This window comes from Manacus candei, unplaced genomic scaffold, assembly GCF_025592945.1.
Source record: "Manacus candei isolate 608988 ecotype Guabito, Panama unplaced genomic scaffold, ASM2559294v1 h1tg000159l, whole genome shotgun sequence".
In the NCBI taxonomy this organism is placed as follows: Eukaryota; Metazoa; Chordata; class Aves; order Passeriformes; family Pipridae; genus Manacus; species Manacus candei.
Genome location: NW_026138207.1, coordinates 4679518 through 4751606, shown reverse-complemented (window position 1 = coordinate 4751606; position 72089 = coordinate 4679518). Strand labels below are relative to the sequence as shown.

The 72089-nt window shown below is 39.5% G+C and overlaps 1 long non-coding RNA gene across 1 annotated transcript; it reads left to right on the top strand.

Annotated features, from left to right (window-relative positions):
• The first annotated feature begins 39320 nt into the window (after nt 1-39320).
• Nucleotides 39321-60968, top strand: LOC127463417 (uncharacterized). Its single transcript, XR_007900826.1, has 3 exons — nt 39321-39489; nt 49743-49790; nt 60842-60968. It is a non-coding gene; the product is annotated as an uncharacterized LOC127463417 (long non-coding RNA).
• The last annotated feature ends 11121 nt before the right edge of the window (nt 60969-72089 follow it).

Sequence of the window (72089 nt, the reverse complement as noted above, 5' to 3'; positions counted from 1 at the left end):
ACAACAAGCACTGGTCTTCCACGGCACCAAGTTGGCAGTCCTCCTCCCACTGCCTGCTGCTCACCCACTCTGGCTGACTTTGAGTCTCACCAAATAAAGCCCTGATAACATGGCCTAACAGTGCCAATACTAACATCCATTTTCAGTAAGTCCAGTATAACTCCTTGTCTTAGCAGAAAAGTGCAAGTATTTCTTTTCATGTGCTCCTCCTGTCAATGGGAATCAAAAATACATGTTTCATAATTAGCCAGTACTTCAACTCTTTGGGATTTGAAGAATTTTTGCTTTTAGCACACAGTAGAAGTAAGAATATAAAGTTGTCTGTCTTTGGTGTGTAGGGGGGGGTTGGGTTTGGATTTTTTTTTTTTTTAATAAAGCTTTCTCTCTTCTCAATGACTTCTGACATAGGAGTTGCTCTGGGTAGCTGAAGCCACTGTATCAACACATTTGCTTCTTAGTGGTACAGTTGGACTTTCCTTTGGGTAAAGACGTGAACGGTACAATCTTTCAGGATCCTTTCTGAGTCTGTCTGCTGCTACACAGAGAATATTTTATGCCACTGAAGCATGAGGAGAGTAAAGGTATTTGGATTTATGTTTCAACCTGAAAAATATTGGTGTACCTGAAAACTTCTCTGCCCTTTTTCTAACTAAATCAAATTGTCTAATAAAGGACATAGCCTTCCCTTGTAATCTTTATCATGATAAAGCCTAAATTTTATTAGAGTCCTGAAAATAACAGCTTTTTCTTGCAGAAATATTACTCTTTTTGCTGGAATTTCACATGAGCAGGGGTGAACATCAAATATTACCAGAAGGTCAACATTTCTGACTGTTGAGAACTCTCTCCTGCTGTTCTTGAACACTTCGCTGATTTCTTATTTAAAGTACAAAGTAGCTGGTCACTCCATGCTTTCCTGAAATTCTCACTGCAAGTGCTGAACTACCTTGGTCTGGTGTAGTTAATGAACTACTTATGGGCTGAAACCAAAGCAGTCTTCAAAGAAGCAGATGTAGAAATCACTGTTGCATAACACTGCTTTGCATAACAATATACAGAGAAAGCACACACAGATGTCTCTATAATGATATAGGTGAAGCTCAAGCATGGTGACATGATAGTAAAATTCAATAGGTTGTGAAAAGTTCAATCCTGCGTATTGACCATGAACATTACAAGGAGTAAAGCAAGATTTGCAGCTGGGAGATTATTTTTCTTTCCTGTATGAGTTTTATCTAGATATTGAGTAGAAGTAATTTGTATGAGGCTTGATCCACCTCTCAGAAACTAGTCTTGGTAGACCTAATAAATAATTACATTTACACCAAAGAATTGAAAGAATCTGTGGAATAGCCATAAGGAAATGACGACATTTTCTATCATGGAAAGCCTCTTAAAATTCAGAATATTTTCTTTATGTTTAGGAGCACTTTACTAAGATAAACCTTAAAGAGAGATACAGAAGCTGCATTCAAATCTGTGAAAATCAATTAATAATGTAGGGTTCCTTTCTGGTTTCCTACAGAAAAGCATAGCAAGGATATGATTATGTATTACAAAGGATGGTTGTATTCTTAAAAATTATGACTCTAATAAATGTCTTAGGACTCTAAAAAAAGGGTAGAATGGATTACAGTTAGCAGGAAACCTCACTGCTGGAAGACTCATACTTGTGCTAGATGCACTGGAGGGTGTCAGGGGTTCTCAGGCTAATGTTCAAGAACATTTAATTTAGTTTAAAATACATGGAAGATGACTGAAAATAAATGGACTTTTGCTATATATATGTGTGTGTGTGTTTGTGTATGTATATATATATATATATATATATATAAATATCTATCTATCTCATATAAGTGAGTGCCCTCTGTAATAGTAGAAAGTAAATGCCACTATTAATATCTTGGTGATCATGTGAGCTGAAAGTTCATTACAAGGCTCTAGCATGAAAATAAATTTCTCTAGCCTGTCTGCAAAGGGGACTTTGTAATATCTACCTTATGCATAATTCATTGGAAAGCAACTACAGTCACATATATAAAGGAACATGGTCACTAGAGAGACATTCTTGTGAAATAAAGAATCACCCGATTAACAGCTATCATTTATGACAATACTATTCAGATCTTTATAACTACTGACATCTCTTTAGCAAACCCATTGGCCCTTCTAGCATAGGCTACAGCAATAGCTAAAAGCAACTCTTTTAAATACACAGGTGTACTTAACAAATGTTATGGAAGTGGGCTACTTCAATCCCACTCTCCACGACCACGACCTAATTGGACTACTACTCTGCTTCTCTTTTCCTACACTTTCTTCAGTTCTCCATGTCCAGGGTCCAGGTTCAGGAAACCAGAGAGTATTGGGAGTTGTAAGAGAAGCTTGAAAATTCTCCTAACATTCTGGATCTTTGTCTGACTCTGCCTAGGAAGGAAACTTGTGAAGACCAATGCAAGTAGCATCAGAGAATTAACTTGCCACAGTGAGACTAATGTGATTTGTAGCCCTGTGGCTTTAACATAACAACCCCTCAAAAGGCTTTTTTTTCAAAGCATATCACCAGTTTTCACATCTCATGAGAAAGAAAGTACTATTCCAGCTCTAATAATCTTAAAAGTATACAGCCGAAAGAAATGAAAATCCATGGAAATATCCTTGGGCTGTCAGTTGACTCTTGTATTGAGTGCTTCTCAGTCTCAAGTTGGAACTATTCTTGGCACTGTTCTTGCCATTGTGCAGCAGAGCCCAGGTCTAAGTGGGACTAATTGTAAACTGAACTGTCTCCTTTGCAGGAATATCATCCAAACTGAGCCTAAAAGAAACTGCAAATAAAGAAGAAAAAACTTACAGTGAATTCTGCATTACCTTTCTTTCTCTCCAAAATTATTTCCTTATGGACTCATTCATAATCCATTCCAATCTGCAAATTATCGAAAGTTTTTATTTTTCTTAGCCCTGTAACATTTTGGAAGGTTCCTTTGGAACTTTTCTGCCTTGATGTCTAGAAATCTTATAGCCTCCAGCCCCTGTCAATTCATAATTGTCTGCTCCTGGTCTTTCAATGTCAAATGTTCAGGTACTATGCTTCAGTTTGTAGTATTTTCTTTCCAGTTTCAACAATGGAGATTATCTACTATCACAGTATCTGCTGACTTCAATCAATTTATTAAGCTAGTGTCTTCCTTTGGGATAATCACCTTTGAGCCAACTGAGAATAACCTCCTCCCACCTTTGACTTGGAAGTGCCACGTAAGGGCATTTTAAGCCAGTGCTGGCAGTCAGCTGGAGTTCAAAAGAAGCGGTGCACCTCTTCCCAACGCCCCTGCTTCTCTCTACCAGAAGATGAGTTCATTGTCCTGAAAACATGATTAGATTACTTATTGATCAAGCTCTAAAAAATATTTGCACTACTGTTATCAATGTAGTCTGAGTGTCACTTCAGTTTGGCAGTGATGACTACCATTTTCCTGTCCTCATTCTGACTGCTCTGTCTCTACAGGTCATTGACCTTGCATCCCTGCTTACCACTGGGGCATATGTTATCAAGGATAAACCAAGAACAGTCCTAACTGTTTTCCACGTATCTATATTACATTATTGTCCATTTCTCTTCTTGATGTCCCTATCTGATAGCTGAATAATCTTCTATTTCTTCCTTTAAGATTATAAACTAAACATAACTTGTCTCCACCATGGCAAATTCCTGCAATATAAATATACTACCTGATTTCAGCTGTCTTTGGTCATGTACAGACTTACCTGAAGTTTGTTCGGGGATGCTGATCCTGCAGTGATTCAGTAAGCAGAGTCCATTTGGAGGGAGAAGAAGGGACAGGATTTGGGATACATCAGAAGCATATACCCAGACCAAGGAATTTGGAAGTGCTCCCGGACAAGTAATACAGTCATAACCTGAGCTGATCTAGCTTTTTGCACTCCTTCCAAGGTCTCAGCTTCTTCCTAATACCTTGCTTGGGAAGGAGGGAGAGATTACTTAAGCAAGGAAGCCTGCAGCTTGCTTGTCATGCACATTACTGACTGATTTTTGTAACTTTTATCTGAATAAATCTTAAATAACTTTAGCATTTTAGTCTCTGGTTTCTGAGGTCACTTGAATTTCCTAATCACTATTCCTAATTTACCAAAGTTTGCTCTCTTTAGAAAAAGCCGTTGTCACTTAATCCAAGACTATCCACCTTCTATGACATTCTCATGACTCTTGAAAACGGCATATAAAATAACACTGCCTCAACTCTTCCAGTGATTGTTTAGTGAATAAATATATCAGATATCATACTCAGGAATATGTAGCACTTGGCCCCATGTACGCATCTATCTAGGGTACAGAGGTCTTTTGTGCCACTGCTAGTTCCAGTACAGATCATAAATACAAATGCTCTGTCTTTGCTTTCCTTGCAAAAAGCCAGTGCGGGTGTGCAGGAATGTTGCTATTCTAAGTGAATGTTCTAGGTGGATTCTAGATGATACTGCAGCAGTCTCAGATGACTATGACTATGACTAATATGAGCTGGCCTCGCTGATCAAGGATAGCTTATCTGGCAATCAGTTATGTGTGTGAACATAAAAGCCAAGGTAGTCCTTAAAAGAATGATCTTTAAAACTAGACCAAAATAAAGAAATAGTCTCAGAAGTCTCCTGTGAAAAAGGGGTGGACTTCTATTTTAAAAGAAAAGCCAAACCAAAGCAAATCTTTTTCTGAGCTTTTTTAGTTTTCCAGTGGGACAACTATCTAGTTACTACGTCCTAACTGCTACTTGTGGCCTGACTGATTGATGTACCCTACTGCCAATTTGCTTCTTTTGGGAAGGATTGTAGCTTTCTCATACTTCATATTATCACCATGCTTGTACTAGACCACAGTTAAGTAGATTATCTTCCCCTTCCAGTTCCTTGATGAGAATACTCCTGTCCGTGTTGCCCTTACAACTGAAGCAAACTGCAAGATTCACCTACTCAGGAGTTCTGCCTGTCCGAGGAGGTCTCCCATGACAGTTCTCACTCCAGGGAGGTATGGGTGGCATCACATGTGTCTCTCCCTCCACAGCCCTTCGATGAGTTTACTGTTTGAAAGGGAGAGAAATGGGTGGTTCTCAGCATGGAATAAGAACTACCTGTATGCTTTCTTCAGTAAGGTAATGTTTCTTCTAAAAGAAGTTACTTGAGCCAAGAGAAGAGATTAGGGACCACTGCCATAACTGGTTAGATTGAGCATTCTGCTGTTGGCCTCAAGATGATTAAGAGAGGGGTTCTGTTCTCTGCAGAGAGAATAGAGAAGAGGAGATGAACTAAGGAAGGGGTTTTAGATGGAGAGTCTGTGGACAAGGCAGAGACTCCACAGTGTTTGTGTAACATGTATTGCACTGCACTTACATGCACTTACATGCAGATGGATTTTACACTGTCCTTTCCTTCCCCAGAGGGTGCTATTGGTTAAGCAATCCATCAAATTTGCCTAAGGCTAGGTGGGATCCAGTGGACCGCCTGGCCTACCTTCAGCCACATCAGTCTCTAGCAGCATGTGAAATGTGTAGCAGGCCACGGTGATAATGTTGCTCTTCACTCTGCCAACAAGTTGATCTCACAGACGGACTTGAGCTGCCCAAACACATAGCTGATGAACTCCTGGCAAGGATGCCTGGATCAGACATCATCTGTTACTGCACAAGAATAATAATTACATGTTGTAATAAGAGGAAGATTCCAGATTTCTAAAATAAATTTACCACTACTTTTAGCAAGGCTTTGGTCCTTCAGAATTATAAATCACTGTGACCTTCAACTCCACTTCCTCCTCCTTTACAACAGGGTCAGACTGTTTCCTTTATAAAAATCCCAGCAGACTGGAGCAAGATGCTCTTAAATGATGCCCAGAATGTTGTGGAACACATTGACCAAGATGTGGCACATGATGTTGTGTATCTCATTGCAATGAGACACACAGTGGACTCAACAAAGGTAAACCACTGGGCACATGCTAGAAATAATGGAGCCTGGCCAGCCTCTTGAGAAGCTTATTCACCCAATACTGGAACAGATAAAGACCTTGGCTGCTCCACAGTCAGTGTTGACTCACTGCAGTGGCTCTACTCCTCCAGAACCTCATCTTGCTGCACAGCAGCTTGTAGCTGGAGCACAGCGTGGCTCAGGACAGGATTGCTGGTACTGTGCATTCAAGATCGGCAGGACTCAGCAGGCCTTCACCAGTCATCCATAACCCCACGACATTTGTACCACCCTGCAAAAGATGTTCATCTGTGGCAACTGGGATAAGGTAGTCAGTATTCCAGTCTCTTACTGCTGCTTCTTCTTCTTCCTCTTGTTTATGGTTCTGAGACTGTCAGTTTCTCTCTTGCCAGCTTTATTTCAAACAAATTGCGTCATCCTCCCATGGTGAAAAGATTAGAAGGGCAACAGAGGCTGCAATCGTTAAATGTATGAAAGGGGCACAAGAGCTTCTTGGAAACATGGAGTTAGCAGCTTGTTGCGTCCAAGTTACAAAATTGCTTGCTTGAATTCTCACTGATTTGTTATGCCTAAAGTCTTTTTATGGGCAAAATGAACACATTGTATAGGCAAAGACAATAATTCATTGTTACTCTAATTAGTCTTAACAGTCTAGTCAAAGAATTGTCAGTCCAGTTATGATGATACTAACACTAACAGTTCAAATTATATAGCATTAAATGATATACACACAGACTTTTAAACATCTACCCCTCTTTGGTACCCATCCTTCCACTGCCTCAAGGGCCCTGACATTTTTGGCTTCTGGGGATGTGCAAGCAAGTCCTTCTCCAGTTGGAATGCAACACTGATAATTCCTTCTTTCTCATCCTTGGAATGTTTGGGGTAATTTCTGCATGTTTCTCAAGAACCGTCAACTACTTCTCATTCTTCATTGATCTGCAAGTCCATGTTATGTCCAAATTTACTATCAATACCAAAATTTACAGATGTCAGATAAAAGTCACTTCCAAAACCATTTTACCCATCTCTAAGGGTTGCACTTCTCTGATGACTAGTAACTGACCACTGGTGGGCTACTTAGAGCTCTGGGATCATATCCTTTGCCTATGCTTTCAAGGCTGTCTGCTATGTTCCCAGCTCTGTAGTCCTCCAAATTGTATTTCTTTCTGGGATCAAATATCACTCTGCATGAAAAATTCATTTGTTTTTACTATTAGTAGATGATATTATAAGTATGCATATAGCATAAAATGTTATGCCAAAGATCTGTACCATGCTAAGCAAAAGCCAAAAAAAGTAAGTTATTTTAATAGTTGCTGTTATTAACTAAAATAAATTTCCAGGGAGGCCAAGCAAAGTGCAGATAAAGCATGAGAAGTCATGGGACCCATGTTGTTAGTTAACAGGAAGTCTGCACTCTGTTCCAGGCAATGGAATGCTATATTTACTGGGTTAATATGCTGTGGTAGACCTTCCCAGGGTTTCTCCAGAGCAGTGAACTGTAAAGGATGGTCCTATAATGCAGATGAGAAATGAGTACTTAACTGTGGGAGAGCTGCCTAACAAAATTTGTGTTCAAGGCTTTTAGTTCAAAGTACTAAGCACAGCTTAAGATATAGTTCAGTTCCCAGCCCAGTCACTGCTTCTTGTGAATTTTCTAAAATAGTGCTTAATATGGGCTTTGTCTCAGTCTCTTGTTGATAAATGAGAGGAGTGGAGAGGAGTGACTATCTCAATTACTAGCAGTGAGAAGTTAAAGGAGCAGGCAGAAGGGTATGAATTCTTAGTGAGCTAAATATATTTATGTGAAATTTTTGAATCTCATAGCCTACATAAGCAGGAAATATTTTTGTCCTCACCTGAAAATTCTACTTTTAGATGTTATTTCTCCTTTTTTGTTAGCAGTTGAACTGATTTGTTGCCACTGTCAACTGCCTCCAACTGGCATAAAAATAAGTGGTGTTTTGATGAGGATATTTACATATCATTTGGACAGGGATTCTTACCGATGAAGTAGTCTTCCCATCTCCATCCCCACTCATACAAAAGGACAGCACAGAAACAAGAAGATCCATCACCCACTGAGGCATGGCAGTCATGTTCCCTGATATATGGTCAGATGGATAGGGTTGGGCACCAAGCTCAGCACTGGCTGAGCAAACATCCTAAAGGGGACAGAGGTGTCATCACTTGTGCTGCAGATGAGAAAATTATGTCCTGGAAACATTGTCTGGAAACATTGTCTGTGCTTGCTTAATGCAAAAAGATGGTTCCAATTTATATTTAGCATCCCCTTTATTAGCAGCCTGTATTTTTGTATCCCAACCTGTATCCCTAGAGAGAGTCTTCAGTATGAAGGGTAAATGAATGCCTTGAACTATAGAGTATTTATTTTTAGTTTACATGACTGTACTAGTTTTTAATACTATTGAGGTGAGAGAGGGAGTGGATGCTCAGTAATTAATGGGCACTGCTCTCTTTAGCCAGCTCTTGTCCTATTGCTTTTGGGCATCAGGGTCTCATGCTGATTCTGTTTGGTGAATTTTACCATTGACCTCAAAACTAGAAGTCTCCAGTTCTTATTTTGTCTGCTGTGTTAAAATGCATTCCAAAGACACAGCTTGTTCCAGTACAAATAATTGTTATCTAGAGTAAGCAGGGAGAAATCATGACAAATAGCTGATAAATACGAACGGCTCTATTGGTAGTCTCAGTGGAAAGAGGTTAAGGAGTGAGAAGCTGGATGTCATTACTGGCACAGGAAAAACCTCAGAGAAGGTACACTGAGAATACAAGTTTGTCTCAGCAAGAGGTAAGAGCATAAGATTTCTTTGCTGAGAAAGAAACAAAAAACCCCATAACATTCTACCTACAGTCAGCATCTATCTTTGGACATTCTAAAAGAAAATGGAACAAAAAGCCCATTGCACCGATACATATCCAACTCGTGTCATAACAGCCTTGAAGGAAATCCATGTGAGAAGAATGTCAGTCCTCTGCAGAGATGCATTGCTGGAGATGAAAGAGGGAGATGGAGCCAGCAAGGACGGTGGAGCTCAAGCACTGCTTTGCAGTGCCTTCTTCAATGAATTTTGTAGCCCACTAACTGAAGAACCTGGAACAATATATCAGTGGGAGCACACATCTTCCTCAGTTCATTCAGAAGGAGTAAATGAGCACCTTCTTCGGCACAGAATGTGCTCATTTACTGTATTGCAAGGCATTTCAAAAAACAGTACCTTAATTCTACTGAAGTGACTCTTCAGACCTAAGCCACCATAATTCAAAGGGAAATTTCAGTGTGGAGAAGAAATTTCCGTCTTCTCCTACGTATGTGTTTCCCATGCAGGAAAGCCTTGGAAGAAATTTCCATTTTCTTTTACCTACATGTTTCCTGTGTAGAAAAGTCTTGGAACAGCCTACAAAGAAACCTATTCTCTCAGCTTCTGAAATCAAATGACCTCACACTTAGGCCCTCTCATTTTCTTTCCATTTCTCCCCAATAGTTTAGGGGTTTTTTTCCAAAATGTGTCACATTCTGCTTTAAACAAGTAGGATGTTTACTACTTCCTCCAATGAGAACATTATTATACCAATAATTAAACACCTTTGAAAGTGTCACTGGTACTTTCTTCTTTACTATCCTGATATTTGTATTTCACCATCATGATCATCTCGTACAAAATTTCTGCTGACAGTTACATTAATCTTTGATTTCCCTGAGGTACCCTTAAGCAGGAGATGCATCATAAGATATCAAAACTAATGCTCACGTTCATTAAAAGAAAACTGAGAACTGGTGAAATCTGTATAGCCACCCACCTACCAGTCATGGTGGCTGAGTCTCGATTACTCTGTAGCCTGTAGAAAGAGCTATGCAGAATGATACTGGGGAGCTGATAGGAATACCATAATGGTACTTCTTTTACATTTATTATTTTAATCTTCTTTCCGTCAAAATCTGGAACTGTCAAAAATCCATTTTCAAAAAATTTCCTGATAATAATTTTGCAATAGTTACTGTGGAGAAATTAAAAAAGAAAATGTCTTGACATTTTTATTTTGGAAAGTCTACAGATTTCAACATTCTAAATGTTAATGTTTAATATTATGACTTTGAGCTGGTTTGACTTGTATATATTTATATAATTTTTAGTGTACTTGATTTTGCATTTTTCATGATGCATTTTACATTATACATTTCAAACTCTGACATGGAGAACATCGTAGCTAAATAAAAACATTGATTTAATTTTTAAGAGCAGCAGTTGCTTAAGTATTGCCTGGCACTCTACATGGGTAGAGTAGAGTACTATTTCAGGTGCTATATGTCTAGAGTATATGAAAAATCCCCTCATAGTCAGGTCAGAGAAACTAGGCACTGTCAAAGTATATTCCATCTACTTTGTTTTAGACCTTAAGCTTAGGACAAGAAGAAATGCACTCCATGAAGGTCTCATTCAGTCAATGATATAGGCATTCTTTGTCACCTGAGGTATACAAGGGTATCTAAGACATCCCTATGGAGATCTGTTTCCCACTGGAGTGGCAGAGCAGGTGGGACAGTCTGATCATCTCAGATAGCATAGGACTACAGAAGTGAATTCAAGGTGTCTGATACTTTTTTGTTGAGTAGAAAAGAAGATTAAAAAAATACTCAGTTATCATAGACACCTGGAATGGATTCAGCTGACTAAATTTAGATATCTACTGCCATGTGAAACATTTTAGGGATCTCACTTGCCCTCCAGTTGTCTTTCCAATGTGGCCTGAGTTACCTCTGTGTCTTTTGTTGTATCTGCTTGCTCCATGAGGTTGTCTTAGATATGCCAGAACAGCTCACACAGCACAAGGTGCCTAAACTTAAGTAGGAAGATCACACCCTCACTTCCAGATTAAGACACCTAAATTTAAGTTTCTATATGTGCACCAAATATCCAAGTTGCCAAAGGATTCAATGCAGGTAACAGAGCCTGGAGATCAATCCCAGTGGCTAAAAGTAGCAGCTTTGGTCAGTTTTAATCACAGAATCATTAAGGTAGGAAAAGACCTCCAAGATCATTGAATCCAACCTGGGGTCTCCCAGCTGACATGGACTGCTACTTCACAACTGCCCAGCTCTCCCCTAGGTATTGTCAGGCAGTCCCCACTGCCTGACCTGTGAAGATTGCTCAAGTACCCCAGGGGACCAGATACCACAGGGTGGGCAGCGTCTGGAGCTCTGCAATGTACATATTGACACTGCTGACAGGACATGTAGGTATTGTGATGTGAAACTAATGACTACCCCTATAGCTGGGGAAATAAAAACCATACTTTTGTCAAGTTACTCACTACTGAGTAGATAAGATCTTTAGATCTAGGTAAAAAAAAACAAATGGGGGGTATTAATTACAGCTCTTCTCAACATTTATAAAATAAGAAAAAAATGCAGCAACTTTAATAATACAGAGGCAGTAGTAAAAAGACACTGAATTAAGGAAAACCAGAACAATTTCAATATATCTTGCTCTGTGAAAGACCTCAAAAATTATTTCTTTTCATTTTTGTAATGAGAAATTCTAGAACATGCCTTCAGCTCAGCATCTGAAAAGCCTGTGGATTTCAGGCTAGTCTTCCCGAGGGGGCCTGCCCTCTCTTCACAACTGCACACCCCTTCTGAGAGCCACCTTAACACACAGCACACAGTGATGTCATCCCTAACCTGTTTTCACTGGAGACACCTTCATAAAAATCTGGACTATTCAAGTCTGAAAAATGACTTCTCAATTATTTTGACTCAGCCAGAGGCACTAGATCTTTCTTAGACTTTGCTGAATCAAGCAGGTTCTGGGCTTATACACTGTAATTTTGGAGGTACACTTGTTCTCCAAAACATTTTTTCCAAAGACTGAAGTCCTGAATTTTTTTCAAGCTACAGCTCCTAATAAATGGCTGACTTTCTCTATGACTTTTTTCAAGATATGGTTTGCTAGAAAAATACATGTGTGAAATTTTGGACAGATTGCTTGAGTTTGGGGAAAACTAGCAAAGGAGAAAATCGATCTTAGTTACACAAATGCTACTGTGTACAGAAACTCCTGTCTCTGCAACAGGAACAAGAAATGGTGGTTTAAGATCCTGAAAGAACTGCAGAAGGAGAAGCTAATGAAATGTGGATTTGGAACATTTACTCATTCTAAACCTGCTGGAAAGAAAATGAAATGAAAGGACCTGTATTTTACACAATCAGTTGGAAATATCATTCTCCCACAAGAGAAAAGCTTATGGATCAGGCATTGTATACTCACAGAACTGTGGTTATCCAGAAAAAATACAAGCATTTTTTAAATTTGATATATTTCATAACTGGAGCTCTGAGGAAACTTTGGTACAGAATGAGAAAAACTGCATGTAAAATTAATGGAAAATGAAGATTTGTTAGATCCCATTAACCTGCTCGCTGCCAGTAAGTGGCTCATACCAAAGACTTGCCGATGACTTTGGCCTCCAGTCTGGAAATAACAAATCAAAGAACTTTGGTTATCTGCTCATTATTCCAGAAGGTAAAAAAAAAAAATTAAAGATGAAGCTCATTTACCATTTTACATTCCTAATGTCTCATCTGTTTTTTCCATTTCTTAGCCCCATTTACCTTCTTTAGGCATCTACTGCCTTTAAGCAGTTGCCACCTTTCTTTCCTTCTCTTCTCTGGTTTTTCATTGCTTCATTAAATTAAATGCCTGAAATGTTTCTATATCCTTTGTTTCTGCTTCCTAAAACTTGTTGGCATCCTTCTCCTCTTAGGATGCATGAGTTGGGCACGATAGCTTGAAGACACTGCACAAGAGTACAAAGCTAGTCATATTGTGTGCTGTGTACCAAGCATTTGCATACACAGCATCAATTTGTACTAGCATTTTTGGCTGCCATCTCTTTTCAAATTCATGCATGCTGTTTTCTGTCATCTTTCTGCACCTTTCAGCATTTTTCCTCTCATTTTTTATTTTTTTTTATCCTGAATGTATGTTAGATTACTAGGGGTAATCTTCAGTTGAATCCAGCTTTCAAATCTCTCTAAATCCCTTTTATTCTATCTCTACCTATCCTTATGGCAGTAAGCTAGTACTTGATTGGGTTATTATAGTACAAATTTATGTGCACTATGACCTGCAGGCTTTCAATTATGTGCTGTTTACTTTCTCATTAATAAGGTGACCAGTTTGAGAGGAAGTTCTTTTATCCAGAGTGATTTCAGATTTTTTTTCCAGATAATACCTTGTGAAATAGGATGATTAATACTAAAGTAAATTTAAAAATATCTGTTGAATTGCTTCAAGCAAAGAAAACTTTCTGGCCAGTATTTGGTCTTCAGCAGTTCATGTATCGTCTAGTATGGGGATCACTGGAACTGTATTTCGATTAATTCACTGACTTCTCAAAATGTTTTATTCCACAATTTGCTGGAAGAAAAGCAAAAAGATCAACTAAAATGAAGTTTTACTCATGAATTAAAAGGGGTAGAATCTGTTTCTTACATGATTTTTTTTTCCTTCCCTTAATTCCTAAAAGGTTCTTTTTCACAGAGTATTTCCAAAGAGTATTCGTTCCTTGTCTGAAGGTCATGGTAGCATTTATTTTTATTAACTTGTTAAGTAATTTACTTTTATCCTAGTTTTACCCTAGCTATTTATACCTCTCAACTTACACTAATATTTTAGTTTACCTGAGACAAATTTTGAATCTACTTATGTCAAAGTGAAATATGCCACTCTTTAACTGGAATAAGAGCACCTGCTTTTTTGCTTTCGTTTCTGTAAATTGGCTTTATGTTGCTAGTGAAAGCAACAGACATTACTTAGTGGAAAGCACACAGGGCCAGTTACCATGGTTCAGCTGGCATGAAGTAACGTGCTTACCTGCAGTAATTCAATCATGCTCAATTATAGGGCCACATCATCAATTTTATTGCTAGGACTTTCAAGAATAGATGAAGCCTACAGCTTGTGTAACTCTAGGAGGTGATTGCCATAAGATATGATCAAGATCAGCTGGATTGTATGCATTCATATTTTCAAATGTATTTGCGTAGTTTTTCTCTGTACCTAATATTTCAAATTTTTTGATGTATATTCTTACTGATGACAGGATTGATACCACTGTAAGTTATCTCAGTTGACTTTTGAAACATTATTAATTTCATGTCTTCCTTATTTATGAATAGACCTGTTTTCTTCTCTCTGGTAAGCTTCTAAAAATTGTTGTACTGCTTTTGTATCTCTGGCACATATTAACTCATTTTGATGTTTTGCTCACAAATATCAATTTTTCACTGCAAACCTGCAAAATTCATCACCAATCCACTGAAAATCTGATAACATTTTCAGGAGAGATAAGATCCTGTTTTCAGTGACTCAGCTCCCATAGGATGTCATATTATCAAAACATAAACAGTTACAATTAGTAGTACAAATTCAGTTTCTTCCCTGAGATCAGGAGAGCTAAGAGTCTAGTCTGCTAAGTTCTGATGAAGCCTTTAATTTCTATTGGGTTTCTATGCAAAAGTAAGCAATGGTGTTGATTTTTTTCCATAGAATCATAGAATATCTCAAGTTGAAATAGACCCATAAGGATCATTGAGTCCAACTCCCTATTCCTCACAGGGCTAAGCTTCTTCTGTAATTTTTTTAGGAGTGCTCGAATACCATTCTGAAAAGAAAGCCTCTAAGAGAATGCTTACCTGATGAACAGGGTGATATTTCTTCTCATATCTGAAATGATGCTTCCTGCAAAACTGTACTCATTTTTATAAGGGTTATAGGTTCTCAGTCATATTCCTTTACATTTGTTGGTGATGACCATCACCTTATGTGACTCAGTGCAGATGCTGAAGGGTTTCAGGGGATCTTGGTGATCATGTTGGCTATTCAGAAGGACTGGAGAGGCTTCAAAATTTCCCTCAAACTCCCTCTGAAAATATTAGGAAGTCCCTGTCCCACATATAGAGCAATACACATAATTTGGGTACTTTTAACTTCCTCTTAAGCCCGTGATGTGTATGCCTGTTCTAAACCACTTTTCTCTGCCAGAAGGGAGACTCATCAACTCTGAAATTTTTACAGGTAGCAGGAAGAAACTGGAAGGTTCAGAAATGGCAAGAACAGGAACAGGTATTATTATTTTCCAAAATGCACTTACGGGAGGTCAAGGCTTCAGATAGACCCCATCCCTAGGCTTAGGCTTCAGCTTATGGTTGCAGAAAATGTTCAGCAACACCACCACAGGTGCTGGTGCTCCACAGCACTGAGCTCGTCCTGACTTCCAGACAAAAAAGGACAAACAGGAATGAACTTATTCCACCCATATCTTCTGCCATGCAGCCTGTATCCCATTGATTTGGACTGTCAAGCAGTGCTAAATGGTTTGGAGCTGATCTTCCAGCTTGACGCTCCCTGTCAATACAAGTCCATTGATGCTGAGGCACAAAACAACAGGTTTCATCCTATGTCTGCAGTCTGCTTTGTGTACTGAGAACTCATTTGTGGTTGGTTTTGGTTGGTTGGTTGGTTGGCTGATTGGGTTGGGGTTTTTTGTTTGCTTTTGATTTGGCTTTGTTGGGAGGTTTGGAGTTGGTTGGTTGGTTGGTTGGTTTTGGGGAGGAATGCAAAACCTTTATTTCTATTTACTTCTCCTGCAGATTGTAATTCGGGGGATCAATGTGGTTAAAAAAGCAAGGAGATAACTGAGTTATCATTCTTTGACTAAGGAGTTTCCATTCAGTTTGCACTGAAGATTATTGTAATATAATTACAGTGGGGTTTGCGTCTCAAGAGAGCTTGACAAGTACCTTTTTAAGTCAAAATTTATCAAGGCTAGCAACAGGAATTTAAAGTTCAACTATGAAAAATTTTTAAAGTCGGTTACTGAGGGACACATACATATTGCCTCTGTTGTCAATTCACTGAGTGAATTGAAGCTTTTCTGTCTTCTGAAGTGGAATCTTAGAAAGAGATTCTAGACTGGAATTAATTTTTTTTAAACATAATTTGTTCATAATGGTGTGATTAGACTTTTTACTTTTAATTTAAACATAACAAAAATTCTTGCTAGTAGTTAAGTAGCTTTACATTAACAGCTTCACTTGTGGGAAAAATACAATTTCATTAATTTAGTATTTCACCCAGAAAAAAAAGTCCAAGTGGGTGAGATAATTTCCCTAGAGTCTTTGTCCTGTTGTATGTACTGTAGGCTGAAATATTTTCCTGTTTTCTATTGTTGCCCATCATTTGATATTTGGCCCAGAGGCATGCCAAGCTTAGTGCCTGTCTTCAAACCCTGTGGAGAGATAACTGCTGTATCATACTCTTTTGAAGCTGAGTACATACCCTTCCTAACAAATAGAACTGCTGTATACCAGCCAGATGGTCCTGGGTATTACCCAGACATGATGAAATTTGTCTCTTTCTCAGGTTATGCCTTTTCCTCCCAGACACATTTGTCTTACTCCAGTGATACACAAGCTGCTTTACCAACTGCATTGACTGAGATGGTGTTTGGATACACAGATGAGAAGCTTGGCCAAAGGGCTTCCTGCTTCTCTGAGCAGAGCCACTTATGGGAAAAATTCCTTCACTGGTGGAACTTGGACTTTTCCAGGGAATTGAAATAACATCAGAAATGTGTGCTCTAAGACCACTTCTTCCTGGCTTTTGCTGTGGTCTTGCCATGCTTTTCACCTTTCTTTTATTTCTTCATTGTTTCCACTGTTATCCATCTTCTCTTCCATTCCCTCCCCAGTCATAGTAGTTCAATCATGCTAAAATAAGGCTCACAGCTTAATTGAAGTTCACAGCTGCCTTTCATTGTAAGACAATGTGGTCTTACTACTGAGTATGGTAGGACCCCAAAGCCACTTCTCCAGAGAGGGTAGGTAAAAGTAAATCAAAGTATCATCAACCTATCATTATTAAATTGATAGTTTCCTTCCCAGGTGATAATATATCTATAGCTTCTGTCAGTCCTTCTGTCTTTCAGTCCTCTAGAGAGGACTGAAGAGGGGTTATATTCCTCCAGAGGGGTTATAGCTTTGATGGAAAAGAGTCAATTCAGGTTCATCACCAAACTAGGAAGGTTTTTTTGTTTACCTATGAAGCGAGGACAACCCTGTGAAACATATCAAAACACCCAAATGGGAAGATTTCTATTGTGATTGTTCTCTATTAGGACATGGACATTATCAGACTCTTTCTTTGCCCTCTATCTCCTCGACCTTTCAGCAGCCTGTCTGGAAGCCTCCTTTGTATACATACCCTTAGATATACATATCTTTAGGACTCTGTGAGGAATCTTCATTCTCTCTTAAAGGTTATTTTAGACATTTTTTTCTTCATTTCCAAGTTAGAATAAAAGCAAATATCTGAGCACCTGAGTGTTCCAAACCCTCTTTCTGCTTAATTCTAATACTGGCAGTTTGAAGGTGATTAATAAATTGTTGGAGCTCTCCCAGAAATTGATATACATAGCAGCATATGGATGAGTCTATATTACCATCATCTCCCTTTATAGTCAATAAAGAGAAATAGGCACTTTTGGCTTATGATTCATCTGATCTTTTCCAGCGGTCCCCTTAGGAAGAGATGGCTTGTACCCTGTAAGTGCTTATTTCTCTCTGCTGAGAAGGCATAAAATCTAGGCAACTGTCTCAGACTTTAATGCATTTACTGTAGGCATCCATGGAGAAGAGTGATGAACGCCAAAGGAATAGGACTCTGATAAGTTTCTGGAGGAGAACCTCTTGTGGACAGCACATCAGTCCTGGAAAAAAACAAAGAACTGGTATAAAATTGCTTCTTATTTTTCAGCAAGTCCTTACATAATGAATCTGCTCCAAAGAAAGTAGACTGACTTCTGTTTGCCTTTTGTAACCAATTTCTTACATAGGCATTTTTGGAGGAAGATTTCCAGTTATTTTCTGAGACTTGACATGATTCTTGGCTTATTACACCTAAAACCTGCCCTTCTTTTGAACTTAGATCCTGTTGTCCTGGTTTTAGCTGATATAGAGTTCATTTTCTTCCTAGCAGCTGGTACAGCAGTGTGTTTTGGATTCAGTATGAGAATAATGTTGATAACACTCTAATGTTTTGGTTGTTGCTAAGTAGTGTTTACCCTAAGTCAAGGACTTTTCAGTTTCCCATGCTCTGTCAGTGAGGAGCTGCACAAGCTGCACAAGTTGCCTTGAGCACAGCTGAGACAGCTGACCCAAATTAGCCAAAGGAATATTCCATACCATGGAATGTCTTGCTCAGTATACAAACTGTGGGGACTTGGTCAGGAGGCGATGATCGCTGCTTGGAGACAGGCTGGGCATTGGTCAGTGAGTGGTAAGCAACTGTATTTTGCATCACTTTTGATGGGTTTTTGGGTTTTATTTCTCACTCTCTCTTCTCATTTTTTATTATTATTAATTAATATTAGTATAATTTTACTTACTTTCAATTATTAAACTGCTGTACCTCAAGCCATGAGTTTGGGATTTTTTTATTTTTTTTTCTAATTCTCCTTCCTATCCCACCATGGGGGAGGGTGTGAAGAAGTAGATGATGGTATTTAGTTGTGGGCTGGAGTTAAACCAAGATATGTATCTATCACAACACAGAGGGATCCTTAGGCAAACTCATGCAATTGAAAGCATTATATCCACTTGCTTTCTCATTACCTCTATAAAAATCATAAATGAAAAAGTAGACGTCCATTGCTTGTCCTTCCTGCTGACAACCTCAATACCCTCAAACTGTTCTCCTCTCACTTATATTTTTTTGTACTTTTCCACCACGTCCTCCGTTTCAGCTAGGTTCCAAACCATCACACCATTGCAAATGCTCCCCACCAGCTCCCCACCACCATTAGCGTGGCCCATTGTCCTTAAAGAATCAGATTCATGTGGCTGATCTATTCCAAAGACATACCTTACCCACCCCAATTATAAAGATTCAGTTTCTTAGTCTGACATCTGTCATTTCACCCATATTTTTGGCCACAGCTGAGATATATGCCAGTCTGGCCATTATGAATCTGATGAACCTAAGAAATATGATTTCCTGTAACCATGATATCCCTGAGAGGGTACATGATTTGGGGGTAATAAGTGCCACACTAGTTTCAATACATATAGTGGCATTTGGTACCAGTGGAGGCTCGGTCAACATTCTTTTCAGCACAGGATGAGGCATGCCTCATTTAAAAAACAGCTAAGATAGCTGACTCGGTTTTGATTAATTCTTCTCATTTTCTCCTTTTTTTCTTGTCAGTTTACCTGAGACTGAACACATCTATTTCTGTCTTTCCATAGCATAGAGTTACTCCTCTCTACTGCCACCAACATCCCCCCTCCCCCACCCTGTCCTCCACCCCTGATTTATTTCAGTGCGAAAAGGCAACATGATCTCTCTTTGACATGGAAATTGTTCTCATAGTTATTTTTATTGATTAACTGAATAGACAAGAACATGAAGCCCACATATGCCCAGCGCCTGACAATCTCTTACTATTCCAGTCACAGAAAACAGTAGCAATCTAAGATATAATGACTCCAACTACCTTATCTCCCTCTAAGTTGCACCAGAAAAAGCCCTCTCATTTAAAAACTAATGCAGGACTGGGAAGAGTTTTTTTCCTCCACTGTGTAGGGCAATGTGCAATGTGTGACTCATACTCCAGTGTTGCAACGAAAGCTTTGCACAACAGAAGTAACTTGTGCACAACTTTCAGCAAATGGGTAACCTCCCACAGATCCTATATGGAGTTTTCGTGATTCATGTAGGTATTTGAATGAGTACGACTGGAATAGAGGAGTACCCTGAGACACTGCTCCCAGAAGTGTTTTCACATTTCTGTGTTGAGAGGGGATCTTATCAACGTATAGAACTGTCTGAAAGTAGGGTGTGAAGGATGGAGCCAGGCTCTTCTCAGTGATGCCAAGCAATAGGACAAGAGGCAACAGGCAGAAATTGATGCACAGGAAGTTCCACCTGAATACAAGGATGAACTTTTTTCTGTGTGGGTGACCACACACTGGAACACATTGTCAAGAGAAGTTGTGGAGTCTCCCTCACTGGAGATATTCAAGAACTACCTGAATGCAATTCTGTGTGATGTGTTCTGGGATGATCCTGCTTGAGCAGGGATGCTGGACCAGATGACCCACTGTTGTGCCTTCTAACCTTATCCATTCTGTGATTCTCTTTAAAACCTAGTGGCCCAAGCATAGGGCCAGAAGCACACTGAGAAGAGTAATTGTGATTCCTCCCACCACCCACAGGCTAAAGAGTCAGTCTGTGTCTTCCTCAGGCCATCAGGCCCTGCCTATGGTTCAGTTCCAGTTTTATGATTACTATGACACATTCAAAAGGTGTGAATATAGTACCTATCTTCTTGGGCTTGAAATGGGGATATTCTATGTCCTGGGCATGTGCTCCAGACCACTGACCTAAAGGTAGCTGCTAAACTGACCCTTGTAAAAGTACCTTATCAACAAGAAAGGTATTTCAGAGAACATGATTCAGGCTGACCACGGTATATATATATCAGGACAAGTCAATGTGGCAACTGGACCCGCATGGAGGTACTGATTGATGTGAGACTTCTCAAAGGCATGTAAGAGCAGGGGAGATTCTGGACAGCTTGCTCAGGCTCAGAGACATAAAATGTTACAATTGCAAATTTTAAGGAGAATTTAGCCCAGCTGTATACACCACCTTTAAAGCTTGAGGTAATTTCTGTGTACTGTGGCTGTTATATTGCAACCTATTTCACTTATATTCCGTTCACCAGCTAAAGAATACATTGCATAGAAACTTTCCCTCTTACTTGAAGAATAAGACTCCAGTTCCGGTCTCTGGTTAGGACTTTGTTCCAGATCCCACATACCTTTGCTTTCAGTAAATAATGCCATTAACAATGTGAATTTGTAAGCCTTTCATTCCTGTCACTGATACTTGCAAAGTCTCTTCTCAGCTATACAAAAGACCCCTTTCGTTTTTTCTCCACGTGAGGGTACTTATATACTGTAATCAAACCACGTCTTGGTTTTCTTTTTGATAGCTAAACAGATTGAGCTCTTAAAGCCCTTTATGTTGACAGAAAAAGTATATTTTTCTGTGCACTGGTTGTTCCCATGTGGCACTCTCAAATCTAAGGACAGTCCACGCCTAAAACTGACAAAGCAGCGTGTTCAGAATATTTTGGGCAGTCATCTACTTTTGGTTCTCTGTCTTCTCTTATAAACAGGTAGGTAAATAAAAAGACATTTTAAATTAAAACATATTTTGAAGTCCTTGTGTCTTCTGGCAGGCAGCAGCGAAGCTACTGCTTTATTTGAATGTTTTTTAAATAGTTTTACACCTCTATCAGTCATTTCTACTCAAATGAGATGAAAGTAATCTGTCTCAAATTCTGATTTCAGTCAATGCTGCATTCATTTGTAACACACTGCTGATGCAATGTTAGAAAATGAGCCTTTTCATTTATTTATTCCACCTTGTTCATTTCAGCATATATTGCAAGAATTTGACAGGCTGTATTCTAAAACTAGAATTTTTAAAGTGGAGCCAAGATTAGGTCACTTGAAAGCTGCTGCCATTTCAGGATATCTTCCAGGTTTCTCTTCCTATTAGTATGTGTATGTTTCATATCTGGGTTTTTGGTTTGGTTTTGGTTTTTTTATCTTTAATATATTAGTCAGCACATTTTTGGGGGTTAAGGCTCCTCTTACTTTATCCCTACATTTCCAACATCTGGTTTGGGTTGGTCTCAAATTCCTCTGTTCAATATCTTTCAGTTCTTTATCTCAGAGCATAATGAATTGTGGTTTACCCTTTCACCTCAATAATACAACCTGATCTCTACTGATGGCAAATGATAGTCATACCTTCTATAAAGCTCCAACACCAGTCTCACTTAAAAGAGAAGTTACTTTAAAAAAATTAAAGTCTAATGCAAGTATGATTTTGCAGCCAGCTTTATTTCTATTTCAAACTTTCTAAGAGACCATTAGTTTTGGTAATATTTAGTCAAAGATTTTCAAGAAAAATCTGATCTGCTGAGACACTGAGACAGTGAAATGTAACACCAGGAGTCAAGAAAGTGCAACAAAATCATTTTTGCTAAAGCGCGTCTGAATGTAAAAGAAAACGTGAAGTATTACTCTACCACATGGTAAGCTGAAGTTGTAGGTTGAGTTTGTATGCCCTGTCAGCATGGTTAAATACTCTAACCTGACCTAGAATTCCCTCTAGCCCAGTTTTCTGGTCATTGAAAGTTCTCAGAAACTGAAAATATTGCCAATATAGTAAAAATAAAATATATTCTCTCATTCTTGTTCTATGAGGGTAACAACAGTTAGTCTGTTTTATAATTTTTTTCCATCAGTGACAATAAAAACTTTTATTGTTTTTCAGCTCATTCTGGGCACAAAGTTCCCGACTGGGGAGCCAAATAATAAAATCCTTCCATCCTGGCTTGGGGGCTCAGTTGGAAATGGCTGGGCAAGAATCCCTGGATGTGGCTTAATATTAGACAGCTGTAGATGACCACCCTAAATGGAAAGAAGTTTAAAGTAGCAGTCACATTGTCCATGGAAAGATGTCGAATCTTCATCCTACAGAGGCATATGTTTCTGTAGACTGCAGGAAAAGAAATTGCTCCTGTCTGGTTAATTAAAATGGTTGAGGGTTCGTTGGAGTTTTTTTTACAGCTGGGGTAGCCATCTGAATTCCCTTTCCATGATTCATGGGAGTTGTAACAATGTCTTTGAGGACTGATCAGTGGCAGTGACATTCTCTGTGTCAGTATTGCTGCAATTTTTTTAAATGAGCAACATTTTCTGGTGAAATATAAATGCAAATATGCTGTTTCCTTTTTTTGTGCTCTAGATGTAAAAGAATCACTTAATTAAGCTAATTAGGATGAATAAATCCCTAGACCATGAGTGTGCTCTCAGTTCAATTCCTTAGGAAACTGCAAGGTAACTGAGACAGGTTAACATGGTCACTATTTAGTATAATGCTGCAGAGAAGTGAGAGCAATGGAAAAAACCTCCCAGGACAGCATCTCACATGAATTAGACTGGAATTATTTCAAGAAAAACTCCCCATAATGATCAAACAGAGTTGATTTGCACTCATATTTTCTTCTTCTTGTGCTTGCATATTAGTGCCTTTCCTATTATTGCTTTGGTTTGATTTCTGTCCATCTTTTATTGTATGATGATTGCTTTTCCAATAAATCTTATCTGCATGAAGGTCTGAAGCTACCAAAGTACTTATAAAAGACCACAAGCTACTAGGTAAACAAAAGTCTACAGCAAAATACCCCTGAACTCTGGGAAGAAGTTTGTTGTTACCTTGCACTGAGCTTTGGCAAATGACTTTATTTTCTCCTCTTCTCTCCACTTTCATGCATGCTGCTTGGAGTCCTTGGTTTCCTGGACTATGTTACTCCATACAGCTTCTGTAAATGAGATGGAGTTCGTAGAAGGAGGAACTTCAGGCAGATCCACAATCACATTACTTCAGCAGCACAGCTTGATGTACTCAGCAAATGAAATATAGTCTTCGCTGGTGGTAGAAGACAAAACTTAGCTTCCACCAAAATGCCGTAATTTGCCCTAATGTTCTTTCGTCTCGGTCTTCCTAGTGATCAGTAGACTAGCCGTCAAGGATCCATGCTGTGTCGAAAGGAAGCATACAGAGTTCAAAGCTCTTTAGCCTTAATGCAAAGCTCTCATTAAGAAACAAATGCACTATTTGATATTGTAAAGTTATGGGCAATGCCAAAATGCAATAGCTATGAGAAATACCACAGATAAAAAAACCTTGTCCTTCCAACAGTCTAAATTTAAATCCTACTTTGGTGTCTCCAAGAAAGATCCCAAATATTGGTGAAAAACATGTACTCGCTTCTCAGGTACAAAAGGCAGAAGGGCCAGGATGGACATCTTTCTTAAGGTCAGATTTTGTTGTGTTTGTACAGGCAGGTTTGCATTATAATTTCTATTCAGTCTTACAGATTTCCCAAGGAAAATTTCAGGAGTGGAAGGTAACTGATAGAAGAGAAATAGGTTTTATTGACAAGGTCTAATTAAAACCACAGACAAATGAACACACAAGTTCACAGAAAGAGAATTGACTTTTGACACTTGTACGAGGGACAGTAGCTGGGTTTCATTTTGCCTTTTGTCCTTTGTCTGCTGGAAGCTTCATTAGAACATTTAAGGTGCTGCAACCTGTTTCATTTCAGTATCATATTTCATCTCTTGGTAAAGTATTTATACTAATTTAATGAAGAACAGAAAAGACAGGTAATGATAAACATGAACCTATTTCAAGTGGGTCTTTTGTATGAATTTCCCCCAAAATGTTCACCTTTAATAATTGCCCTTAGTTATCCGTACGGTAACAGTACCCTTATGTCTGATGAGCTATTGTGGCAAATGACAATCATTCAGCTTCATTTTGTCTTCCTAGTTTAAATCTCTTTGAATTTAACTCACTGAAGAATCACTCCAAAGATTTTAATCATCCCCAGAATCTACATATTAGCCAAATGGTTCCATATAACTTTAACTTTGCAAAAATTAGAAAATGTATTCCCAGGACTATGCAATGACCTACAGTTGATTGTTTCCTTGGATATACAATTTTTAAGCTTGGGGTCATTTTTCATCAAAAAAACCCCAACAAAAACACAGGACAGTGGATGGATTGTTGTAAGATTTTTCCTTTTTTGTGTGAATCTACAGATTCACCAGTCTCTTTCATTAAACTAATAGAATTGACACACATCTACAGAAAGGGCACAGAATGAGTTAAGGGAGAGTTTTACATCGTTTCTCCAAATATCAAAACGTTTAAGTCAGCTGCAATGAAACATTGTTAAATCTCAGGTCATTTGAATGTTAAAGTAAAATATTCCCTTTAGAAATTTCACAGTTATTAGCCTTGAGTTACCAGTGATGAATGTTTCTGGAGCTGTAAAATTTCTTCAGACCCAAGAGCACATTTTAGCCTAGTTTATTGTGGTCTTTCTGTCTCCTTGAAGAGGGACGATCATTACTGATTAGCTGCGCTAATGCAGTGCAGTGTAATAACTACATACACCAGTGTCCACTTTGCTCAGATCTGAATTTGGAAAAAAAAGTGTTATTTCATACTACCAGATCCTGAGTGGATATAAAACTTGAGAGACTGATGGAAATAGGCTTTCAAAAGCAAATACAAGCTGTTCTCAATTCTGCTTTAGCATTCAACATGTTTGTATGGATGAACATACCGGGTCCATGGATACATTTCTCCTTTCTTGATTGCAGAATGCAAATAATTTTCGTGTCATTGGGATTACACTAAAGCTTCTAGTTGGGTTTACACAGTAAGTAATTCCTTTACACATTGTCATAGATGTTATTAACTGGCTTGAGAAAGGTTTTAATTCCTTTTAATGTTGCCATAGTCTCTCATAGCTGGAGAAAGGTCCTTTTTCCTCTCAGAAATATGTTCTTGTTTGGGCAGAGGATTACGATATTTCTCATGACGTTTTATTAAGATATTTATGTTCTCACAGGTCTGCTCTAACATACTTGATCTGTCCCACCTTTCATGTCCTCACTCTACCTGGCTATTTAGACCATTTCCAACCCCAGACATTTTCTCCTCTACAGCAGTTAGCAGATTATTTCTCATCACGTTAGCTAAAAATCACAACCACTTCTCCTCCTCACAAGCATGTCAGCCACACCCTTCCTTTGCAAAACATAAGTTCTGGGAGCCCTTTATCCCTGTGTTGTTCAAGTGAATATACTGAGTGACAAAGTGGCTACTCTGCTGTACCTTACTTAGCTGCTTCCAATTCCCAACAGTTTTACTTAATAGCTCATCTACAATCTCTGTTGGAAGCACTGGAGTAATGCGATATCCATGTGTCTGCCATAGCACTCTAAATCATAATGAAAAACATAATATTAATAGAAAAGGAAGGTTTTCAACTGTAATTGATTTCCATTACAATACTTACATGATCAAAACACAGGATGTGGTGCGAGCTTACTTGAAAATTATGACAAAGGCAGGATAGAACTAATATTTCTCAGTGGAAGAAAAGCCAGTAGCTCTCCATACATAATACCTGGTATTTTCATGTCCATGTAGGCATATGTTACATGGACACTGACAATAGACAGGTACTAGATACTTTTCCCTTGTTTTCTCTGGAAAGATAAATCTAGGCAGGTTGGCAGATTTATTTATTGTTATTTTTCTGTTGTCTAACAATGGTGATATCGTGGCTATAATGTGACATTACTCAAATGTAGAGAATAAATGAACATGAAGAGATCATTGCAGATCTCATCTGCAAACAGAAGGAGCCTGGAAAAGCTTAATACGTTATCGAGTAGCAAGCGGTGGAATCACAGAGCCAGCAGATGTAAAAGATTCATTGTACGAGATCCTCATCTCTTGGATGTGGCATGCTCTTGAAACCAAATAAAAACATTAGTATGCAAAAATGGTGATGAAAATCTAAACAAAACTGTGCTCAAAACAAACTTGATTTGGGATTATACCTTTCCACAGAGATTTTATTTGTTTGTTTGTGTTAGTGGCACTTGAATACTTTTAGTACATTTAATTTAGATTTATTAATATATTTAATTCATACAAAATAAATACTTATAACTGAGACCATATTTCTCCATAACAATAAAACAGAAAAAAATAAAACCAAAATACAGTCGGCTAAAGTGAAACATTGCTAAAGTGGAATTATTTCATTATATATTAAGATACATTTTTTAAATCAGAGGGGTATATGCTTTCACATGCAGGCTCTAAATTTGCTTAGTCATGCATAGCCAAAAGTATGTGTGGGCAAATTTGTACCTACAAATTGTTTAGGTAGCCCTCTGATTAGCCAGCTTCTACAGACAAAAGCATGCAGCTTGCACTAATTCACTTGCTCTATAATTGTTCCCTTGAAAATTTGTCCAAGTAGCCATCAAATCATATTTATCAGGCCTTAAATAATTCATATTTACCAACTGTTATCTCATTAACAATTAACAAACATTTACTAAATGCAAATTATATTGTAGCTTGGATTATGGATTCAAAACAAGTAGTTTAATTATGATGATTGGGCAAGTTTTTTTCAGCAATAAGTGAACAGGAAAGTCCCATTCTCTTTTGCACATCTCTGGGTAAGCGTGTTGCTGCTGATTTTCAGCTACCTGCTATTTAATCTGTAACTCTCCAGAGAGTTCTTTCTATTATTACAAGAGAGTCACTTAACATCATGTGAGGTAGCAGATGAGTACTGAAGAATCTGTGAAGGAAATGTCCAGGAATATGTGAGAAATGAAGGAATAGGAAGCATTGCTTATAAATGGAAAGCTAGGAATTGGAGATAATTTTGGACAGAAAGTAGCACATAACACAGTCAATAAGTGTATTTCAAAGTGATCATCTTTACAGCAGCATGAGCATATTGCCTACACAGGGCCTCATCTTGGTGTTGTTAGCCCTAAGGTAGCAGAGCGTTTTGAAATGCAAGGTTTTACTTCATCCTTAATCTACAGTTGAAGGTCCACACAAGGAAAGGCGGCTCTTGTGCCACTATCCAACTCCCTCTTTGTACTGCTCTAGTACTGCCCAACACTCTCCTGAGCCACTTCAGCAAACTAAGTGAATTTTTGAGATGGTTTTCTGCTGGAATAGCATACATGATTTGCTCTGTAAAGGAACAGACAGGACCAGAAGCAACAGTACAATAGGAGAACTTGCAGAGTTAATAGTTAAATAGATGGAGGTCACAAAACAACCTAAGCCAAATTCTCAGCTTCCACTCAAAAAGGTGTTTCTGCCCTATCCCATTTCCAATCACACATCCCCAGCACTTCACCAATGTGAACATGACTTATATGCTGCAGTGCTAAAACCCAATCCAACAACAGCAGCAAACAATTAATTTCCAGCCAGCTCAGCATTCTGGCAGACATTTTCTTGGAAGATATCGAACTGCTTGTAACATTTCTCCTGCTACCGTTAGTGTTAAATGTTAAGGAGGTGACAAGGTGAGGTTACATAGGTCCAAAATTCAGATCTACAGAGATGAGAGCAGCCCTGTCAGCAGCAATACAGATTTAGACTCCAATCATAAAAAAACCCAAACCCAACATTAGGGTCAGAAGTGCCAGAGATCAAGCTTAGAATTGTAGTCACTGAAATGAACAGTTGAACCAGGTCAAGGCCCTGGCCCAGACACAGAAGCAGTTTGAACCCAGGCTTTCAGATTGTGCTGCCAATTTATGCACAGTGAAGGTATGGGTGTACATGATTCACCCATTGAAAATAACTCTACAAAATAGATTTTGCACTTAATCTGTAATAACCTGCCTATTACAGTATCAATCAACGGAAGAGATATTTTGCATTTCAGTTATTTGTTCCACCTTTCCGTTTTAGCCTAACAACCTGCATGTACACTTACATCATCCTCTGACCTGCAGCCACAGGGAGGCAAATCACCAAGTGTCAACTAGATGCTAGAATTTGATTTCCATGTGAAATCCCGTATTATGATATGAACCCATAAAATACTCATGAAATTAAGAAAAAAAAAAACCAAATCTTTATTTCGAAAATACTAAAATGATCATTTGTTTCAAATTAAACTTCTCAGAGCTGCTGCATCAGATGCTGTCTTTCAGCTTTGTCAAGCCATCTAGGAATGATCATGACTTATAACAAAAATCTAAATTGAGACAGTTTAGCTTAGAAAGAGGAGCCTGAGGGAGGATGTGACAAAAATTTTCAGACAGAAAAGGTTACTGAAAGGGTGAAGAACCAGTGCTCTGTGACCATAGTAGGCAAGACAAGAAGTCTGATGTAATACCATAGGAACATGTGTCCGTTCTAGGAACAGGTTAAAAATGGACTCACCTGTTTGGGGAAGCTTGAGGTTCTTTATGAACATAGGAGATGAACATCTGTCAGTAAGTATCACTGATGTGCCTATGACAAAGAGATTGCACTAGCTGAGCCAGCAAAGTCTCTTCCAGACATATGAATTTGCTCAACAATGAACTGAACCCATCTGAGCTGCTTGGTGCGCAGCAGGAATTAGTGCTCTGTGGGATGGCGGTACTCTGGACAGGGTCCCTGGCTGCCTAGCAGTGCCATCCCCATGATGGAAATCCACTGAAGGAAGCATTGGGTTGGACAGCAAAGAGAGGTGTGAGGCATCCTAAGTGGAATAATTCAGTGAAATTACAATCTCCATTCAAAACCCAATAACACCCTCAGACAGTGAGTTCTCACCCAGTTTGGTCTATGTTGTGTGTCACTTTGAAAATCTAGTTTTTCAGACTAAAGTACTTTTTTTTTTTTGTCACAAGGTCCAAAGGTTAAACTATTTACATTTTAATTGACCAGTATTCCACAATGGCATCAATAAGGCTGAGAGGTGTTTGTTCTAGCAGAAAAGTGGATAGCAACCAGAGCCTCCTACAATGCAAGGACACACACTCTGCCACTGATGCTGGCCCTGGAAGCATTCAGTTTCTGAAAGTCATTGAAAGACTGTTTTTGGAAGTGAATGGGAGTTCAGTCTTGTTTAAAAAGAGTCTTTCCAGCTGAGAGATTATGTCATTCTTGTGAAGGATGGTGTGTTGCTCTGACAACATGTACTTGCAGGAATAAGCTGAGAATCGTAGCAAAAGAGAGCTCATCACAGCCTCTTATCTCTGCAGAGGTGCCAATGCAGTTCAAGCACAGTTTGCGTAGCTTGGTTTCTCCTGCTGTTCCCAAGTTTAGGGTGCAAAGTTACGACAAAAAACACCATTGAGACTTTATGTACTTCAGGGAGAAGTGTCCCAAATTTGTTATCCAGTAGATTAGCTGGTGTGTTGATTTAACTGACGCAATACAGCAGTTGAAATTTCCATTTGCATTGGAATGCCAGTGGGATCAATCTGGGGCATGCGTTGCCTTTGGGTTTCTTGGGAGAGAGATGTGAAAGCTCTGTGCTGCTGGGAATGCTGTGGCCAATGAAAAGATGAAAAAGAAAACAAAAGCTATTTTCTACACTTATTTCCATGATTGAGGTTGGGGTGAAGAGATATGTCCTTCTGTTTTCCATCACTAAGTTTACTAGCTGACAAGAATTAAGTGATTTCCACCATTTTCTGCACTTCTTTCACTTGGAATAGGCCTCTGACTAACTCTTACCTCCACATTCATCATGTTTGAAGGAAGGTGCTTTCCTTTGACAGGAGGTGCATTTCTTTGCTGCAGTTTGAGGTAAGAAGGTCAAATAATGGAACAAGACTGTCATTCTTTCAGCTGAAAGGCTGCTGAGAATTGCCCTTGAACGGACAGAAAGGAATATTGTTTTCTTCTTCAGAAGATGTATGCAAGAAGTTTATGATGTTCTTTTTGCAGCATACCTTTCCATTTTGTTTTTTTTCTGCACCACCCTTTCCTCAACTAACAGTAGTGTTGCGTGTTTGACTGTGGTGATGCATGTCCACCCCACTAAGATTAGGGGAAATATATGTCTTTATTATTTTGCCTCATTCTTTCTGGCTCAGTAGACATGCTCCCTTCTTCCTTCAGCATTCTCCATGTCTATATTAAGATTTCTCATTTAGAATACACGAGGGCAGAAATTAATTGGGGGTTACAGGTGATTTGTTCAGTGAGTAATTCCTAAAAGCCTACTAGCAGTTAAAGTGGCCCTCATTATACTAACATGAGTGTTGCAGCTAGGAGAATCTATTTCCATTTAGGAAAGATAGGTCTAAATCCAAATCCTCTTGGAAGCTTTCCAAAGTTTATAATGAAAAGTTGTGTGCAGAGACAAAAAGGAAATTGATGCCTTAGCCGAAAATGTCCAGGAAATATGCCAACCTTTGTTGCCTTATTTCTTGACACTTTCAGAAAATCCACTTATCTAGGAGGCTGTTTCCCTGTCCTGAAGCAGTTCTGCTTTTCAGAACATTGACTTTCTATCGAGGTGGTGTTCTCTGTCCTAGAGCCTCCAGGATTACCCTCAGAAATATTTCAAAGGATACAAGCCCCTTATGTGCTAACCAGATTTAACGAGGTGTCATATTTGTGAGAATAGGCAAGTAGTTCCAACTTCTTCTCTCATTTTTTCTGTTTTGTGACTTTTTCAGTAGCACAAGATACTGATACATAAAACAAAAGATACCTTGATGTATTGGGTTGACCAGCATGGATGCCAGGTACCCGCTAAGGCCGCTGTCTCACTCCCCTCTGCAACTGGACGGAGGAGAGAAAATACAACAAAGGGTCCATGAGTTTAGATAAGGACTAGGAGAGATGACTCACCAATTACCATCACAGGCAAAACAGACTCAAAGTGGGGATATTAATTAAATTTATTAGTAACAGAATCAGAGTAGGATAATGAGAAGTAAAATAAATCTTAAAAACACCTTCCCCCCTTCCACTCACTCCTTCCCAAGTTCTAACTCCTCTCCCCAGATGGCACCAGGAGATAGGGAATGGGAGTTATGGTCAGTTCACCACAGATCGTTCCTGTTGCTGCTCAGAGAGAAGAGTCCTTCCCCTGTTCCCTGTGGGGTCCCTTCCACAGGAGGCAGTCCTTCACCAACTTGTCTAGCATGAGTCTATCCCATGGACAACAGACCTTCACAAACTGCTGCTACGTGGGTCGCTTTTCCACGGGGTGCAGTTCTTCAGGCACAGGCTGCTCCAATGTGGGTCCCCCACAGGGTCACAAGTCCTACCATGAAAACCTGCTCCAGCATGGGCTCCTTTCTCTACAGGTCAGTAGGTCCCTGCCAGGACCCTGCTCCATCTTGGGCCTCCCACAGGGTCACAGCTTCCTTCAGGCATCCACCTGCTCCAGCATGGGTCTCCTCCATGAGCTGCAGGTGTGTCTCTGCATCCCCATGGTCCTCCATGGGCTGTAGGGGCACAGCTGCTCCACCATGGTCTGCTCCACAGGCTACAGGGGGACCTCAGCTCTGGTGCCTGAAGCACCTCCTCCTTCTCCTCCTGTACTGACCTTGGTGTCTGCAGAGTTGTTTATGTCCTCACTCTGCTCTTCCCTGGCTGCAATTTCATCTGCCCAATAATTTTTTTTTCCCTCCTAAATATGTTGTTACGGAGCCATTACTGTAATTCCCAGTTGGCTTGGCCTTGGCCAACGGTAGGTCCATCCTGGAGCTGCTTGGCATCGGTTCTATCAGATATAGGGGAAGTTTTTGGCATGTTCTTGCAGAAGCCACCTCTGTAACCCTCCTGCTACCAAAACTTGGCCACACACACCCAATACAGTTGCTTATAATTATAGCTATTTCAAAAAAACAGATTAAAATCACCTGTTCTTATATATTGTTGCAAATATTTTTCACAGATCTCATGTCAACATATTAATTCTATTTGCCTGTTTCTGAAAGTCCATGAACTGCTCACAGGGAGGAACAGAAATGTGTCATGACCAGTTTGATGCTGTCTGAACAAGTGCACAGCAGGAGCTCTCCACTTTTAAGCTCATGGTGTAATACTTCTGAGGCACATTATTTTAGGATGTCTGCTCCTTCATGCAACCACTTTCCATGAAGTGTGTCAAATTTGACTATCTTTGAGACATCTTTGTAAAAGATAATTGAAATTATGCCAGCAGATTTGAAAGATATTAGAAGACGATAAGCAGACAAATGGATGGAGAAAATTATTCCTTAAGCCTTTTTTCCTAAGGAAATTAGGCTAAAATCAGGCTATTTTCTTTAATTTGGCAAAATAAAGTCATATTTTAATCTCAATAACTACTTTAGAAAAACTTGGCAAAGTCTGAAATGTCCATGTAGACTTATCTTCATGTGACAGTGTTTGGAGTCGTGACTACTGTCTATGTAAGGATTTATCTCACAGTGTGTAAAAGTTGTCATGGCAACAGTTCTCTGCAAATAATTATATGAATAATAAATGAAAGATTTTATGAGCATACATTAGGGCTGTAGTTCTCATATAGCCATCTTTTGCTGCACAGATTGAAGAAAAGGGTCACACAGTTTTTCTTGGTGTGTATATTTATTTGCCTTGCTCAAGCAATTAGGATCTTTGCTTTAGGAGGTGAATACTAAAAATTACTAATCCAAAAGATAAACATTGGCCAAACCCCATCGAAGAAATAATAAAATTTATGTTTCTTAAAGCCAGAGGTCAAAAGCACTGGTTCTGAGTCTTTCCTAAAACCATGAAGCAAATTAAAAGCTGCCTTAATAAGACTCCTGGGATTCCACCTGTACAGACAAATTCCCAGGTGAAGAACCACCAGAGAGCTGCCTTAATGTCTTTCTTTATACCCCAGACAGAGACCATGACCAATGAAAAGGTTGCACAACTAATGAATTTGCCCTCCTTGATCTCTGGCTATCTTAATCCAGCACATGCTGGTTAAAGCTACTATAAATTAACTCGCTCCCCACCTTGTTCTGATCTTTCTTCAAGTACAGATCTCTGCTCTTACAAGAGTGAATCTGAGTAATAATGCATATATATTTCACATATTCTCAGGGCCATGTCCTGGAGAGATTCTCCACACAGAGCTCTGATTGAACATGTGCAGGTTTGCCTACAAAAGCCCTGAGGAACCAAGTGTTTTATGTTTTCATCAGAAGGTACTAAAGTCTCTTCATTCGAACTATGGGGGTTTTTGTGTGTAGGAGTGCTCTTTAAAACTGAGAAACGAAATGAGTGCTTTGGTAGGAGGGGCAAGCAGAAAACTATTGTTCATCATTTAAAACTAGTGAGGAAGAAAATGTGCATACGTTTATGGGTCATCAGTGATTTTCAGCAGTCTTGGTGAATCATGAGGCATTATTTTCATGTGCAGCCTGACTGGCTAACATTATTCTGTATTATCCTTAGTATTTTGGGTTAATGAAGACATAAACACAAAGCTTGACTCATCAGTTCAACATTTCAGGCAATTTTTAAACATGCTTTCCCTAACTGATTCTTTAAGTCTATCTATAATTATGATAAAGCCTGTTATATTAAATAGGTGGATCACATTTTTGTGTACATACATGTATATTTATACATATATCTATATTTTATATATCTATAATGTCTATATAGAATATATATAAAATGCACAATTAATAGAAACAAAGATTGATCCAGCCAGACTCAGTTATGAATGTCAAATCATATTGATTAAAGTATCTTCTGCTAATGTTCTGAGATTTTTTTTAGACTCCTCTGCGTAAAAATAAAGATCTGCTTTTCAACATGATTTTAAGGTACATGATTTTAAGGTACTAAAGCTGAAAGTGAGTTCTGAGCCAGGATTTTCATAAGCACTGTCCTGAAACCAGTGCCCTCTTTTAAGCCAGGAGACCAACAGCCTAAATATCTCCGTAAAACAAAGTTGGCTGTCTGTCAGAAAAGCAAAATCCCAAAATGCAGGAAGACTGAATTCAGCAGTGTATCTAATTTTAACACATGAAGAATCTCACTGACCTTATATTGTTAGTCTGAACAAACATATGATGGTCCTTTCAAAAACAAGCAGGAGACAATCCAGACTGTTAAGCATTGCTGCAATAACTCTGCCTAGGAAATGGTGGATAATTGCTTTTCTAGTTCAGACTTTTAAATTAAGGAGTTTAAGTGGTCAACCAAGACAGAAAATCATAGCTGACACTAGTAAAGTCTGTATTTTAAACAAACACGTATATCTGATTATCTATAGTCTCCGAAGCTGTGTTCTTTCAGGTGAGCAGCATCCAAAAGTGTAAACCCTTTTAATTAATCACCTTATAATTTCTTCTGGAAGATTCTCAAAACATTCCACCAATGAAGGGTCTAATTCTGTTTGCTATATTTGCTTTGCTGTGTCATATGACAATAAGAGGCCACCTGGATCACGATCCAGGTGGCCCCAAATCAAAAGATATCAAACCCTCCTTGCCCCCATGGAACAATTTTCATCCCTTTAGAACAATGACTAGAATTTCACAAAATACCTGCCTGCAGGATGAGAGGACTTCCAACTGAGAAATATGGTGATATTTCTGGAGTGAAAATGACCAGATGATCCTAGGAAGTGAACCATAATACAGAAGGCAAAAAACACAAATCAACAGTTCTTGATGGTATAATGGGCAAAAAAGTCCTTCTTGTGTCCAATAAAAAAATTGTTTTGTAGGGCATACATAAGACTCACATCACTGACCATAAGACAGTTTACTGTTGCTACAAGCAGATGCTCATGTAATGTCTCTTTGCTAGCTGTGGCTAGCTTTCAGTCCTCCAAAGGAAGTAAATCACCTAATTCTTCTCCATCCTTCCTCAAAGCCAAGTTATATATCTGCAGTAAAACAAACAAACAAACAAATTTCTTCCTGTGCCCTGCAGATGGTCAAGAACCCTCAAATATATTTTCAGTTAAAAGCACTAACAATATGTGGAACAAGCATACATGACCACATCTCTTCAAACTTCACTTGCATCTACGAGCAAAGTCAGCATTGGAAACCTTAATCACAGGCTTGAATTACAGGCCCTGGAATTAAGCTCACCTTATAATAGAAATATTATAATCCATTTTATATTTTGACCCCATTCTCTTCTAACTGGAAACCTGTCCCAGAAATGTGCTCCTTCAATGCTTATAAACTTTCTTCATCTTTGCTTATCCTTTCTTAGCAAGAATCTGCTAGATCCAAAGGTCAGACCAGTATGGTGATCAATGTGCAACAAGGCACAAAGCAAACACAGTAAGTCTTGTCTGAATAGTGATTTGTGTATTTTTGTACTATTCTGAACTGGATTTTTGGGAGGTTACTGCAGCATGAAGCTGCAGCACACTATTTCCCCAGCTCAGTCTCCTGGGCTGGCCTAGCTGGCCATTGAAACTACAATACATAGCAAAAACCCCTCCAGATTCTATCAGTACATTCCCTAAAAACACCACATTGTGAACAAAAATATGTAAACTTCAGAATGAATACCATAGAGTTAATTTTAGCATAAAAATTGCTTCCAGATCCTTTGCTACTTTTCAAATTTCAACTGCTCTAACCTCTGCTAAAATATTGTTGTCGAGTAGGGGTGATACCCTCTGCTAACTGACAGCTCACTTGTCCTCTGGAGAAAGAAAAACTGTGCATGCTACATGTTAGAAGGAAAACATAACATAACCTGGAGTCCAGAGTAGCTTGAATTTCATCAAATCCACTAGGAAACAAGCTTAAATGCAATACTGAGGAGCTGACCTAGGTCTCTTGTGCTCCGTCTGACATTTTCTTAAACTGATCAAGTGTCTTTATTTTTGACAGTTTACTCTGTCCAGCACTTTTCCTCATCTATTGCTGGTTCATATACCTTTGGCTCCGCAATGCAAATAAAAATCCTAATACTCTGCTTTAGAGTAGATTCCATTTCTCAAAGAAGATGTCTCAAAGAGAATCTTGCACAATGAATGGCAGCATGAAATTATTTCTTCTCTCAGATTTTCTTCTTTTTATTTGTGGTGGTCCAGCTTAGTGCTTCTTTCACAACATCCAGCTAACAACACTCATGAAACCCATACAGATCAGATAAACTTTTACAAGTCTAGATTGAACAGTAGCAGGATGTCAAACAGCACTACTAAAAAAAAAAAAAAAGAAGGAAAAAAACAAACAAACAAAACTCCCAACAGTGGATTTTCTTTCCTTAAGATGAAAAATTCAGATTTCATATGTATGCAGCAACCCAACAACAAACACATCTACACACTTTCAGTTTACTGAATAGTACCGCATTTGATGAAGTTGTTTTAAAATATCTTTACATATGTTCCTTTACACATCAGGTTGCCCAGCAGCTGTGGTTTCCCACATAGCTGGATCTGGCACTGGGACTCTGGTCATTGCTGTCCCTGATGTCTCAAAGGGACAATAATATTGTATGTCTGAATTACAGTGGAAAACACACCCTAAATCCAGTCATTTTTTGCGCTGTCATGAATGCTGCACATTTCCAATGCTGTATTCAAAAAGAAAAGATGCCTGTGGAGAATTTCCTACATTGTCTGACATTGCAGACTGAGTTCTGTCCTTGTAATATTACATTTCAGAAGAGATAAAATCCAAAGGTAAGAAAAGCTCATTCTTTATAATCATTTCTAACCTCTTCTCTGGCTATCTAATCCTCAGACCACTATGTATTATTTTCAATTTTGATGCTACTGACTGCAATAAGGGAAATATAGAATAGTGAATTTGTCAAGTGTAAAAGAAGGGAAAAGATCCTCCAGCTGTGTACTTTTCATTTTATGCTTGTTGTAACTATAAACACTAAACACTAAGCAAATAACCACCTTAGGACTTACACACCAGGCATAGGCAAATCAATAGGTTGAAAGTTGTCAAGCTACTCTAGAGTTGAAGTTGCCCAGAAATCTGGCTTGTGAGCTCCTCCAGGGGGCAAGCAGAACTGGAGGCACCCGTCCATGAGAACTCCATGTGGAGGGGCAGCTCCAGCCCTGTGCAGGGATGGCGAAATGTCACTCCCCTTCTGTGATGACGACACCCAAGCAAATCAGCTTTGGTACTCCTCCCACAGCTGGTGTTTGTGCCTTGGTTGAGGACAAGATCTCAGCCATGATGGTCTGGATTTGTTATAAATTATTTGTAAAGCTCCTTTTAATGAACAATCTCTCTTTCTTCTCTCTACAACTCAGTCTTCGAGGCTTAGAGAGAGCTGAAGGGATATATTTGAAAGATGTTATTTTGTCTTCTTAAAACAGTCCCTGCAATCGTGAGCTGATTAAACAGCTGAAAATATACTCAGTGTTAAGGGCAATTCATTTGCATGAGCTGTACTCGCTAGATAGTCACAGTCCCGTTTTGGACTCTTTGTACAACCAGAACACACTTTCCGAAAGACATAAGTATTCTGAAAACCAGCTGAAGAGCCAGGGATGAGCCTCATTCTGAAAAGCAGGTTTTATTTAAATTTTCATCCTGCATTTAGCACCTGTTTCTGATCTACACCTGTTTCTGGTCTTTACACTGAAATGATAGTGCATGTAATCTACAGATAGAGATTCCAAATTAGCTCTTGTCATGGCATGGAAGGTATTTACTTGAAATGGGTCAGCACACATTTGAAAGTCTGCAGTCAGCACACATTTGAAAGTCTGCAGAGCACACTGAGCCCATATCTTTTATTCGTTAGACTTCCATAGGGTGTTTAGTCTGTGTCAGGAGGGAGGTATATGACTGACTTGAATAATACCGAGCGATAACTGGCACACCTCTGGGTTAAAGACCTGCTTGAAGAACTGCTCCTCATTGCACTCAAAAACTGCGAAGAGTCACAACACATGTGCCGCAACACTGCAAGGGGCTGCTCAGTGCCACCAGGAATCCACAAATACCCCACAGTTAGAGAGCAAAGAGTTCTCCAGAGGTGTCAGTTATGCCACTGTTGCTCCATTCTTACCACTCCTGTCTCGCAAGGGGCTGCAGTTTAGATGGAAAACCCTCAATCAAGGCTTCCCTCTCCTTCCCTTCCTGCTGTCGGGCTGTACAGTAAATAAAGATGCTAAGGCTGCTATTAGGCTGGACCTCCCCTTCCTTCCTTTCTATCTCTGTGACTGGAAAGGGACTACTCACTCTCTGTGCCACTGGATACTCACAGCAGGGTGCTTGCTGAAGTGCAGACACATTGACTTACCTCCAGGCAGCTCAAGAAAGCTGAGATAATTTGTCCCAGCATAGAATCTGACCCTATATTTACAATTCATGCCATCCCAAGCACTCATGAAATATTAGTTACGTGAGTTATGCCAAGAACAGAACAGAAGCTGAATAACTGGTTGAAAATACATGTAAGCCGATGTGTCCCCAAAAGTTCCTGAATAAACCAAGTGTGCTTTCCCATCACAATTAAATGAGAGCTAGGGCTCAGTATTATTTAAGGCAAAAAAGGTGATTTATCTGTGCAGCCTTGGATCGGGTTTTCTCTATTGTCAGGAGCAGCAGCTAACAGTAGTGTTTGAATGCTGGTGAAGGAGAGGGGAAAGCAGCTTCAGGCCTTTACTTTCCTGCCAGTGGAAACACTTTTTCAAGGTGTACTGGCACAATCTGTCCTGAACCATAACCCAAATGCAAGAACCAGTGTTATTGTTAAAAACACAACTCCTGTCTTCAGTAGTTTTCTTGAGCAAACACACAATGTTAATAAGAGCGGTTGTTGACCTTTGCCCAGCACTTACCATTCAGGTTTTCCTGCCCTACTGGAGCAGATCAAATAAGGAAAAGAAAATCTTGATTTCCTTGCCAATGGATTGGAACTTTTTCTGAACATTTCCTGACTGATTCTCTGCCAGCTTGTCCTGATAGCTGGAGCCTAACTCTGCAGCAGGAAGCCTGGCAACTTCAAAGCCCCCATCAACCTGGGAAGAAAATCAAGGCAGGTAAAGGCTTCCAGATGCTGGGATTCTTAGTAGCTCTGCAGCCAGACAGCTGGAGAACCCAAGCAGATCCAGGAATCTTGTCAGTTATGGTTAGGATTGTTTTGACAGGTTATAGCATTTTCAGGTATTGAGACAAATTAGAGATGTCTTCCCATGCAATAAGAAATTCCACTTTGCTGGATCTTGCTCTGATGTAAAATTGTTTGGGGCGGGGGGGCAGGACTTTCTGGAGCTCAGGGATTCCGGGCTTTGCCTTCCTTTATCAGGCAAGAACCTGAAGTCTGCTGTCTTAGACACTTTTCAGCTTCCTGAAAATTGTGCAAGGTGTTAAACACTTGGTTTGTTCACCCTAGAGAAAAGGAGACTGAGGGGAGACCTCATTTCACTCTTCAGCACCTTCATGATGGGAAGCAGAGGCTCAGGTACTGATCTCTTCACTCATGACCAGTGACAGGACTCGAGGAAATGCATGAAGCTGAGTCAGGGGAGGTTTAGGTCAGATATTAAGAAAAAGCTTTTCATCCAGAGGGTGATTGAGCACTGGAACAGGTTCCCCAGGGAAGTGGTCACAGCACCAAGCCTGCCAGAGTTCGAGAAGCATTCGGACAATACTCTCAGGCACATGGTGTGATTCTTGGGGTGTCCTGCTCAGGGCCAGGAGTTGGACTCAATGATCCTGATGGGTTCCCTTCCAACTCAGAATACTCTATGATTCTACGATTCTATGAACATGTCTTCGATCACTAAAACATATTAATACACTAGTTTTAGGGACCAAAACTATTTTTCTTCAATTCAGCTCCCCTTTACGCTCCTTTGTGTGTAATTGTTTGGCAGCTATTTACTGATAAAGCAGAAACTCTGTAACATAAACTGCATTTAGGTGCTAATGCCATGATTTTAAAAGTAAGAGTATCTGGTCATGAGGAATGAGAATATTTCCTCTTTCAAACAATGGAAAATAAGCCTTTAAAAGTTTCAGACTAAATTCCTGCATTTAGGTTATTTTCAGTGTTATATCCTGCAGTTGGAATGAATCCATTTTTGCTCTCCTTGAAAACGCATAGCCCCATGCTGACTTGCATATTGTTTAGACAAGCCTAGTGCTCTATCCCTCGTCTGGTCTATTTGAAGAAAATCAATCAGCATTCCTCTGATGAACTTTGTAGGCACTGGTGTTAGGCACTTGCTTAGACTTGCCTGCTTAATGGAACGTGTTTTCACTCCAAACACCTTTTTTTAAGTAATAGTGAGACAACTGTGAGTTTACCAAGAAGGGGTCACAGGTGAATGACAATTACTGGGCAGGATCAAAATCCTTTTTAGGCAGTTAGTGATTGCAGGTAGGAATTCCTTTCAAGGTTGAGCAATTGTCTTAAGCACCTACCCTTGTACACACACTGGATTAGCTATGCACCAGACAAAGAAAAGGAAACATACGCTGAAGAAAAATAAAGAAAAAAAGGAGGAGAGAGGCAGACAAAAACTATAAGGACAATGAATGTTAATCTGAGATGTTTGTGAAATGATTGGGTTAAAAGTAATGCCTTAATTCACCTTTTGAATCTGGACTGAGCTACATGTCTCCTAGCTTCCCCTCCCTAACTTTTTGTCCATCTGTCCACCTTTGATTGCAACTCCTGTGGGTGAGAAATCCACCTTTTTATCTGTCTGGAAACTGCCTGGATTTAATTTAATCTCTAAAACCTCAAGTCCGGACAAAGTAAATCAATGCAGATAATATGAGGTCTCAGACCTTTTGGATGAAGAAACTCACTTCTTGTAAATTGGCTCATTGAGAATAAACAATAAAGTGGCTGCATTTGTCTGTTTGTTGATTAGGAGTGTTTGCTGGCTCACACAGCATGGGATGTGCTGTATATGATACTATCCATACATCTCTGCATTACTATACTTTAACACTATCCGGTACTTGCATGAATTTCCAAAGGAGAAACATTTCTGCTTTGAAGTCAGAGGCAATTAATTTTGCCTATAACTTTCCTTTCCTTCCATTTGTTTTCCATTGGGAAAAAAAAAGATAAGCAAGAAAACCCCAACTAACTCCTCAAGAAAAAATAGCCTGTGGGCAAACTCACCCCCAGTGACATCAAAGGATGAACGTTAGTTAATTTCTGTAATAAGGTTTCTGCCTTTCCTTAAGTAGCGCACTCTCCATTTCTAATGGTCCTTTAAAACCCTCTCCTTATGCCAGCCATCTTCACACCTGTCAGTTGTGCTAGAGACCATAGGTGAAAGAAATTGTCTGGGGACAGCATTCGAGCAGTGGTGCAGTCTGAGCCGTCACACTCTTCTGTGCAGAAGGATAGCAGCAGAGCCATCAGCCAACAGTGCCCACTGCTTCCAGCACAGCTCAGCTGTAGCTGGGGATTGGGACTGATCTCTCCACAATACTGAGGGTGAAGATAAATAAATCTTCAGAGATAGAGTTATCCAACTGTATTAGTCTAACAGCTGGACTCTCTCCCTCTCACAGACCCACAGCCACTGTATTCACACACACTGTGTGAGAGTTGATAACACAGTGAGAGGTTTGTCATGTCACCTCTAATACCCACGTTTCCTATGCACTGCAAGTTACTGCAATCATGACATGAGCTAAGCCATCAGTAAATGAGAAGACTATTGTCTCAACTACCTCTCCCTTCTAGTGGATCTTCATAGGCTTTGCCTTTGGGGAGGAAATGACAATAAAATTTTGATTTTACTTTCAAACTGAATATCAGCGAAAGGAAATTAATATTAAGGTAACTGCTGTTCAAAAAAGGTTACATGTCTCTAAAACGCTATTGGGCCACTACGTGGCAGTCCATGAAAAGACCATCAGCCAAGTCCCTTCTTAAGCACCAGGAAACAGTGAATATAGTGACCATTTGAGGAGTTTTTGCATATTTTCTTTGAGGATGATGTTGGGTGATAATCCATTAGATTTACATAAACTGAAGATGGTAGAGTTGTAACATCCTAAGTTTCTTCTAAGAGCAGAAATCGAACACTGAAAGTCATCCTGACCAGGTGTTCCTGACATCTAGCTGTAATATCTTTGCTTGGACATTTTACTAGGTTGTACCTGCATGTACATGGAACATGGCAACAAAAAAACTCAAACAAACAAACAACAGAATAACAACAACAAAAAAAATAGGAAAAAAAAGCTAAAATAAACTGCTCTGTGTTGACTGGATTAATTTCCCTTTCAGCATTCACAGGATGCACATACCTCTGTCCCAAAATGGTAATTATGCCATGCAGCAGTGGACTTTTCTAAAATCAATCTATTGATCTATTTATCCAACTTCAGCAAAGATTTTCATATCTTTTATTCAGTGCTCTGAGTCAGGCTTGCTCAGTGCTCCCATCATGCAGAATGGACTTTCTGGCATGGATGCACGGGAACCAGTCAAGAATAGACTGGGTGATCTTCAGGTGGGTCCAGTGTCTCAAAACCAGAACATCTTAGTACAGAGAGCACAATGCTGGAGGAGATGTTGTGGGTTGGTTTGAGCAGAAGTCAGTCCCAGGCCCTGTTTGAAGTCTACATCCATCTACAAGGTAATGCAGCTGAACCACTTGGGAGTGTTCAAGGCCAGGTTGGACAGGGCTTTGAGCAACCTGACCTAGTGGAAGGGAGTTTGGAACTAGATGATCTTTAAGGTTCCTTCCAAAACAAACCATTTTATGATTCTTTGAGTAAAATAAATACACAGCATGAGAAGGTTGTAGGGTCAAGAATTTCTTTGAGAGGGACTGGGAAAAAAAAATTGAAGACAGAAGTGTAGGGGAAATAGAAAAAATGAAAATGGGCAAATAAAATGAAAACTGTGGGAGGAGCAAAAGACAAAAAAGGTACATGAAAGGAAAAGGGCAAGAAATCTCTATGAACGGGTCGCCTCCATCCTGTCCTCAGCTACCAGTCATTCTTGATCAATATTCTGTGCCTGACAACAGCCTAGGGCAAGGGCTTTAAGCCAAGGTGAAAGCCACCTGTAATGAGCTATAGCATTGTGATACAACTAAAGGGAAGTTTCTTTTTCACTTCAGGGAGCTATTTGACTACAAATGACTTGTTTTCCTTATAAATTTGATCCTAACAAGTATAACTGAATGATATTCATCTTGCTCACCTATCTGTGTCTAATCCTTTTTAGCCTTCTGCAAAGTGTTTTTCTTGAGTGATATCTGTCCTGGGGTTACAGAACTGAATTATATATTCTGGTTTCAAGTGCTAGTTTTTAAATGTTTCCTTTTCCAATTGATTTTTTTTCTTTTTACCTCCTGCATCCAACATATCTTCCCATTTATTTTAGATGACAATTTAATATCACCTTATACATTTCCTCTCTAGACTAGTCATAACAGTAGGTAGCCAGAAAAAAACCTCAACGTTTGCATAAGTAGTATCTGTTAAAATATTCCTCTTTTTGAAAAAAAAATTAAAAATATTTTTTTTAGCTTTCATCCTAATATCACATAGAAGGTTTTCACACCAGTAATCACTTCACTACTCTACCTGGACTATAGTTTTACCTTTTAGTGACAGGAATGACCAAAACTGCATAAGATATAATATGTGAAGGCAGCAGTGACCCACAAACTGTTTTCAAACCCTGATATATGCAGTATCTTCTAACTATCTGGTTTTATATTGCTTCTCTGCATGGGGCTGACATTTTCTTGATATCTAAAGACATACTTTTTCCTTGCTATTTGGATGGAAAATTAAAAGGAAAAAAAATAAAAATAAAATAAAACAAACAAACAAAAAAAACACCACTTGATGAAAAGTGTTAATATTTCATGTCAGTATGAGTTACCTTCTACTCCAGCTTACATTTGTCACTATTCCCATTACTCATCTAACTCTGGTAGGTCCCTCTAACTTTCATCTGAAACTGCTGCTTTGGTCATTAATAGCATTGACAACACTGTCACACAATGGTTACTTACAATCGAGGAAAGAAGATAACAGCTGTTTTAGCAGAGTGATTATAACATTGTTTATTTTAATTAAAAAGGGAGAGCTAGACTATATCTTTTGCAAAAGAAAGGAAAAGTATTCTGAAGAAAAATATTAAATCAGTGGAATTCGAAAGCAGGATTAGCTGGGAAAGCAAATATGCCCTATCAGGAAGTACTTTTCTCTGTGGTGGATGCAATCTGAGACAGAAAAAATGCAGAGAGACAAAATCTCTAAGCAGGTAGACTGAGGAATGTCTACAGCAAATCAGCCAGCAGTGAGGTGAGAGAAACCCCTTGGTTTAAATTAAATAGAATAAGTATGTTCTTTTCTTTCATTTCTTGACCCATGTCTTTTATAAACATTGGCAGCTGTGTTGTCAATTTTACCTAAGTAAATCCACTCTTTCCAGTCTCTCCCCCAACACTTTAACTTGGCCTGAATTAAGAGCAATTTTGGCTGACAGCAAAACATTCCTTCCCTGGGGGTTTATATGAATTTGCAGACCAGGGTAGTGGGACACCTTAACCAAATACCTCACTCTCTACCCCCAGCACATTTCTCAGCCTACCCAGTGGGTCAAGAACCCCCCAAAACTTAAGCCAGTACATGACCTGGTCTCATGGGGTCAGGAGAGACACTAACAGGGGTAAGCCAAGAGACCTTTCTAGCATGCACCAAGATGTCAAAGAATGTGCCAGAACCAAGTCAGCTCCACGTGATACCTCTGTAAACCGGAAGTGGAACATCCAGTGCCACTGTCAGTTCCTTAAATTCACACTTAAGCTCTTGAAAGGAAATACTTTAATGCCTGAGCATCCAAATTCAGAACAGAGCACTCTCTATCTGTATCTTATTGGGAAAATATCCAGGATCTGCTCCCAGATACGCACAAGAGCCGTTATAGCATTCCTTGTTACCAAAGGCACCCACAAAGATTTAATGGAAGCACAGAGGCCCGTAAGGAAATAGCCTTTTTTTAAGACAAAAATCTATAAGTAGTTTATTAGGCACAGTCTCAGACAGACTTGTGTTTCATATCTGTTGAAGGGACTGTGCCCAAAATGTATTTGTGTTGCCCAACCTGGTTCACTGCTCTGATCGAAGTTATTACATCTCCCTATAAACCTGCACTCACACATATCCTGAGACCATCACATCTATCGAAACAGTAATTATTACCTGCCTCCAGACAGACAGACCAGGAATTTATATGTTTAGACTCGAGTAGAGAATAACTCCATTTTTAGGAAGAAATACGTGTTTTGTTTTTATTCCCATTTGGACAAAAAAAAATATTTCTGTTTAAAGAAAAAAGTCGGGAGAAGAAAGAACAGTACCCCACACAGCTCTGGGAACAACACCTCACTTGGCTGGCCTCCTCCAAGTCCGTCCCAGTCCGTCCCTGGCATCTAAGGCTGTTTGATGTCCAGGCACCCACCTCCCCTCTGAGCCAGAGGAAACACATCCAGTGTGTAGAAAGGCAGCTGGCACACTTCTGGTCAAGTGCAACCAGGAGGCTGGTAAATCACTACCAAAATTGGACAGACTGCCAATGGTAGGTTTCAACAACCTTCTATTTTATTTAAAAAGAAAATATTTCATTTTTTGTTGTGTCTGACCAGGTTGTATCATATAGGCTGAATAAAGATAAATCTTTGCAATACGTCAGTTTGAATAATGCTCTGAAGCCAAACATCTGGAAATTCATATTTTATCAGTGTAGCCTATGTCAGACAAGCTAATGTTGATACTTTAACTGTTCCTACTCTTTTTTCCAAGACCTGGATCATGTTATGGGAATTGCAGTGTTCATGGCAAAATGACTGATATGAAACTGCAGGAATTTTAAGCCCTTGGGGGTAATGGTATGCTTTAGTAATCTGATGCAGAACTGAACTTCATGCTGATTAAGCGGAGTGGCCATCTTAAATTGATTTCCAGAAAACATTTAGCTTCTAAAATGCTTTCTGTTACAAGAACTTTGTGGAGGGAGCACAGGTTCTGCTACTGGCATGAATTAACAGGGAATTGGTTGGTGTGTTAACAAAGGCACCCTCTTTGTCCCTCCTTTTGGGTATCCCTAATATAAATGCATCATTAACTAGAATGCCCTTTTTGATAACGTAAAGAGGTTCTAACTTGAGATTATTTTGCATTTCAGTGTTACCCTTCCATCTCTCTTTCTTTTCGGGGAAGACTAATTATTGCTGCTATTACATCTTGACAACAAAAGGATGTTTTTACTATTTCTGTTCAGGTTAGAGAACTGGATCTTCCACTGGAGAGGTGGGGAACCAGACCCCTCTCTCAATGGTAGCCTATTCAAGCATCCTGAACAAGGGTCCTACACCACCATATATTTAATATATCCTGCAGTTCAATGAATGCAGAGACGAATGAGAATTTCAATAAGTCCTACAGGTAGCAAGTTAAATGATCCAAGCAAAACGTACCAGCCTTTTAGATAGGAAGACACACTTTTTCATGTAATGAATGTACCACTAGTGTCTCACTAAGCAGAATATGATTTTCTACTAGTAATCCAATAGCCCACTCCTAAAGAACATTTTAGGACTATGTATTTCAAATCTTGATCAGTGGGAAATCCTGAGTCTTGGCACAAACATAAACACTGACAATAAATTAGACACAAGCAGGGTGTAACTTTTCAAGATCCAGGCTCTGTAGACAGAAATTTAGACATTTACAGGCTGTTTGCTGAGACTTTGTGACTAATGGTAGCATAAAGTATTTCAGTCAACAGGAAAGTGAGGACTCAGAATGACTGAGAAGTTCTGTAACTGGCTGCTCTGATTAACAGTGAGTAAATTACTGTTAATACTGGTAATAAAAGTCATTAGCAGTAATTCACTGAATAGCCCTCCATAGGCTCCAATCATGACAAAGTTTATCTAGAAACAATGACTGACTATTCTTGGCAAGCTCCAGGCTTTGCTGTGCTTCCTGGTGGCTAGTTGAAGGTGTTGCAGGTTGCAGTGGGCTGTGCACACTCGTGCCTTGAGAAGGATTGGAATGGCTTTCTTATCAGCTATTGCTCTTTCCTTCAGCTGGATGATACTTGCAATATATTTATGTTTGAAAACAAACTATGTTCCTCTGCTGCCTCCAGTGAGATGAGTTGCCACAGGACCTGGGGACCCGGCACTACAGCAGACTTCTGTGCTTTGCTGTGAATTTGACCCTTCAGGGGAAAAACAGTATGGAGCCTAATGGAATTTTCTGGATCCCCTAAAGGGTTACCTTCTCCTGCCTGCCCTCCCATTCCCACTCCCCCACCCTTGCCCCCCATGAAGCATCTTCTTCATGTTTCCACCAGTGTAACAATATACAATTGTGTCACTATTTACCAACTGAGCACATCAAACTCTGGCAGTGAATGGATCCATCCTATTGTTTATGTCTAATATGCCCTTATGTGAAGCACAAAGGCAATGGTACTATGCTTTATTGTAATGAGGGAGGCATTATTCTCATAAGTTATGGTGAGGGATATTATGCAGTAAACTTGCAATTTTAATTATTATATTTAACAATCCATAGTGACATAAACTATAACAGAGGTCACTACACTACATAGCATCTTTACTGGAACCTCAAGTATTTGTTTAAATTAATTCCATCATACTCTCTCACAGTAATATGACAAAAAAGGGTATTACCTTCTTATATGCATGCAAATTTGGGATGAATTTCATAATAATGTATTGTTTCAGCTCAGCATGTCTGGTGCTGAATTTCAATTACAAAATGTTGCCTCACTGCTTTCCTAGTCCTGGGCATTTCTAGCACATATTTTGGCATGTGACTTGATACAGTTCTGGGTTTTGGTACTTTGAGATGCATGTGGAACAAATATGCTGAACTTGACTCATTGAATTATCCAACTTGATTCAGACTCACTGAGGAGGGAATATGGCAATATGTACCCAAAGGTTATGTGACTTTTTAATCAGTAAACAAAGCTGGGTCCAACACGAGGATTTGGTAAAATGCATTTTCCTCATGAGAAATGAGGTGATCATTTGCTCAGTCAACCTAATGAACCTGCTGTTCACATACACGCACAAACAGACATTTCTGCTAACACGGCTCTAATAAAGCAGCATATGAAACATCAGACATTTGACCAAGTCATTTCTAGAACTGGCAGAATATTGATCTTTCAGAATATTCAGATATTGAATAGCAGTGAGCTGTCAGTTAAAGCTTCAGGATAACAGTAACAAGGAGTCTGCTTGGACAACGGGGAGATTTGTTTCACAGACATGAGATGGATGGATACTGTCAGCACTCTGTGCATAAATGATGAAACAAGAAGTGGAAGTACTCAAAGAAGCACACACAACCCTGGAAAAATAATATAGTAATTATTTTAACCTATTAGGCATACATTCCAACAAAACTAAAATGGCATTTTATTCCCAGACTGGTAGCATTGTATTCATTCATGCTGGTAGTATTTCCTGTTTTCATTAGAGGAGAACCAGTGTGCATGCAAGTCATTACAAATAAAACTTCGAGCTCCTAAAATATGTTTATCTTGCAAAAAGATGCTGTTAGATACTGTAGTCTGCTATACATGAAATAGATACAACACATTCTTAATTTGATAGTTTGCCATGTGATGCATTTTCAGTAATACATTTTCACTAAATTTTACTGTTTCCACTATCTGAAGTAAGTGTGCAGAATTCACAGAGTCAGTGAATCACAGAATCAACCAGGCTGGAAAAGAACTCTGAGATTGAGTCCAACCCTCGACCCAACACCACCCTGCCAACTAGACCATGGCACTAAGTGCCACATCCATATGAGACATCTGATTTTCTCCTCAGAGCTGAACAACAAAAAATTACTTAGACAGGGGGCTTTTCTATAGGTCTTGAAATGATATTTTGAAAAGATAGCTGATGGTCCAGCTTGCTCCTCTACCAAAATCTCATTCTTTATAGGAACATTCACACGTCTCTTATATTTGCAAATCCTTTTTCCTGTCTCACTTATCAGCCCTCAACTGTTTAATGAACTTTACTCCTCCACAGACAGCCTGGTAGTCTGCCCCACATGGATTCACATCTTCCCTGCCACAAAGGCTTTTCATGTGAGTAGCCAAATCTTTTTGTTCCTGCTCCCAAGCAATTTGTAAAACACATTAGGACTTACTGGGATTCAGTCATGGTTTGTCATGCTCTTCAGTCTAATCTCAGAAAAGTATCTTATATGCCTAATGCAAATATTTTTTGTTTTACAGATGCATGTCAGATGATTTCATTGAAGAAAAGCTGCACTTTCCTACTGTGTAAGTAATGGTTTTGGGGGTTTTTTAAGGTTGTTTAAAACACCTTTTCCATTACTGTAAAGCTATGGCAAAACATAAAGAAATAATAGCCAACAAATTACAGTTCCACAGACAAATAAGCTCTTACAACAAAGGTTTTACTGGAATAAGACTTTTTCCTATAAGGGTTGCTGCTAGGTCTCTGACATCCTCTAAGCAAATGCAAAGAGAGAGTGAAGTTGTCACAGAACCACATGACCAAACCATCTCATGGCCTCATCAAGTGTTTTAGCATGGACAGTCATTAGATAGACACGGGTAGGGAGGATGGAAAAAGCTGGAGCCTTGCCTGCTTCTGCTGTTAGAGAACTAGCTGTGAGCCCAAGAGCAATGCTATTTTGGGTTGCTTTAGTTGTCATTTCGATGTATCTTCTGGTTTATAGACTGTCTCTCTGCTGCAAGACACTAAATAAGAGTTTGTGTTTGGAGCAGTAAGTGGATCTACTTTGGGTCCCTCAGATACAATATATAGGTTACAAAAACCATGTCATGGATATAAGATGGGTTTCTGGGGCATTTCTAAAAATTAGGACCTGGTCTGTTTTCAGGAAGGTATTGTGTTGGAACCTAGTTAACAAGTTTTCTGTGGTATTTCTTGATGCCTCTGTAAATGCAGTTTTAATTGAAGAAAAAGAGAACAGCTGAATGGAAGGCATAAAGTTTACAGTTTCTGTTTACATCAATTCCCGTGTAGGAACATGCTAATATGTTTATCAGAATAAGTTACTATATTGGGTCAGTAAAATTTTCAAATGCTTCGTTTAAGAATTCTTTTTTTCTGGGATTTTTTCTGTTAAAAATGGAGGAGGAAAAGGACATTTACATAAAGTGACTTTTGGTGTAAGAAAATTAAAGAATCAGCATCTTTATTTTTAAGATCTGCTCAGTAATTATAATCAATGCGACTTGAAAGATAGGATTTGAGGTGTCTTTGTTTAAAAGTCAAGGAAAAATAGATTTTTGGACTTATGCATTCCTGTGCTACTCTGCTCTACTAATGCATGAGAAAAAAATTAATTGCATAGCCTGAGAAATGGATTGCTTGGATCTAAAGTACTAGCTGAATGATGTTAAAATTAGGGCTTTCACTCTTCATTGCCCTGAGTATTGTGTGTTCAGTTACTCTTAAACCAAGTGGGTGTAAAATGTCACTGCTGCTATTGTGTATTCTGATTAGGTACACTTATTATAAATTATTTTGAGGTAGTTGCAAACATCAAAGGATGCTTTATGTTCAGGTCCTATTAACATATATATGTATATTTATTTGATGCATATTACATAAAATATTACCATGCCCTCTTGCGTAAAGTATGAGCAGGAAATAGGTTGAGCTGAGGAGCTAACAAGAACTCAGGTATAGGTATTTTCAAAATTGAAAGACAAAACTGTTGTAAGCACTGTAATGCCCTGTAATGTCCTACTTTGAAAAGAGATACTTTCCAGGCTCTTTGCCTGAAAAGCAAAGCTAAGAGAGAAATTAGCAGAAGTAAAGTAATCCTTCTCTTGCTGGGCCTAAAATCACAGGTGACAACCCTCACACAGTGTCCATAGTAATGTAAATTCAAAACCTACCCCCAAAAAGAGAACTGAAGCATGAAATTCAAACCCTACCCCCAAAAAGAGAGATGAAGCATGAATATGTGAATGCGCCTACTTATCTCTCATGTACAGCCACCATGGTCTTTTATTTCATGCTCAGCTAATACAAATCTGCATATCAAAGAAACCAATAAAACTTCATAAACCACAGAATTTTCTTTCTTTAAAATTAACACAGTTGCCTTTTTATAGTTTCCACTAAATCTATTAAAATCACATAGAATGACCTCTTACAAAGAGAGCAATTACTTGAAAAAGTAACTTACCATGACAATACGTGGCTGTACACACTTTTGAGAAGCGACACTTTTTCAGGCAGAAAGCATTTGTCATATCAAAACAGCTATTATCAGACAATCTGCTATGGACCCCTTAACATGGAAAGGGAGGGAGAAAACTTCCCACTTGCTTTTTGACAGCATCTGGTTTGCAGGGGATAAAGTGTAGCTTCCCAACCATATTTTTTTCTTTGGAAAAAGCCTGCCTAGGCCAACCACAGCCCTTGGCAATCTTGTCAACAAAAATGACATTTAGAAGAAAAAAGTGCTATATTTGCATGATGTGGATCCTTTTTTTTCAAAATATAAACCTTTAAATTCTTCATATAATATCTCAGGAGGTAGACTGATAAAGAGAGAAATAAATGAGCAACTCCACTTGATACTGAAGTCCAAGCCTCACCCTCTTTGATTCCTAACTGTTTTTCATAGAGCTCAGTGTAGTTATCTGCATGCCTCCTAAATGGGAGCGAAATACTGCTAAATTAAACTTCCCCATTAATTTCCCCTACTTGCTGTTTCTATATCTACTTTACAAATGTAGAATGCACTGCACAAGAGATACTTCATACAGATACATTAGTGGTGATTTCTGAGCTGTCTGCAGCTTTCCTATGAGTTTCTATATTTGCCTGCTGGACCTTGTCATGTTGCCTCCTCCAGAAAAGGAGGCTTCCAGTGAAGGTGGTTGACTGTCCCTGATCACTTCACATTGCTACAGAGGTTTGGCAGTTTCCTCACTGAAGAAAATGCATAACTCTTCCAAAGGACATGTGGGATGGACTTGGTGGCTTCTCTGAGGACTACTTTGGAGAACTAAGTGTAAGCTACATGAGCATTACATGGTACTCAATTAACTCTCAAGTACACTGTGCTCTGTGGATGGTAGTTATGGGGGACATCAGTGCTCCTCCCTGAATGAGGAAGAAGTACTGCTGCTCAGAGAGGTTCTAAGCACTTATCCGGAAGCTGGTGATGGTCAACTCCTTACTGAGATGCCACCTTCCAGGACAGCAGCACATGGGGGAATATCAGTTACACGCTCAGAGCCATCTTAAGGACTTGGTCTTGGGCCATCCATATTGCAAAGCAACACTCAGAAGATACCACTTCGGCTTCAAAAGGATTGCTGTGTGAGGTCACAGCTGATAGGGGTCTGTCACAGAGGACTCAACAGCACATATGCAGCAATGTCAGACACTGTCTCTGCTTGTGCATGTGCCAAGGGCATCCCTGCACCATCCCTGCTACTGCTTGAAGGGGATCTACATATGCTGACAGACCATTTGGCATGTCAAATGTAGATATAAAACCATTTTCTGCTAAAGAAAAATGAGACCAAATAGGAAACACACTCCTGAATTCCTACTTCAGTCCATGCAAATGTGTTTAGCAATAAATAGACACAATCAGAGATGCCTGTAAAATCCCATCCATTTTTGTAAGGTCCTTTAGAGCTAACAGCTGGAGTCCTGAATGTGTATGGATGGATTTTCGGTAAAGGTTGGACTTTGCTGGGGTTTCAGTTGGCCATGTAAATGTTCTAAAGTTTATATTAACTTCAGTTTGCTACACTGTGGTAGAGGAGGTGTTAAATCTTCCAGGTGACCAGTGACAGAATCCACATTATTGAGTTTGCTGTGATCTCTGCAAAGACTTAAACACCAAAGCCATAGCCTTGTACTGTCAGTATACTGACTAGAAGAAAATCTATTTGCATTTATTAGTTGAAAAACTGAGACCAAAACTCAGCAAGTAACAGACAAGTTGTGATGCAGTTAGGATCAGGTTAGTTTACAATCTGTCTACCATTTGCTGCTTTGGTTTCACCTAGTTAATGCTAAGCCATCCAAAGGAGGGATGTCTTCACACATGTCCATTGATTGTTTTTTCCAGTATCCCAGTTCATTCAGGACAACAAGTTTACCTAAGATGTCACAGAAGACTGAGGTGATTGCTATACCAGAAATGTTTTTGTCCAGTTAACTATCAGATGACGTAACTTCTGAGCTCTTTTACAAATTCCTAGGGCAACAAACCTCTGGGAAGTGCAATGTCTGGGCCAAACCTAGACTCCAGGCCCTCTGTAGGTTGGGCTGCTTCCTCACCTCTTCTATCTCATATCCTCTCCTCTCTGAGGTGCAGGGAAAGCTCACAGACTGTCCCACAGTGCTGCCTTCTGCTGCTTCAGCCAAACACCTTCTGTGGTGTTGTCCATCAACAAACTACTTCAGTTCCCCTTTGCCTGGAAAAACTACCTCTTTGCAGCACTTCAGTAAAGATTACTACAGTAACATTATGAAGTGTAGTAGATTTCTTTTCAAACTATAGCAAGTTGAAAATTCAAGATTTCTGGTACAGAAAACATCATAACTTCAGCTTCTTTAGCCACCAGATCAATTTTCCATTTAATGTGGAATAACTTATGTCACTTGATGATCTCCAGGGACCTTTTCATAATAAACCACTTGACAAGTGAGGCAAGTAAGGTTTGCAAGATTTATAATTGATCACTGGTGCTATTGTAGACATGATGGAAATACCATATATAACATAAATACGTTTTAGTAAGAAAATATTATTGCTTCATAATCAGGTGTAGGTGTTAGTCTCTGATTTGGCATCTCTTTGGCATAATGAGCCTATGGTTCTGCATCTACAGAATATAAAAATAATGATGTTTTTATAAGGGTGCCAGACATCTTGCCTGTATATGAAATGTAAATACTGTATTCAAGCTGTAGGCCTTGAAATTGGGTGTGAAGGAGGGATTCTGTTTGGGCCTAAACACAGGCAAAGCTTTATTTGTGGGCTATATTCCTATGGAAGTGCAGCTGTTCAAATGCTCTTAATACCCAACAAAGAGAGCATTGTTCTGTAAATGCATTTGCTGGAGTTGTTGGGGCTCTGGCCAGCTGTAGGTGGGACGACTGCAACAGCAAGAGCCTGTCACTCAGCAGCCCAGTAAACGATGCCTGGTGGCTTCTCATAGCGATGACGGACTGCGTCTGGCTGGGGCTGTGAACAACAGGGCAAGAAATACCTTGCTCAGACACAGTGTGCGGTGCACTTGCACTTTCACTCATGCAGTCAGCAGAGGAAAGCTTGCTGTGATTCTAGCTAGAATATGTGACTAGTGTGGCCTTTTAGGCCAAAAGGACAATTACAAGGTATAGTCCACCTTGCTCTGTTTGTATTCATACATCAATTCCACAAAACAAACCATAGGAAGGAAAAGTTGTAGGAGTCCCAACCTAGCTGTCAAACCCTGGTCTCTGAGAAGCTGTACTGCCTGGAGAATTGCCTATAACCACAAACAGAGACAACAGAACAGACAGAAAACATCATCTGTTGCATGCCATTTCACCATAAAATTTGCAATCATGAAGCATTTTCTGAATTATTTAATTGTCACTAAAATACTAAGAAGCTGTGCAACAATATTATGTGGTGGCACAGCTATAACTGTTGGAAATTTCACTAGAGAACTATAAATCCTCCTGTTTGAAGGCATAGGGCTAATACTAATAAAGGTGAATGAATAGATTATTGCAAAATCCTAACAAGGATTTCTTGACCATTTATCGTAAATATTCAGCATTTTCTGAAAAATAATATCAGGCTAGATGGATCATTAATAGAATCTGTGGTGATAACAGTCATGTACTGGCACAAAAAAAAAATGCTTTCCTTGAGGATAACATTTGATTGCCAAGGAAGTCTTCCTTTGTGTTCACTTGTACAGTTATCATGTCGGCACCAGGAGAACATCAAACCTAACAGCATTTTCCGTAGCTCGGCTAAGGCTATATTACAACAGTAGTCTGTAAGAATGCTAGTTGGGAGGTTTTGTTTCTCTGATTGATTATTTGTTTGTTTTCCAGAGACACTTGGAGCAATGCACTCTAACACAGTCCCTCTGTCTTTCTTCCAGGAATGGTTAAACTTCAGCTGGAGTTTTGAATCTCCTACTGTCTTTGAAGTAATTGATTTATTCTTTCAGTTCAGTTGGCTCATACTGTCACTTTGAGATCCTGAATGCAACCCCTATTTGCAGCCCAGACAAACCTGCTACCAGATTGGCAACATGAGAAAAAATTTGTAGTAGGAGAGAAGTAGAGGAGGCAGAAGCAAATTAATTTGATTCCACTCTTTAAAATGATAACATTTACACAGAAGTATCTTATGCAGAGGATTGCTTGAACACGATGCCCTCTTCAGTGCTTCACGTGCAAGTTCCCCTGGGGATTGACTTGCTATAGCCAAGGGTAGAGAGGGTATCTCCCCTTCTGGCTGCAGCTATCCCAGAATCATATCCAGAGGCTAAGCCACATGACTCAGCTCCCTCCCTCCCATTTTTATTTCTCTCTTTCTGATCATATTTTCATTATAGAAAATGACAAGAGAACACTGCAAGGTCAGTCCTCTCTGCTGACATTTGTTGCAACACCTATAGGGATGGAAATACAGAATGAAGTCTAGTTTTTCAATTTTCCATATCTCCTATTAGTTTCAGTCAAGATTAACCATAACATCTTTAATAATATCAAGGTACAAAGTTGAACATACATGCTGGTGTTTTAAATATATTTAAGGCTTATTTTACTAGTTTGGACTGCCTGTGGTTCTGAAAATTTCCTTAGTTCTTTTCATTGACAAATCTGTAGATAAACCAATTGGTCTTAAACTGTCCTCTGCTAGGATGCCTCATGGTTTTTTTAGAAATGATGTGATCAACCCTGTGAAACTCACAACCTATCTCTAATTTTTTTGAGCTAAAATTAGATTTAGTGGTTTAAAATTTGTGAGTTTGGAACAATATGACCTAGCTATTTTAAAAAAAAATGAAAGATATGAGAAACAAGATTATTCTCACGCAAACATAAATTAATAGGACTAACATTTCAATGGGCTTATGAATAAAAGTGATTCCCCAATTTTTTGAAGTTTTGTCCCAGCAGTTACTTTCTTTAGCACTAAGACCACCTCTGTTCACCTGCTGCATACCCTGAATTTTTTTCATAGTGGGTTAACTCAATCTCTCTACAGCATTTTTATCCTCTTCCAAAGTGACATCCTGCCCCTGTTGCAATCAGTGTCTTTCTAGGAGTCTTGATTTTCATTCCCTATGTATACCAAAACTGTACTGGTGAGTTGTCATCAGCAGGGAAACAATTCACTGGAGAAAGGCATCTCTGTGGAACTTCAGTAGTGGTCCTGGCTGAAAGTAGTGTCACTGAGCTGGGGCACGATGGAGAAACAAGTCATTTCTGAATGCTCCATGGTGTCTGTGTCTGCTGAGACCAACCAGAGCACCTGCTATATCCATGAGCTCCTTCAGCCAGTACCAGCCAGCTGAGCAACCAAAGGGTTGCCCTTTCCTCCCTCCCTGCTCACTGCCCTCACTCTCTCTCACCCTTCAGCAAGAACAAAGGCAGGGTACCAGAATAAGAATCTGCTCTGGGTTAATTTTAATACAGAGCTGGCTATCTGCTCTGATGTGCTTTGCAGCCGACACAACCACACTAGCTGGGGACAGGACAAAGAAGTGGGCTTGGGAGACTGGAGCAGGAGGAGTATGTGTGGAAGGGAGGATTTCTCCTTTCCACAGCACATCCCTCACACCACCTGAAAACACACAATGACAGTGGGAAGAACTCGCTACCGCTTCACAGTACATCTAAAATATTACACTTAAGTAAGGCAAACTTATTCCCATCTTTTATTATTTTACATCAGAGAGTGTTTTACTTATGAAAGGAATGTATAATTTAAAAACTAAAAAAAACATGTTACCACATCTTAATGCAAGACAACAATTAGCTTGCTTTAACTTTGAAATTTTGTTCCTCACACTACCTAGATAAATCAAGTATCAGATGAAGATTTAGGTATTTGTTACACAGGATTGTTCCATGAGGAACTTGGGACCACAGTGCAGCTGCATTGCCATGACCCTAGTTCTGCAATCAGACACCACTGTGGTTCTGTGTAAGAGTTTACCCAAGTGGAACTGATTGCAGATTTAAAACTTAAATTTACCCATTAGAGTTTGTAGCAGTGGTCAAACCATATTTCTCTGAATTTTCTGATTAAATAAGAACATTTTGGATTTAGGTTGATTATAAAATTTATTGCAAAAATAATTTTCCTCTCATGAAAAGTCAAGGTTCTACTGATGATGTACTTGTATACTAACTTTTTTTGGTTTTTTGTTTTTTTGTGGGTTTTTTGTCCCTTCCAGTTAGCTCTTTTCGGCCTTCAAGAGTTTTTATTTTCGCAAATAAAAGCCCTAAAGTTCTAAAGAGTGATTAGTTTGTCACTTTCAGGTAAGTAGAGAAAAGTGCATTAAGCTCATGGAGAGGCTGATGTTCTCTCACCAGATCTCATATGGGTGTCTCGTACGTGGTGGTATTTTGGTCTAACTGCTATTAGGTTTAAAGGTTTTAATTAAAAATTATCTCTCAGAAAGACAGGGGCACATCCAAGACTTGCAGCAAATGTACCTGTGATCAAAAGTCACTGCACTGTGTGCCTAAAGAGTAGAGCAGGTAGCACAAAGTGAGATGGGCAGGAGGGAGGCAGCTTGTCTTCTGCTTGTCAAAAAACTCTCTGTAGGTGATTCCTTTGGAAATAAAGAAGTTGCAAAGAGATAGCTTTTGCAAGAAAAGAGTCATTTTTTCTAAGCAGACAGAAGCTGAAGTGGTTTCCTGATGGACACCACCACAGAGGGTGTTTTGCTGGAGCAGCAGAGAGCAGCATCATGGGATGGTCTGTGAGCTCTTTCTGCACCTCAGAGAGGGGAGAATATGCGATAGCAGAGGTAAGCAAGTAGCCCAGCCTGCAGAGACTCTGGGAAGCACATTCAGGAGACAGCAACCATGACCACAATGACTGGTGGTATAGTCTCCTCTCTGGTGGATAAGGATGAAGTTTCAGACTGCCCTGTTACATCCTATATGTGTTGGATATAATAAGGGGAATTTTATTTGATACATGGACAGCATTGTTGATTATCATTGGCTTTCCATTCTTCACCTTCAATAATGTGTTCTTTGTTTTATAGACTTGGTGCTTTTACAGACTAAACTTGGTGTTTGCTAGGAGGAAGTATTACATGACAAAAGCATTTAGTTTCCCAGGGACCTGGTTGAAAAATCAATCTAATACTCTTTGTTATTAATACAAGAAAGAATCCCTAGAAAATTAAATAGGCCTTTTTTTTCTTGCCACTAGTATCTGGAAAAAAAAGAGTTACAAAAGGGTTGTTCTCATTCATTTCCCAGTGGAAAGATACTTTATTATTGCTTTTGTTAACATAATTATCATCATACAACCTGAATAATTACAACAATAAACTTCAGCAAACTACAAAAGTACTGAAAGGACTTAAGTGTAAAAAAATCTAGAGAGCATATTTTCCTTTGCATAATGTGAAAGAAAGTTATATGAATGACATCTATTTACTTTTCCAATCCAGCTTCTATTAGTATACAAAAAAAGCTGGAGAAGTTGCTTCACAGATATTTTTCTCAACCAATCACCCAAATGTCATAAAATGATCCAATCATAAAATGACAAGTCTGCATGAGGTTCATTATCCGATCCACTGATTTTTCACAAGAATCAGCTTATTTATAGGCTGGTACAGCATATCAGCTGCATACAGTAGTATTAAACTACTTTTACAGAAAAAGCCACCATTTTGTATCACATTAGTGAGATTCCATTTGAGTGTGTTCACGACAAATGGCTCCCCTGCAGTTGTCTCAGCATTTAGTTTCCAGACAAGACCCATTTATTGCTTCATTTATTGATGTGCAACACAAGTTATAGAATAAATATCATATCAGTGAATCTAAAGCAGTAATTCACACTGTTCTTAGAGACATGATGTCTGGAGAGTCTAAAACTAAACTAACTCCAGGAGATGTTTATGAGTATTGTGAATGAAGGATAAAAAAAGCAACACCCAAGAGTGATAACTTGATGATGGGACTTTAATTTAATTTGAAGTAATGCAACCAAACTGCATGAGGAAGGAATGGAAGGAACAATCAAGTCTCGTAACCAACACTATTTTATCCTGCCATTAAATTGTTATAATTATCCAGTATTTGACCAGATGGTAAGTCATTTCTAAAGTCAGACCAGGTGTTCAAGATGCAGAGATAATCACAAAGCTGATGACTGTGGTGAAACTAATTAAAAAGTGTGTTGCAGTGGCACAGTGGTGCTGTGGAGAGAGAGCGACCAAAAATAACACAGTAGAAAAATTCTGAAATAGTATAACAAAGTGAGTTGGAAAATAATAAGCAAAAACAAACAGAATTTAATTCATTTAAATTATCAAGTTCAGAGGAGTGCTCTAATAAACTATTAGATAATATAACCCATTGGGACTTTCTGGGATTTTGTTGCTGTTTTCTAACACAAATAGGAAGATAGAAGTGAAAGACAGAACTAATAAAGATGAAAACTGTCAACATGATCAGAAGGGCAAAATACGGGCACAGATGCACATCAAAATGAAATATGGGCACAGAAAGTCCTTTTCATGCGGATGAACGCTGATTACATGGCCACAGCTGGAAATTATAGAAAGCTTTATTCATTAAAGACTGACTATCTTCAATTAGGCTTTGCATTCATGACAAAACAACTGAGTAGCAAAGAAATGAATTGCCATGCTGTGCCTGCAGCTCCCACGAACACGCTGCCCTGCAGCCAGCACGCTTCTGCTTAATAGACACCTTCACCTTCCTGGGACCAAAAATCAATTCAGACATAAGGGAAAATGCATTTAACTGGAGGCGGATGTTGGGAGGGTGAGGGGGAAAGCAAACTTCCAAAAAAACACCAATACCTAAACACCCCACAATGAGAGAAATCAAAATGTCTTGTTGCCAACTTGGTGCATGCTGGTCTACCCTGCCAGCTCTGTACTCTGTGATCATCTCTGGCAGTCTGCTCTAAAAATGTAAGTGTGAATGCTCATGCTGTGCCCATGGCCCTGAGGAGATCACTAATAGGCTTCGTGCTATGTCCACACACGAAGCCTGATGTTAAGGGTTCCTGGGCACAAGTAAAAGCTGAGACCTATTAAAGACATCTCTCTATGTGGTTTTTCAGCAGCTGGACATCACTGGCAGAACGATTGCTCCTCTCTGTGCTCTTGCAACCTGCACCAAAGCCTGCGACACCCAGAGGGATGGGAGCTGAAACATCCACAGGCTGATTAGAGTTTATAAGTCTTCATCTTCAGTGAGCAATTTTCCATTAAAGAATGATGAAAATTATGTGCACGCCTTCACCCTGTGCTGCCACATTGTGCTGATGATGTATTTTGGCACAGTTGCTTTTGCTAGTAATAGCAATTAGGAGAGTCATTCTGTTCCTTGCCTTCTATCTCTGGGGGAAGTTTCAGCTGCGTGAGCTGACCACACTTTGTGCAAGGATGCTAGTAGTAGTGTTTGCAGTCTCACCCAGCTCTCCATCATTAGGGAGAGTTTCTCCTTGTTGCAGTTGTCTTTGTCTGCAGAAAGGTGGAGATTTCTTGGTGCAGAGGCATTATGATTTGAAAAAGGAATAGGTAGCAGACGAAGTTGATGTCTGTTGGTAATCTGATTAATTCTGCCAGTAAAAATTTTGCACTTACATTAGTTCTAGCAGTAACGTATTGTTGGCCTCTCTCTTGATTAAGGCTACAGATTGCAAGAACCTTGCAGCTGCAATCTAATGTTTCTTCATACTTTCTCCAGGAAGCAAAATGGGTCACAAGGTATATTAATGGCTGTGAACAACTGATATCTGTTGTACCTTACTTAGCCATTGATGTCCAGACTGTTAAAACATTATCTCCCTATTGTTTTTATCAGTTCTCCAGCTGGCTCAAAACCAGAAGATTTATTTTTTTATCTATTCCTCTTTTTTTTTTTATTTTTTGACCTCATATTTTGGAACTTTTCAGTCAACTTTGGTTGTGACATGGACATTGGGAATACACTTCCCTCACTGGAATGAGAAAAATAAGGACCCATAATTGGAAACAGGAGTGCAGACTCCAGATAATGGTGCAAGTCTACGGAAAAGAGTTTACCCAGTTGAAAATGCAGCTGCATTCATTCCAGCAGTGCTTCCTCACCACAGAACATACACTGCAGGGTACGAGGCTTTCCAAGTATTTTTAACCTCTTAGGCAACTGGGATTGTAGTATAAATGTCTCAAGGTATTTCATATTCAGTGCTTTGCAGTTTCTAATGGATATTTTTCTAGGGACGAATGTGAGCAAACAGCCCATGGACTGCAGCTTCTGTGGAAGCTGATTCAGGCACAGTATCTTTTACTATTACGGTTATTTTTAACCAGTGCATAATCTCCTGCACCAAGTGTTGTTTCTGACTGTCTTCTTGCTGCCATACTTGCCCCATGTTTAAACAAGCAGGGAGTTTCCTGTTTTTTGGAATCAGTCAAATAAAGATAGGTTAAAGGAACTTGGAAATAAAAGCTTGTATATGAATTCAATAAGAACACCACAGGATTGATGTAAACACACTGCTAAGAGAGGGAAGAAGAAGAAAGTTTCCTGATAAACTACAGATTTTTTAATGAGAGCCTGCATACTTGGTCCTGTGTCTGAGTTTACAGTGACCTGCAGAGGTCTTTAAGGACTATGTGATCAAATTTTCAGCATTCAGTAGGCCTTGCCACCTGCTCACCTTTGCATGAAGAATTGAGGGAAAGGCCCTTTTTCCCCCTGACCCTGCCATACAATGATCTCTGCTGGTTAATGGCAGGTGACATTCCACAAAAGGAAGGAAGAGTGTAGGAGCCCTTCTTGTTACCTTTCACAGCCAGATTCAGCCTCAGATGGGCTTTGGCTTTCCAAACCCCATCCCTATGTAAGGACCCAAGAAGCATTCCCCATCCTGGGTGTTTGGCTGGAGGGGCTCATGGCCAGCTCAGAGCTGGTATAACCAAGGAAAGTCCCCAGCCTATTGTGACAGTGTATGTTATCTCTCCTGGGTTTTTTTGTCCCTGCTTCCCCATTCTGTACAGTTTGTTTTTGTGTCCATGTTCCATCAGGATCTCTTTGTTCGTCTGCCAGGCCTACTGCCACCATTACTTGATTTCTTCTATGTCAGAATGGACCATGCTTGGAAACTGAGGACTGAAAATCAACCAGCTCTCCTGGATCTCTCTTCTGTCCAGGGCCATATCCCATGAGACTCTTCCAAACAAACTTTTGAACAGGCCAAAGACTATCCCAAACAGGTAATATAGAGGTTCTAAGAAATCTCTTCAGTCTTCACGGTTACTGCATGACAGACATGAGGTCCTCAGACATTCACTCAACCTAAAGTAGCCTTGAGAGTCATCTGTCCCTGAGCTCATGGGCATGGTTTTAAGATAACACTTACTTCAGTGATGACTTTACATCATTTGCCTCAGTATCTGCTTTGTATTTCCCCTTTCAAAATAAACAACTAAACAAAATTCATCTTTTGAACAGTACAATAAACATTTTTCCCATCATGAAGACTAGAGGGTCCGTGCTGCTCCCATGCAGGTTTCACAAACATTCACCCACACTAGCTTTGTAAATGGCTTCAGTCCTGCAAACGTGTTTAGATGTGACAATTCTGTGTTATTTAAAATTTAATGCATGATCAAGGACCTCAAAAATCAGGCTCCACATGAGATTAAGCTCAGTCCAAGTAGATATAACCTACTGTAATATTTACATATGTTAATTCTGTCATAGAATGACTACAACCATCTCAGTAATAAGTATAGTCATGCTAATAAAACCAAGGTGTCTAGAGAGGATAATTACTCTATGACCTTACTGCTTTACAGTGAATGACCTTGTAAGGCTGGGGAGTAGAGGTGGCTGAAAATGTTCTGATAGAATGTTTTTCCTTTGGAGAATGATTCCAGAACTGGGACATTGCACAAGAACATATATATTGTCCTGAAGATTTTGACACAAAATCATCAATGTTGTTTTAATAATTCTGCAGTTCATAGCTTGATGTGATCACAAAGCTGTTTGAACTAGTGTATCAGGATTTGAAATGCATAAGGTACAATATAAAGTTCAAAGTAAGAAACTAAGTATGAAGTCTTTCAATAAATTCATGACAATGTTTTTCACCCTTTTTAATTTGCTCCATGAAGTTTTTTTCATTCACAACATGAAGAAGGAATGAAAGGTACAATGTTTCTGATTTTTTAACTTAAAGGACTAAAAGCAGTGTATTACCAAGGCAAAAGGCAGTCCACTGTCTCCTATATAGGGGGGAAAAAAGACATTGTCTTAATTATTTTGGACTTCTTTTCAATTTATATAGTTAAGGCACTCAAATGATAGCAGTGTTCTCATGGTTTGGGAAGAAATACCTGCATTCTGCAGAGAAAACAGATGTTTTTTCAAACTCTGAAGATAATCAGCATATTTACATACACACTTTTATGTTTAACTGCCAATTTCTGTTTCCCAATTAAAGTGGTTTATTTGACTGTTATCTTTAGCTAATTAGTACTTATTTTAGGGAGTGAATACAGAGTAGGTTTCATGGGAAAGTAAACTCATTGGCTTCAAGTAGGGGGAATAGCTGGATGGCTGAAAGAGAATTGCCCCAGATAATGAATTCCTGTGTGTTTTGTAATGTAACCTAATGCCTCATGCAGCTACTAAACTCCCAGATGGCCCAGCAGAGGCACATACTCATCAGGTGACATATTAGTCAATTCAAAAGATAATTAGTAAGCACTCCTCTTTCTGTAGTCTTTAAGCATTAGAAAGATTCACATTCCACTCTTTCATGTATTGGCCTCCAATTCAAAACATATGGAGCAATTCCTCTTTTTTTTTCCTAGAGGTGCTGCTCTCCTGCTGCTGCCACTGACTTCAGCACATACTTTTTTGCTAAAGATGCTATTGTACATTTTTGCTCATGCATCTTTGATTTTCCAAGCCTCTTCACTGTCAGGGTATCTGCTATTGCAGATGCCTCTTCCAGGTTTCAGAGTAGGGGCAATTTACTTTTATCTTTCCTATATCAACAGCCCTGATGCTTTACTTCACCAAGAAGGATATGATTCAGTTACTGGAGGATGTCAGTGCTGTGTATGTGTTGGCAATAGGACAGGCAAAAATTTGGTAAAATTATTTACCAAAAACAGAAGGCAGATGAGGGATGTGCAGGAAATGGGTCCAGAGTCTGGTGTGGTTCTGAACTATAGTATGGATCTGGCTCCTCTTGGTTTCTATCTCTTTAGACAAGTATCTTAAAACTATTAGCCCCAACAAACTGAGTGTGTAAATGTGTATATAGCTGAGTCTAGCTCTCCCTTAGGATTTAAGTTGGACAGGCTCTGAGCCAAAGGGCACAGCTGTTCTATTCTGGTATTCAGTAGATCACTAGATTCCTCTCCCTATAACATTCTAGCCTGATTTCTTTCAGCAGCAAACGGTGCATTCAGCAGCAAACAATGAAAAGTGTGAAGTCTTGGGCCAAGTCTTGGGAAGCATGTGCTGGGACCTGACCCTTCACAGTCTGAATTTCAGACAATTTGGCCTGGATCTGTTTTGCATCCCTCAGGTGCCCACCCTGCAGTTAATTTCTCCACAGAATATCCTTATCCATTCTATCAGGTGTTCATAACTTGAAGGGATTTTAAGTATACATATGTATACTTGAACATATAAGTCAGCATACATAGAATAGTTGCATATACTGGACTCAGTTGTCTGTCAAATAATCTGTTTAAATCTTTTGATCACAGTTGTTCTTTCCTCCATTTTTTTATCCAATTGCTTTTTAATCATAAATTTCAGGATTTTTTGTGTTTGCTCATACCTCAGTCTCAATTTTCTACCATTAAAAACTTGACATGACAACTTATATAGGTATTATAAACTGGGAATTCCACTTGAATAAATTGTCATGCACCTACCAGTTAGTTTCATATAAGTGCTTAAGCAGCAGTGGCAAGTAGCAAAATCCTGAGCCTACTTCTAGATCTGTAATTGTTTTATGTTATTCCTTTATATATTATTTGGGCAAACCCTCAGACCTCTCTGCCCATGTGCTCTGTAGCATATGGTTCCTGCCAAGTTCAGTGATGAATAGGAAGAGCAGATAGCGATCCCACTCCTCTCCCCACATTCAGGACCTGGGGTTTTTGTTGCACTTCTCGATCGTTTGGTCTCCACCCCAGGCAAGGATGACACTGGAGGGGGTTATTTTTCCAGGCTGTGGCAGGGATGGCATCCAGTTGATCATCCTGGGTGTTTCTATGGCTTGCCATTGCTTCTCTCCTTTGTTATATTACATTCGTTGATATAGAGCAATTCCTTCTCAGCTCTCAAAGCTGCTCTTCTCCAACAGCCAGTAACTGTTTGTGATGGAGCTGTTTACAGATATGCAGCCTTTTTTTACAACCTGTGCCCCAACTTTCAAGTTCTTTGCTGTCATTCCACACTTAAACCACACTCCAAACACAAGGGCTTCTGGTGCCAGACTCCATTTCACACAGCAGACTCCCACAGAGAGATGGTAACAAGCCTGGTAGGATAGGACAGGGCCTGGCAGTGTAAGGCAGAGTTAGCAGAAGGCTACTCTTACTGGGTTTCCTACCTCTCATAAATGCTTATAAAGTCTAAGGAAAATTTTCCGTCACAGTGATGTACCAATTATACATCTCCCCAGTCATCATGAGAGGATTCATAGGCTCTGCCCTTTACAAACTCTGCCCTTTACAAACTCTTCATTTTGTTGCTGCTCATTGTTGCTGCTGATGTGCAGTGGCTCTTTTTTACCAGTAGGAAAAGTAGGAAAAATGGTAAAAAGTTCCCTTCCCCATCTTCAGAAGGACCAAACTTGTTCAGACCTAGTAAATTGCAATGTACTGGAAAGGAGCTACCACTGAAATTTCTGTCTCTGTGTCTTCTCTTGGAATAGTTCCCATCTCAAATCACATAGGCGTCTGATGTGGATTGCAGGAATATGGATAAATATCTGGATTTCATAAGTTGCTTCTTCTGCACTCCTTCAAATTAAGGAGAACCATACAGACTTCTGTAAAACATTGTCAGGAAAAAAAGCTCTGAAACTTAGAGGTGAAATTTGTTACAGCTGTGGATATACACAAAGCCAAGTGTTAAAACCTTGAAGAAGAGATTAAATGTGTAAACAAGAGGAATTTTGGAGCAACAGAAGTTTGAACCATAAAAATTAGGAATATTATGTAAAAGTACTGTTCTGAAAGAGGAACTTATATGTTCCTGTGAATGGGACAAAATTTAAACCATACTTAGTCAGACTAGCAATTTTGCCTATTGAAAATACATTGTTTATAAAAACTGTTTTATACCAAGAGTATTATGTCTATGAAACTCTAATGATCACAGAATCAATGTCTTAAATTTTGGGAAGCAAAGGTTTAACTGTGTTGGAGACCACATAATAATTATTGGACTTATATGGTTTGTTCTTAGATATCTGTAACATTCCGCGTGAAGAGTCTCATAGAAGTCTTTGCTGTCTTTAATATCTTCAGGTATCTGCCAGCGAAATGTACTTCAAAGAGCAAAATTATCTCTCCCTGAAATCAACAGAGACACCCATACTGACTTCAATAGGAGCTGCATCAGGCACTGGTGACCAGCTTTAAAGTTCAAAAACATTTCAACAATTTTCAGCTAGGGAAAAGGTGTTCACTGGGACACAGCTCAGGCCTGTAAATGCATTTACATCTGATTGATGAATAATGAATAATGAATAATTCTATAATATATAATTTGTGCTACAATATTTATGAGTTTGTGTGGAAGGAACTTATAAAGCATGTAGTAATGAAGTTACCAGAAGTAATTTTCAGTGCATTTCAAAAAGTAAGTTGAGATCTGTACAAAGTACTCTTTTAAGATGGCAACTATTATGCATAACTTCTAGGGAATGATAGAATCATAGAATGGTTTGGGTTGGAAAGGACCTTGAAGATCACCTAGTTCCAGCTCCCCTGTCATGGACAGGGATACCTTCAACTAGACCAGGATGCTCAGAGCTCCATCCAACCTGGCCTTTAACATCTCCAGGGACAGGGCATCCATAGCTGCTCTAAGCAACTTGTTTCCATGCCTCACCACCCTCACAGTAAAGAATTTCTTCCTAATATCTAACCTAAATCTCTCTTCTTTCAGTTTAAAGCCATTCCCCCTCACCCTATCATTGCATACCCTTGTAAAAAGTCCCTCTCCAGCTCCCATTTGCTCCCTTTAGGGACTGGAAGGTGCCATAAGGCTGAACAGCCACAACTCTCTCAGCTGTCTTCATAGGAGAGGTGCTCCAACCCTCTGGATCATCTTCATGGCCCTCCTCTAGACTCCCTTGAACAAGTCCATCTTACGCCAGGGTCCACAGAGCTGGATGCAGTACTTCAGATGGGGTCTCACCAGAGTGGAGTAGAGGGGCAGAATCACCTCCCTAGACCTGCTGGCCACTCTGCTTTTGATGCAGCCCCAGGACACAGTTGACTTTCAAGGCTGCAAGCCCCCACATTGCTGGGTCATGTTGAGCTTCTTGTCAACAAACACTGCAAGTCTCTCTCCTCAGGGCTGCTCTTGATCCATTCTCTGACCAGCCTGCCTTTGTGCTTTGCATTGCCCTGACCCAGGTGCAGGATCTTACACTTAGCCTTGCTGAACTTCATGAGGTTCTCATGGGCCCACCTGCCAAAATTCCTCTGGATACCACCCCCTCCATCCAGTATGTTGACAACATCACTCAGCTTGGTGTCATTGGCAAACTGAGGGTGCACTCAATCCCATTGTCCATGTTGCCAATGTTACATAGCACTGGTTCCAGTTATGACCTCTGAGGAATGCCACTTGGCACCAGTCTGCACTCAGACATCAATTGTTAAACACAACTCTTTGAGTGTGACCGTCCAGCCTATTCCTTATCTACTGAGTGGTCTATCCATGAAATCCATGTCTCTCCAGCTTAGAGACAGGGATGCTGTGCAGTGTTGAAGCCATGTTGGCTGTCTCAAATCACCTCCTTATTTTTCATGTGCATATAATTATATTCATTAAATTAATGGATGAAATCTTATATATTGCAGGAGTCTCCTCCTACTTATCGTTCCTACGAATTTTAAATCACATTCAATATAGTGTGACTCCATAGAGAAGACAGTATCCTTAATCTTCAGATGAACTTCAAGCCTATGACTTCATTAATCAGAAGATGAGTTCTTTTAAATGTTTTAAATCTTTGAAAAAGAAAAACTACACATTTTAATTAGAGTAAATGTGAGCTTTATTCCCTAGAACTCCTACAATGAAGAAACAGAAACATTTTGCACAGTCCTATATAACAAAACTGTTTAGAAAGGAAAAGGAATGTAAATTTGCATTCTGGCTCTAATTTAAGATTCAGAAGTTAGAGATGCTTTCGACTCAAGACAGTCCAAGAGCTTTAATAGTTTTGATTTTGAGCAAAAGTAAGAGAAAATCATTTTAATTCCAAATCTTAGATAAAGGCAAGTTTGGGCTTGATTCTGTTGTTTAGTGACAAAATATACCATTTCTTCACGTTCTTCTGTTGTTCCTTCATGGTTGCAACTAATGATGTAAGATTAGCTGAGTTTCTATACAAGACTGTGTCGAACTGAGACTAGATTTTAAAAGGTGACACTTAGGCAAAATTTTCTGCATTGTGCAAGGCAATAAGGCCCTTCATGTTCCAGAACTGAGTTGTAATTATAACTGTAGGCTCATATTTAAGTCAAATGATTCAGTATGAAGTACTTAAATTTTGAAGAGACTGTACATTGAGATTCCATTACTCAGTCCTGCTCCCCTCTCCCCATTCCCGTACACAGAAGTGCTTTACAACCATTTTATTATTATTTTCCATTATGAGTGGTGCTTTTCTGGTCTCCTTTCCCTTTTCCTCTCATAACCCCTGAATGTATTGCTTTGTTCAGACATAAAAAACTGCAAGTATTATAATAAAATTGCTTAAAAGCATTGGAAAAAAGCACTGGAGCACAAAACTTTGCATTTCAGATCGTTAACCCAACACAAATAATTTAGTTCAAATTGGGAGGACTGTAACTCACTGTTCACCAGAGGGGTCTGCTGCTGATCCATATTTTACAGAATGTACATTTTTAATGAATAAGGAACAGCTTTCCATTTTGAAATGGAATGAAATACTGATTGTTCTGTAATTTAAAAAGAAAAAAAAAAGGAAATATCTCACTGCTCCTGGCTGCAATGACAGACTTGATTGCTCATCTTCCTCATAGGTCAGTTCTATTGTCTCATTTTTCCCCCTCCCCCAAAAAACATGGTGCAACCTCTCATTTTTCCCTTCTCTTTCCTCTTAATCCCCCCTCTCCCGACCCCTTTTCCACTGGTACCATTCCAAGATTATTGCTCCTTCCCCCTGAACTGCCCACAGTTGCTCACAGTGCTCCCCAGTGGGGTGTTGCCACCACATCCACAGTGGTGGAATGGATTTTCCATCTCAACACCCAAAAGGGCCAACCACATCCTGGGATGCATCAGGCACAACATCGTCAGCCAGCTGAGTGAGGGGGTTGTCTCTGGTGCAGCCTCACCTCGAGCAGCCTCACCTCTGCACTGGTGCAGCCTCACCTCGAGCACGGTGTACTGTTTTGGGCACCACAACATAAGAGAGATATTAAGCCATTAGAGAGTGTCTGAAGGCAGGCAATAAAGATGGTGAAGGGCCTTGAGGGCAAGCTGTATGAAGAGTGGCTGAGGGCACTTGGTCTGTTCAGCCTGGAGAAGAGGAGACTGAGGGGAGACCTCATTGCATTTACAGCTTCCTCACAAGGGGAAGACAAGGGGTAGGCACTGATCTCTTCTCTCTGGTGACTCGTGACAGGACCCAAGGGAATGGCATGAAACTGAGTGGGTTTCATGGAAAAGGAAAAGGTTTTTCACCCAGAGGATGGCTGGGCACTGGAACCGGTTCCCCAGGGAATCGGTCCCAGCACCAAGCCTTCCAGAGTTCAAGAAGTGTTTGGATGATACTCTTAGGCACATGTGTGGCTCTTAGGGCTGTCTGTGCAGGGCCAGAAGTTGGACTCAATGATCCTTGTGGGTCACTTTCAACTCAGGATATTCTATGATTCTATGATTTGGCCATCTGTGCTGGACACCTCTACAATTTCACTCCCTGAACAGGGGCATTATTCAGAAACCAGGATGCCCTTCCATAAATCCACGTGCTCTTCTTTGCCCAGACCCCTTTAGGCAGGGCAGTCTAAAGAGATGATTTTTACCCTGGGGCTGGAACAAGTGTGGTTTGTGCTGCGAGCTTCATCTGTCGTTGTGGGTTTATTTTGGTTTAAGGTAGCTACTCCACTGTTCTCAGATTGCCTTTCACTCTTATAAAGGGGGGTGTAGATTGATGGCATTGGCAAAACAACACAAAGAAAGGCAAACTGCAGATGCCAGCTCCCTGCCTGGCCTGAAGAGAAACTTTCTCCTTTCACAAGCACCGTACAAATGCCCAGTCATCCATTCCGTAGCAAGAATAAGGGAGAAATTATCCTAGCATTTGGCACACTGCCAGCATGCTACAAAGATCCATATACTATACATAGTGGTACTGCACTTTGTATATTTTGATTCTAAAACGTTTCTGCGAGAGCCTCAGCTGGGTCTCTTTTATCAGTCAAGGGCCCTTGCAAAAGGGTGGGGGAGGATTTAGAAGGCCGGTTAACAAGGAGGCTTCTCGCAGAAGAAAACCTTTCCAGGGGCTAAAACTAAATGAAACAAAACTCTAAGCTGCTACTCTGCCTCCCTCTAGTGAAGCGGCAGCACCCGGGAAGGGCGGCCACTGCCTCCTCCTGCCCCACTTCTCTGCATCTTCAAGCATCGACCACAGCTGGTTTTCTTTTCTTTTTTAGCCTCATTGCACACATTGCCATACTCTCTCTCAAAAACCAACGAACAAACAAACAAACCAAAGACCTGCACAGCACACAAAACTTTTGTATGTGGGTTTTACTCTGTTGTTCTTCTTACACTTTTCTTTCAGCTCACAGAAGGAGGGATGACTAAGCCTTTCCTGGTGATTGCAAAACTCCAGGTGTTTGAAAAAGAAAAATCCCTCCAGTTAGTTCTCCTAACAAACTGTAAGCAAGATGAATGAATTAAGAAATTCTGATGACAACATCTAGGCAGCTGTTATCATTCCTGTATTAAGTCTGACTAGTAAATGGGATATGGTTATTCCACTTTAAAGACTATCTTGGGGGATGTTTAGATCAGGTCTCTCTGTCAGCTACATCTCAATTATTTTTGTGTTACAGAAAGTAGTAGTATGG